The sequence below is a fragment of the Nicotiana tabacum genome, unplaced genomic scaffold (genome assembly GCF_000715075.1).
Source record: "Nicotiana tabacum cultivar K326 unplaced genomic scaffold, ASM71507v2 Un00229, whole genome shotgun sequence".
NCBI classification, from domain to species: Eukaryota; Viridiplantae; Streptophyta; class Magnoliopsida; order Solanales; family Solanaceae; genus Nicotiana; species Nicotiana tabacum.
Window position 1 is genome coordinate 5,799 of NW_027438467.1, and position 72,089 is coordinate 77,887.

General features: G+C 38.2%; 1 protein-coding gene and 1 pseudogene across 1 annotated transcript in view; both read left to right on the top strand.

Annotated features, from left to right (window-relative positions):
• Positions 1-6,952: 6,952 nt before the first annotated feature.
• Positions 6,953-42,067, top strand: LOC107773492 (lysine histidine transporter-like 2; annotated as a pseudogene).
• A 14,375-nt stretch (positions 42,068-56,442) lies between these two features.
• The window catches only part of LOC142179050 (lysine histidine transporter 1-like), a 21,412-nt gene continuing 5,765 nt past the window's right edge, over positions 56,443-72,089 (top strand). The window contains exon 1 of the mRNA XM_075248855.1: positions 56,443-57,286. Within this exon, the coding sequence (XP_075104956.1) occupies positions 56,585-57,286 (702 nt within the window). The 5' untranslated portion in view covers positions 56,443-56,584. The remainder of the gene's footprint in view (positions 57,287-72,089) is intronic.

Sequence of the window (72,089 nt, forward strand, 5' to 3'; positions counted from 1 at the left end):
TCTGCGAAGCCCCATGAAAACCGTCCCTTTCGCACTTGCGGACATTTTCCGCTTCTGCGCACGGGCAGGTGCGCCAAACAATTTTTGCTTCTGTGCCACATGCCGCTTCTGCGGTCGGGTCGTTACATCCTCCCCCACTTAAATATACATTTGTCCTCGAACGTGCCAAGAGTCATTCCAAAGTTATCAATCCTCCGTGTAACCTTACCCTGAACATACCCGGGGGTGAACCCACGTCACCCTATTCCATATAGGCCTGACAACCCAACATAACTTAAGATCATTACTTCAATCTAAGCCCGTAAACCACATAATCCAATTTCCAACATCCGAAATTTTCTATAAGTCCCGAATATCGCATCTATACACTGTATTAGTCTGAACCGACTCCGTCAAATCATAACCATAACCTAGAACAAAATCACATGATATACCACATAACTCAAATGCTAATAGCAATTACTTCCGATCACAATTGCTACTTAAAACAACTCATTACCGGTAATAACCTCATTTCAAACAAAACCTCGTTCAAAAACCTTCGTACACTGTCGACGATGAAATAAGCACGCAGAAACTCATAACCACTCATCAGATAAACAATCCATGGAGCTCCCTCTCCTTTGACAAGAACTATAGCCAATTTCTAAGCCGATCAGCGATATTAACGTTCCAAATATGCTGCAAACAAATCTGATGGCACCCATTCTAGGTCCAATGACCTCACTTTATCAGGCCCAACTATCCTATCGACATGCCACACCAATACTACCTAGAATCACGACCTGTGCAATCCGTGCACAATAAGCAACAACTCAAATGTACCCAAAATGGAAAATGACTCAAACAAGAGAACCATCCCACATCTTCAACAAGTACCACCATAACCGCAATGCTACAAAGACATCTTACATAGTAGTACCAAGATGCATGAATTTAACACAAAGGATCATATCTCAACATGCGTGACCCCATCCAAACACTGGTCTATATGAAATACCTCAAGCCACCATGCTTAAAATCAACAACCACGTGCAATTTGACGCCTAGTAACAAATGTGCATGACCGCAACCACCGAGAAGAAAATAGCACCATACATCATAACCGGACAAAGGCCATAACTAAAGCGTAATCAACCATTCTGAACCCCAATAACCATTCTGCTCGAATTCTGCTATAAGGCCCAAATAGGACCGCACTATGTGTGCATATAAACAACAAATCCAAACCCCTAGTGGCATAGAAAAGTAACACATAGATCATATCAGAGCACGAATAATCTCCACTCTAACTGAATGGCACATCCCCCAACAATAGCAGTATGTAGTCGACCAACATGACCCGATGTAGAATACAAATCCTCGTTGGGCCTACCAATAGGCCCCAAATCAACTATGGTCATCCACAAATAGATAAATAATCCTCCGAAAGTCCATAATGACCTAACCATAACATATACTATCATCTGGATAGCTTTGGCCACGTTTTCACAGTCCACAACCACAAATAGATCTGCTTATGAGAACTCCTGGTCTCCGAATCCGTAGAATACACGAATCACCATATCAACTCCACCGCCCGAATGTCTAACACATCTCTCATACACGATCATCCCACGAGGAATACTTCTAAAATTCTTCCGTGCCACATAACAAAATCTGAATATCAACAGCCGATCAACCATGTGAGTACCGCAATACCAATGAAGTATCCGTACGTCAACACTTAGTGCACTTTCTGAAATGTACGCTCTCCTCAGGAAATACCAAGTGGTAATATCATTCATCTAGTCATCTGAAACCGCCCATGTTGTCTAAGAATTCATGCCCTTCCTTTCAAAACTAAACTGTGACCTTGCACACTCAAATTTTAATTCCCCACAACATACCGCATCTATCATGAATATGAAAAGTACGAGAGTCTCATAATCAATTCTGAGTCTCAAGCAAACTACATACTCAATTAGCCAGAAACCTTCTATTGGATCTTATCCAGGAGAAAATCACCACACGCAACATGCTCCTCATGCCGGTAGGAAATATCCATCTCAAACCGTGGTAGCAACCATCAAAACTCTTTGAAACCCATTAACACGCAACCAAGCCATCAGAACCGAATCCCTCTAACTCAACTAAGCCATGCAGGTCTCCAAACCTAAGAGTATTGCCACGAAACACCTGTAGAGACTCACCACATCATAAATACCCCAAGGAACCAATTGTATTTATTGCCTTGCTGCTCCAACCTAATATCAAGTTGTACTATTCCTCTGAGTTCCTTCTGAATTACCCTCAAGGTGACACTTCTTATTTCCAGAACACCACGATCCTTAACCAAAACTCACCCCACGAGATCCTAAAATAAAACAACACCATCCTAAGGCCCATAAGCCATTGTATTCCCTCTTAAGCACCCCAAAAGTGCCACAACCGAGACACGCATTCTAAAGAGACCTTCTGTAAATCCAAAACTATTTCCTTCACCTTACTGATACTGAAATGTAGAATCCATAATAATATATAAATGCCACAAGCCTCGACACCATCCAACTTAAATCTCACATTCTAGCCATATACAAATCTGCAAAATTCTCAATTGCTACATATAAATCTTGAACCCATTAGAACCTTCTCGAGAGTCATCCACTCTGCTCAAATCTCAATTGCACCGGCCAAACGGGTCGAACGACATGTGCCCCATTAGAACAACAACACCCAAAGAAGTAATCTACACCTTTAAGAAACCGAGCAATTTCCTACTGCATGCGCACTACATCTTTCACGAATAACGACTCAATCATTCCATGATTTCCATATACCCATAAGGTGTAACATAACCCGTATCCAGAAATTCCTTTACTCGAGTCATCCTTCATCTCAACCTCTGCAAGTCATAACCGATCCACAAGTATGCTTCAGACCAAAACCAATACTACACGTAACCATGCAATCAAATCGTTGATAGCAAACTCCCCCACTTAACTCAATGCCATAGAATAGAACATCTAATAACTCACCAAACCCATACTCTATTACTGCCATAATACCGCAGGAAGATTCAACTAAATCCTCAAAAGCTCACATAACACAAACCATATAGTACCTCAAATAATCCACTAAGCTCACATACATCCACATGACGATCATGTCAACTTTCTCAACCAAATTCAAATTCAAATCTTAACACATATACCCCGTTGGTAGAAAGAAAACTCTCCACACAACATTATAAGGATCACACCTCTGTAGATTACTCCGCAGGAGATAACCCACCTGCTAAGCCTAAAATTGACATCTATACCCTTTTGCAGCAACAATTACTACACCATCACTGAATCTTCCTGAGTCTGAACTCACAACAAGACATGAACATCTACTTCACTCCATAATTAATCAACACAAAAAATCTTTCAACACACTCATAACTTGGGGCTATGTGTCACATCAAGACAACAATCTAGCACCCCATAGTCCTTCTTACATCCCACGCAAACTATTCTCGTCACAATCAAACCATCTGAACACATTCTGCAATCACATCATGCTCATCATATAGCCATCCGGCCACTCATCGAGTCACAAATTCCACTCATAGGGACGCTATTGATCACATAAGTTCCCAAAAGACCGTGCCCACACAGCCGAAATCTACATGCTTGAGCTACAGTCAAAACCCGGCCTCAAGTCCTCCAGATTGGCCTATCATCAGCACCCAGAAATGACAACTTGCACCTCATCCATGGAATCGCCAGCCGATACCGAGCGCTTACATGCGCACACGGATGCGTGGAGGGAATTCAAAGAGTTATGTTTCAAACTTAATCAATTCCGCACGATAAGGAAAGAAAGATGGGAATTTATCCTAAATTCCCTGTAGCCTCTCGAATATAGGTATGGAAGTCATCATACCGATCCGCAAGACTTTACTAGACATTTGCTCATGACTTGTAGAACCTATGAACCTAGAGCTCTGATACCTCCTTGTCACGACCCAAAATTCAACTAGTCGTGATGACACCTAACCCAACTCGCTAGGTAAGCCAAATAACAACTATCCAATTCCATGAAATTTTATAAGACAATTAAGTGAAAGAAAATATCTGAATCTTATACATTCCCTAAGGACTGGTAGTATAAATCATGAGCTTCTAAGATTAGAATTTACCAAGCTGGTATGAAATAAATACATCATCTGTTTGAAATGTACATAAACAGTTTTTTATAAATATATGGCTATCATGAACAAGAAGCAGCTACAATCGGAATGCATGTACGTCTTTAAATCCCGCTCCCATCGATCACAGCAACATCAACATCCAATATCTACACGCAAGGTGCAGAAGTGTAGTATGCGTACAACCGACCCCATGTACTCAATAAGTAACAAACCTAACCTTAGGTTGAAAGTAGTGACGAGCTGGAACACATGTCAAAGTCCAACACCAATAGCCAATAACATCTCATAACAATATAATAAAAGTGGTACAAAAAATAACTCAGAAATATAATGTTCATCTCGTTCACGGTTTCAGAAAATAGACATGCTTTCCAAGTATAACAATGAAAACCCAAATCTTTTACCGAAAGTACCAAAATATGAGAAGGTTTGTAAAATCATGATTTTTCTTCCAAAACATTTCAACAGGTAAATGTTTCATTCTCAAAAGGCATGAGGAAAAGTACATTTATATGCCTAGATGCCAATGTGTATGAGAATTCATGCATGACGTGATACCGTACAACATGAGAAAAAATGCATCTATATGCTTGTATGTCAAGTGCGCATGTCGAATGTAGTACAACAGAGTGAACAACCATATGCATACTCTCAGAGTATCAATCCACTTAGTCCTCCCAATCACTCGGCACTCGCACTCGCACTCAATAGGTATATGCGCTCACTTTGAATGTGCAGACTCCGGAAGGGCTCCTTCAGCCTAAGCTCTATAATCCGCACGGACAACTCACGTGCTATAGTATCAATATCTGGATCCGCACAGACAACTCACGTGCTGCACGGATAACTCACATGCTATAGTATCAATATCTGGATCCGCACGGATAACTCACGTGCTATAGTATCAATAACCTCACAATCAGGCCCTCGGCCTCACTCAGTCATCAATCTCTCCAGTCTCTCGGGCTCACTATGTCATGAAACTAGCCCAAAATGATGATGTGATGTATCAACAATTAACAACAGGGACTGAGATATGATATGCAATGAATGTATATGACTAAGTACGAAATTATAATTTAAAAATATAATTCGACATCAAAAATGACCTCAGTGAGTCCCAATAATACCAGCATTTGCCTAAGCATGATTTCTAACATGAGTCACAACTCAGTTTCTCTAACACATGATAATTACTTGGAAAAATACAAGTTAATTGACTACACAACTCTACGGAATCGACTGAGTCTCAATTTTTATGGAGCGCGCCCACACGCCCGTCACCTAGTAAGAAGAAAAAGGACAGTACACAATGTTATGACTTCTGAGAGAGTGATACATTAAGCAAGAAGACAGTACACTAGGATACATTCATACTGCTATTCCTGAAGGTGCTTGAGGTTCACGGTTGGGGGGGGGGGAGGGGGGATTTGGATGAGATAGAGAAATTGGGGAGGGGGAAATGAACAATGTTATGACTTCTGAGAGAGGGATATCGCAGGGAGTAGGGTTTTTTCTGGGGAGATTTTCAAAGGGAAATTTTGGGGGGAAGTTTTGCAAAACAATTTCTCTTTTGAAATTAGTAAGTAAGTAGTAGTTTTCTTTTTTACCAAGGAAGGAAAAATAGTAATTTGTTTACATTTATTATAAATGTCACTAACTAAATGTCATTTTTGTTATTTTTAATTAAATGTCAGTATTTTTGTAACATTTTCTAATAAATGTCGATAAATTATCTTTTTTCCGATATTTATTATAAAGTCATTAATTAAATATCGTGGTAGCTCATATTTGTTGTAGTGTACCCACTCCAAAAGAACAAAATATTAACACCAAATTGCCATTTTACACAACCAAAAATTTAAATAACAGAAAAAATCACCTAAGTATTTCTTGCCAAACATATATATCAAAATCAGATAGAATTCCATACATGCATGTAGCAAATCTAGGCAATAAATTATGCACAAAAAAAATTAAATCAAATATGGATAAACTTTCAGAAAAAATTAGAAGTGAAACCAGAACACGGTGCAAGAGAAAGAACCAAGAGAGAAAAGTTACCATACTAGAAGATTATAGCAAGCAGAAGGTAAAAGCAAAAAAGGACAAAGCTCATGAACGAATTCTGAACATTGAAAGCGGAGAAAACTCCAACATAGAGATTCAGAGAAGCCCACAATAATTGAAAAACTTACCAAAACAAAAAGATTATATCTTGAATTCTTGAAATAGCGAAGCAAATAGAAAATCACAAAGAGGAATTGATCTATATGCCTTTAGTTGTGGCATGCATAAATTAACCGAACATTATGTTTAGATCGAACTAATAGATGCATGATATGTTTGTGCATATAGACTTTTCTCACTTGATCATTATTAATTAATATATATATATATATATATATATATATATATATATATATATATATATATATATATATTATTATTATTATTATTATTTTATTAAGTCATTTAACCATGTTAATTAGTTAATATAATTTGATGCAAACACTCAATGCAATTAATTTTACCGCATCCATGCGCGCATATCTTCTGAGTTAATGATATAGTTTTTTTTTCCTTTCGACTATTGACATAATGAATAAATTTGTGGTAATTAAGTTGACATACCTTTTTATCGGATGTCCCCAAAGTTACTGTCGACATACATATATTCTAAGATATCTCCTTTTGTTTCTTTTTTAATTTTGGTAATTATAGCTTGTTATACAAATTTGTTGTCTGAAAGATCAAATTAAAATTTACAAGTGATACCACATTCATCTAATTATTGTATTAAATTGTAATAAATGTTGCAGGGGAGCTGGTGTAACGGTAACGTTACTGTCATGGATTATAACATTCTACACAATCTGGCAAATGGTGGAGATGCATGAAATGATACCAGGCAAGAGATTCGACAGGTACCATGAGCTTGGCCAATATGCTTTTGGTGATAAACTTGGTCTCTGGATTGTTGTACCCCAACAAATTATAGTTGAAGTTAGCACTTGCATTATTTACATGGTCACTGGTGGCAAATCCTTGAAAAAATTCCAAGAAATTCTTTTCCCAAATGCCAAACCTATCAAACTCACTTACTTCATTATCAACAATTAACAACAGGGACTGAGATATGATATGCAATTAATGTATATGACTGAGTATGAAATTATAATTTAAAAATATAATTCGACAGCAGAAATGACCTCAGTGGGTCCTAATTATACCAGCATTTGCCTAAGCATGATTTCTAACATGAGTCACAGCTCAGTTTCTCTAACACATGATAAATACTGGAAAAAATACAAGTTAATTAACTACACAGCTCAACGAAATAGACTCAGTCTCAATTTTTACGGTGCGCGCCCATACACCCGTCACCTAGCATGTGCGTCACCTCCAAACAAATCACATAACACGTCATTCAGAGTTTTATACCCTCAACACTAAGTTTAGAAGTGTTACTTACCTCGAACAAGCCAAATCCAATACCGAGTAAGCCAGGCGATGCTTCAAAAATGCTATCCCACGCGTACCGACCTCCGAACGGCTCAAAACTAGCCAAAAGGAACTCAAATACATCAAATAAAGCCCAAGAAAATAATTCCAAATGGTAAAGGTCGAATCCTTAATCAAAAGCCCAAAATCAGCCAAAAGGTCAACCCAGGCCCGCACCTCGGAACCAGATGAAACTTACAAAATCTGATAACTCATTCAATTACGAGTCCAACCATACTAGTTTTACTCAAATACGGCTCCAAATCGATGTTCAGAACTCAAAAATTCACATTATGAAACTTTAGGCAAACCCCCCCAAATTCCTCTTTAAATTCACAAAGCAATTACCAAAAACGAAGATAGATTCATAGAATATAATGAAAACCAAGTGTAGAACACTTACCCCAGTCCTTGTGATGAGAATTGCTTCAAAAGTCGCCACAATCCGAGTCCCAAATCTCAAAATATGATAAAAGAACCAAAACCTCAATTTTTATAGCTTCTGCCTAGCGGTTTTCGCATATGAGGTCAAAATGTTGCATCTACGACCTCCGCTTCTACGGATAAAATCTCACCTCTGCGAAGCCCCATGAAAACTGTCCCTTTCGCACTTGCGGACATTTTCCTCTTCTGCGCACGGGCAGGTGCGCCAAACAATTTTTGCTTCTGTGCCACATGCCGCTTCTGCGGTCGGGTCATTACATCCTCCCCCACTTAAACATACGTTTGTCCTCGAACGTGCCAAGAATCGTTCCAAAGTTATCAATCCTCCGTGTAACCTTACCCTGCACATACCCGGGGGTGAACCCACGTCACCCTATTCCATATAGTCCTGACAACCCAACATAACTTAAGATCATTACTTCAACCTAAGCCCGTAAACCACATAATCCAATTTCCAACATCCGAAATTTTCTATAAGTCCCGAATCTCGCATCAAATCATAACCATAAACTAGAACAAAATCACATGATATACCACATAACTCAAATACTAATAGAAATTACTTCCGATCACAATTGCTACTCAAAACAACTCATTACCGATAATAACCTCATTTCAAACAAAACCTCATTCAAAAACCTTCGTACACTGTCGACGATGAAATAAGCACGCAGAAACTCATAACCACTCATCAGATCAACAATCCATGGAGCTCCCTCTCCTTTGACAAGAACTATAGCCAATTTCTAAGCCGATCAGCGATATTAACATTCCAAATATACTGCAAACAAATCTGATGGCACCCATTCTAGGTCCAATGACCTCACTTTATCAGGCCCAATTATCCTATCGACATGCCACACCAATACTACCTAGAATCACGACCTGTGCAATCCGTGCACAATAAGCAACAACTCAAATGTACCATAAATGGAAAATGACTCAAACAAGAAAACCATCCCACATCTTCAACAAGTACCACAACAACCGCAATGCTACAAAGACATCATACATAGTAGTACCAAGATGCACGAATCTAACACAAAGGATCATATCTCAACATGCGTGACCCCATCAAAACACTGGTCTATATGAAATACCTCAAGCCACCATGCTCAAAATCAACAACTACGTGCAATTTGACGCCTAGTAACAAATGTGCATGACCGCAACCACCGAGAAGAAAACAGCACCATACATCATAACCGGACAAAGGCCATAACTAAAGCATAATCAACCATTCTGAACCCCAATAACCATTCTGCTCGAATTCTGCTATAAGGCCCAAATAGGACCGCACTATCATCTGGATAGCTTTGGCCACGTTTTCACAGTCCACAACAACAAATAGATCTGCTTATGAGAACTCCTGGTCTCCGAATCCGTAGAATACACGAATCACCATATCTTATCCCAACTCCACCGCCCAAATGTCTAACACATCTCTCATACACGATCATCCCACGAGGAATACTTCTAAAATTCTTCCGTGCCACATAACAAAATCTGAATATCAGCAGCCGATCAACCATGTGAGTACCGCAATACCAATGAAGTATCCGTACGTCAACACTTAGTGCACTTTCTAAAATGTACGCTCTCCTCAGGAAATACCAAGTGGTAATATCATCCATCTAGTTATCTGAAACCGCCCATGTTGTCTAAGAATTCATGCCCTTCCTTTCAAAACTAAACTGTGACCTTGCACACTCAAATTTTAATTCCCCACAACATACCGCATCTATCATGAATATGAAAAGTACGAGAGTCTCATAATCAATTCTGAGTCACAAGCAAACTACATACTCAATTAGCCAGAAACCTTCTATTGGATCTCATCCAGGAGAAAATCACAACACGCAACATGCTCCTCACGCCGGTAGGAAATATCCATCTCAAACCGTGGTAGCAACCATCGAAACTCTTTGAAACCCATTAACACGCAACCAAGCCATCAGAACCGAATCCCTCTAACTCAACCAAGCCATGCAGGTCTCCAAACCCAAGAGTATTGCCACGAAACACCTGTAGAGACTCACCACATCATAAATACCCCAAGGAACCAATTGTATTTATTGCCTTGCTTCTCCAACCTAATATCAAGTTGTACTATTCCTCTGAGTTCCTTCTGAATTACCCTCAAGGTGACACTTCTTATTGCCAGAACACCACGATCCTTAACCAAAACTCACCCCGCGAGATCCTAAAATAAAACAACACCATCCTAAGGCCCATAAGCCGTTGTATTCCCTCTTAAGCACCCCAAAAGTGCCACAACCGAGACAGCCACTCTAAAGAGAACTTCTGTAAATCCAAAACTATTTCCTTCACCTTACTGATGCTGAAATGTAGAATCCATAATAATATAGAAATGCCACAAGCCTCGACACCATCCAACTTAAATCTCACATTCTAGCCATATACAAATCCGCAAAATTCTCAATTGCTACATATAAATCTTGAACCCATTAGAACCTTCTCGAGAGTCATCCACTCTACTCAAATCTCAATTGTACCGGCCAAACGGGTCGAACGACATGTGCCCCATTAGAACAGAACACCCAAAGAAATAATCCACACCTTTAAGAAATCGAGCAATTTCCTACTGCATGCGCACTACATCTTTCACGAATAACGACTCAATCATTCCATGATTTCCATATACCCATAAGGTGTAACATAACCCATATCCAAAAATTCCTTTACTCGAGTCATCCTTCATCTCAACCTCTACATGTCATAACCGATCCACAAGTATGCTTCAGACCAAAACCAATACTACACGTAACCATGCAATCAAATCGTTGATAGCAAACTCCCCCACTTAACTCAATGCCATAGAATAGAACATCTGATAACTCACCAAACCCATACTCTATTACTGCCATAATACCGCAGGAAGATTCAACTAAATCCTTCAAAAGCTAACACAAACCATATAGTACCTCAAATAATCCACTAAGCTCACATACATCCACATGATGATCAGGTCAACTTTCTCAACCAAATTCAAATTCAAATCTTAACACATATACCCCGTTGGTAGAAAGAAAACTCTCCACACAATATTATAAGGATCACACCTCCGTAGATTACTCCGCAGAAGATAACCCACCTGCTTAGCCTAATATTGACATCTATACCCTTTCGCAACCACGATTACTACACCATCACTGAATCTTCCTGAGTCTGAACTCATAACAAGACATGAAAATCTACTTCACTCCACAATTAATCAATACGAAAAATCTTTCAACACACTCATAAATTGAGGCTATGTGTCACATCAAGACAGCAATCTAGCACCCCATAGTCCTTCTTACATCCCAGGCAAACTATTCTCGTCACAATCAAACCATCTGAACACATTCCGCAATCACATCATGCTCATCATATAGCCATCCGGCCACTCATCGAGTCACATATTCCACTCATAGGGACGCTATCGATCACATAAATTCCCAAAAGATCGTGCCCACACAGCCGAAATCTACATGCTCGAGCTACAGTCAAAACCCGGCCTCAAGTCCTCCAGATTGGCCCATCATCAGCACCCAGAAATGACAACTTGCACCTCATCCATGGAATCACCAGCCGATACCGAGCGCTTACATGCGCACACGAATGCGTGGAGGGAATTCAAAGAGTTATGTTTCAAACTGAATCAATTCCACACGATAAGGAAAGAAAGATGAAAAATTATCCTAAATTCCCTGTAGCCTCTTGAATATAGGTATGGATGTCATCATTCCCATCTACAAGACTCTACTAGAAACTTGCTCATGACTTGTAGAACCTATGAACCTAGAGCTCTGATACCTACTTGTCACGACCCAAAATTCAACTAGTCGTGATGACACCTAACCCAACTCGCTAGGTAAGCCAAATAACAACTATCCAATTCCATGAAATTTAATAAGACAATTAAGTGAAAGAAAATATCTGAATCTTATACATTCCCTAAGGACTGGTAGTATAAATCATGAGCTTCTAAGATTAGAATTTACCAAGCTGGTATGAAATAAATTCATCATCTGTTTGAAATGTACATAAATAGTTTTTTATAAATATATGGCTATCATGAACAAGAAGCAGCTACAATCGGAATGCATGTACATTTTTAAATCCCGCTCCCATCGATCACAGCAACATCAACATCCAATATCTGCACGCAAGGTGCAGAAGTGTAGTATGAGTACAACCGACCCCATGTACTCAATAAGTATCAAACCTAACCTTAGGTTGAAAGTAGTGACGAGCTGGAACACATGTCAAAGTCCAACACCAATAGCCAATAACATCTCATAACAATATAATAAAAGTGGTACAAAAAATAACTCAGAAATATAATGTTCATCTCGTTCACGGTTTCAGAAAATAGAAATGCTTTACAAGTATAACAATGAAAACCCAAATTTTTTACCGAAAGTACCAAAATATGAGAAGGTTTGTAAAATCATGATTTTCCTTCCAAAATATTTCAACAGGTAAATGTTTCATTCTCAAATGGCATGAGGAAAAGTACATTTATATGCCTAGATGCCAATGTGTATGAGAATTCATTCATGACGTGATACCGTACAATATGAGAAAAAATGCATCTATATGCTTGTATGTCAAATGCGGATGCCGAATGTAGTACAACATAGTGAACAACCATATGCATACTCTCAGAGTATCAATCCACTTAGTCCTCCCAATCACTTGGCACTCGCATTCAATAGGCACCTGCGCTCACTTTGGATGTGCAGACTCCGGAGGGGCTCCTTCAGCCCAAGCTCTATAATCCGCATGGACAACTCATGTGCTATAGTATCAATATCTGGATCCGCACAGACAACTCACGTGCTATAGTATCAATATCTGGATCCGCTCAGACAACTCACGTGCTATAGTATCAATAACCGCACAATCAGGCCCTCGGCCTCACTCAGTCATCAATCTCTCCAGTCTCTCGGGCTTACTATGTCATGATATGTGATGTATCAACAATTAACAACAGGGACTGAGATATGATATGCAATGAATGTATATGACTGAGTACGGAATTATAATTTAAAAATATAATTCGACATCAGAAATGACCTCAGTGAGTCCCAATAATACGAGCATTTGCCTAAGCATAATTTCTAACATGAGTCACAACTCAGTTTCTCTAACACATGACAAATACTTGGAAGAATACAAGTTAATCGACTACACAACTCTATGGAATCGACTGAGTCTCAATTTCTATGGTGCGTGCCCACACGCCCGTCACCTAGCAAGAATAAAGAGGACAGTACACAATGTTTTGACTTTTGAGAGAGTGATACATTAAGCAAGAAGAGAGTACACTAGGATACATTCATACTGCTATTCCTGAAGGCGCTTGAGGTTTACGGTTGGGGGGGGGGAGGGGGGATTTAGATGAGATAGAGAAATTGGGGAGGGGGAAATGAACAATGTTATGACTTCTGAGAGAGGGATATCGCAGGGAGTAAGGTTTTTTCTTGGGAGATTTTCAGAGGGAAATTTTGGGGGGAAGTTTTGCAAAACAATTTCTCTTTTGAAATTAGTAAGTAAGTAGTAGTTTTCTTTTTTACCAAGGAAGGAAAAATAGTAATTTGTTAAAATTTATTATAAATGTCACTAACTAAATGTCATTTTTGTCATTTTTAATTAAATGTCAGTATTTTTGTAACATTTTCTAATAAATGTCGATAAATTATCTTTTTTCCGACATTTATTATAAAGTCATTAATTAAATATCGTGGTAGCTCATATTTGTTGTAGTGTACCCACTCCAAAAGAACAAAACATTTACACCAAATTGCCATTTTACACAACCAAAATCTAAACACAACCAAAAATTTTAATAACAGAAAACTCACCTAAGTATTTCTTGCCAAACATATATATCAAAATCATATAGAATTCCATACATGCATGTAGCAAATCTAGGCAATAAATTATGCACAAAAAAATTGAATCAAATATGGACAAACTTTCAGATAAAATTAGAAGTGAAACCAGAACACGGTGCAAGAGAAAGAACCAAGAGAGAAAAGTTACCATACTAGAAGATTATTGCAAGCAGAAGGTAAAAGCAAAAACGGATAAAACTCATGAAAGAATTCTGAACATTGAAAGCGGAGAAAACTCCAACATAGAGATCCAGAGAAGCCCACAATAATTGAAAAACTTACCAAAACAAAAAGATTATATCTTGAATTCTTGAAATAGCGAAGCAAGTAGAAAATCACAAAGAGGAATTGAGGAGAGAGAATTGGAGTGGTGAGATGGATAATCGGAGAGTTTGTATCTGGAATAGTAAAGTACACGTGGTTTTGGTAAAGTAAAGGTGCGGTACACATGTCAATTCGCTAATAAGATAGGCTCAAATAAAAGTATAATACACAATGCATTTTGTACAATTCAGGATTGATATGTTGTACAGCCTTAGCCGCTTATATATAGTAGTAATAGTAAAGTAATAATCAGACCACATATACAAATATACATCATGTTATCTAGTTAGACGCAAGCAGGCTCTGATACCAACTGATGAAAAACAAGTATGAACAGCGGAAGCAAATAGCCAAGATCACTTGCATATAATATAGACAACACATAATCACTGATTTTACTCAAACATATCTCTTGAAGCGTGACCGCTATCGCAAAAAGAGCCTTCAAGTCATCTTCCAAGTCCACAGTCTTTTGTTGTGTGACCCGAATAACGCCCGAAATTAGCAAAATTCGTGTGGGCGAATTTCTCCTTGGAAAACCATGTAGTAAAAATATTTCCTCCTTATGGAATAAGACCTCTTAATATAGCCACAGGTTTTAGGGTTTAAAATATTTTTCTAAACCTGTTGGGTCTTCCTTTTCCACTAAGAAATATAATTTTTTTTAATTCCTAATTCTTCAGGCACAACAGGGACCACAATATCTAATTAATGAGACTTCTTATTATGGACTTAATTCAAAATATTCGAATTAATACTGCGATAATAAATTACGAATTATTCCACTAAAAATTCGTAACTGCACTTCTCAGTTCAATTTTGAAATTCTTTCATTAAACCTTATTTAGCTCCCCGTGTTAAGATTCAGATACTAATCAAATAAATTAAATTACTGACAATTTAATTAATTTATTATTTTCTTTAGACTTTTGCTTAACTTGTATCATGTGACGGATACAAAATTCACTTGCAGGGTTTACACATGAAAACTTATAAGCTTTCATAACGGTGTATCATCTATCTCTAGACCAAGATATGGATTCCTTCAACTAACTATTATTTCGCCAATATATATCATCATTGTCCAATTTACCAGGTATATTGACCCACAAACAAATCTCGCCTTTTAATAAATCAAAACAATAAATAATATACACAACCAATAACAATTATATCAAGATTAAGAGTATAAGTACGTTTAGTGGCTAGAGAAGTTATTTTATTAAGTCAGTATAAAATACTTATCCCTACTTGGTCCGTTCAATACATACAAATTGTACTAGCACAAGAAGTCAGAATTAAATTATTCCCGTAATCAAGATATCTTTGACAAGTACCGAACGCAATGCTCGGGATGATAGTTTTATGGCCCATCTCTTTGGGATAATGAATTTGCAGCTAAGGATACGAGGTCAACCAACCACATCTGAGGAGAGGACCTTATTGGAGCAGTGGTACCCGCTCAACGCTCATGGCCAGCAGCTGGTTGGGATAGGTGATGGCTACAGACTCCCCGATGATAAGGATATCAACACTCCTGAGCAGCCTTAGGTCGAGCCGGAGCAGTCATATGATGAGCACGATGATGATGAGGAGGAGGAAGCACATGATGAAGAGTGGAGAGCCTCAGAGGATGAAGACGCAATTTGATCAGGGAGTTTCTTTGCACCCTACTCATTTTTCTTGTTTTGTCAATTTGTGTATGCACTGAGGACAATGCATGATCTAAGTGTGGGGTGGGGACTCGTAGAAATTACTTCTAGTTGTTTGTTTTATTGTTTTAGTAAGTGTCGTTTTTGTTAGATACTTATTTTAGTTATTTGTTTTAAGAATTTGGTTTAGTGATTTATTTTTGTTATTTGTTTAGTTATTAAAAAAAGATAACTGGACTCTTCCCGATGATGGATCTCCTAGATAGTTTTCTGAGGGAAGTAAGTCAAGAGAAAAAATAAGAAGATTTGTTTTAGATAATGTAGTAATTCTCCCTTGGTTTTTCTTTGGGCCGCGGTTCTTTTCCAAGAGCTTTTAGTTGAACCGAGTGTAGTTAGTTTTTATTTTTAGGAGTAGGAACCACGAAGCTATGCATTTAATTGTAGCAATATCTCTTAGCTTTGTTATACCTTAAGAATAGTTATGACTATGGTCGTGACGCTTAGGCTCGGTTTTTGACTCTAGCATAAATACCTTAAATCGTAGATTCCTAATTTTGCTTAAATTGCTTTGACTGGAGTGTCGCGATGAAACCAATCCTGAGTGAGTTATGTGCCTTGTGTGTGAGAGTTTTGTAGGTATTCTGTGCATTGCATTTGATATCTAGAACTTGCCTTGTATGTGTGCAAAGCGAAATAGTAGTCTTGTTCATTCTGAGAAGTAATATAGACGTTTCTTTGTTAAGCCAGATATATATAGTTTACCCACCTAAAAGTTATGTAACGTAGTTAACCCCTTTGAGCCTGTAATCATGTTTCTTTGGCAACCACATTACAAGCCTTACCCAATTATTTGAATTAACCATCTATTTGAACCGTTTCACCTCTAATGAGCACTTGAATTTTTATGAACTTTGTAAAAGTAAAAGAGTGGGATGGTTGGTTTGGCTTTTGAGTGGAACTAATGAAATAAGAAGAAAGGTGCATTGTTTTGAAAAATTAAGAGCCGCTTGAATTGAAAAAAAAAATGAAAAAAAAAGACAAAAATAGTTGTATTGCTATGAAAAAGAATATTCTTAGATAAGTGGTGACTCTTAATGTAATTGTGCTTAAAGAAGTATGAGGTAATATACATTGATGTGAAGGTGGAGTTTTGGTTTGACATAAGTATGGGCTGAAATGTTAAAGTATATGTATTAAAGTGCTTAGGGAGGTGTAGTCACTCACATATCCAAATATATCCTACCCGACCCGCAGCGTACATTACAACCAATCAAAGTCCTATTTGATCTTAGACTAAATAAGCTCGATTAATAGAGTATTACACTACGGGCAAGCCTATGGTGCATCATTTGTGGCATATGAATGTTATTTCTGAGAGCGAGTGAATTTTTTCCTATCTTGAGTTCCTACGTTCTTAAAATTCATCGTGTGTGGAACTGAGCTCTTTGTTGGGTGAGGGCACGTGATTCATAAAGGAAAGGTAATGTCATTGACCTCCATGTTAGACTAAGTAAGTAATTTGTGAATAAGTCATGGTGTATGAGTCAAATCTTGAGGCGAGGATATTACACCGTGGTGCTTAGACTATTTTCAATATTCTTGGTGCAAGGAGTTAAGGGAATTGCTTAGTGAGGTTGTGTCTATAAGTTGGTCTGATTGCTCGAGGACGAGCAATGTTTTAGTGTGCGGTATTGATGTGTGGCTATAATTCATGGTTTAGCACACTATTCGCCTTGCATTTTATATGCTTTAATGATAAATTACACTTTATTTACTCGTAATGAACGCCATTTTATGTGTGTAGGTGAATTGGAGATGAAAGTAGAGAAAAAAGGATACTTAAAAGTCGAAAGCGTGCTCGGGAGGAGTTGAAAAGGAGAAGCCGACGAAGCCAGGTACACTAAGCGTTATGCCTGGCGAAGCCAGGCCTAGTGCAGGCCTTATACCTGGCGACACCAGGCTAAGGCCAGGTGATAGACCTGGCGAGGTGAGGCAGGAGCGAGATAGACCAGGCTTTATACCTGGCGACGCCAGGCTTGGGGCGAGGTACACCAGGCGTTAGGCCTCGCGAGGCCAGGTCTGGGCACTCACAGTCCGAGTTTTGAAGACTTATTTCGTCTCTGGGTTTGACTAGGACTTTGCCTACATGTTTAGGTCTTTTCTACACATATAAATAGACCTAAAAATGCCATTTTGGGGGACTTTTGCAATCGGAGGCAAGAATAGCTTGTGGAATCACCTGTTGGGAATTAGAATCATCGATTTCTATATCCTTTCATCTGTACTTGTACTTTAATTATTCAAAATATTTGGGATATTGTTACTATGAGTATGAGTAGCTAAAATTCCTAATCTAGGATTTTGATGGAACCTATTGAAGGATAATTTTCTTGTTACGTTAATATAAATTTGCCGTAGTATTTTCTCTATTTGTTCAACTATACTATTCATGTGGTTGATTGAAGGGCCCTCAATTAGCTGTGCCTATTTAGTATTTATTACTCGGGAGAGAGTGCATATTTAGGTAGTTGTTGAACAACTTCACTCCTAACGTATATGAGGGATCAATACGAAGGGTTTAAAGGTGGGATTAGAGATAATGAAACCTTGGTGCGATCTGAGTGAGCCGTACTTAATGCCAGCTAGCGTAATTCGGCAGAATATGTCTAGTAAATTGTGGTAATTATTCGGGAGAGAGTTACGACAGTTATAGTGCTCATGATCGATAGAGAAGACTTAGGCGAATTTATAGAAAACGTAGCGGAAAAGATTCCGACAATAGGAAAAATCACAACCTTAGATCTTTCCAATTCTTGTTTACAAACCGTTCGTAGTTAGTCATTTGTTAGTGCATTTTCATTATGTAATATTTAGTTAATAAACATCCAAATTCTTATTCAAATATTTCTGAAGATTGATTGGGTGAATTTGTGCGGGTCTAGCAACTATGGTTGATAGGTTAATTCCTTATGGGATTCGACTTCGGACTTATTAGCCAGAATATATTTGCAACGACCGCTTGTATTTTTTATAAGGCATAGCTGGGCTTGATCACCTCTTCCATGTCAACATTCAAAATCAATTCAGCTATGAACAGACCATGTCCGCTATAGAAAATAATATTTTAAAGGGTTTTTATTTATAATAAATAGGGTATAAAGCTTTGCAATAAGAGGTAAAATTTCCAAAAAAAAAAAATCACTTCTTTTGCGTCTTTACTGAATTTTGTATTTTAATTTTTCAACGTGAAATATCAGTGTGCTTCTTTTTTTTTTTTTCCGGTTCACCAGTAGAAAAGAAAAAGGAAAAAAACAACTAAAGAAATGTAAATCTTCAGAAATCAATGGTGTATAATATTAGTGCATGATAAAAAGTAAAAACACATAAATTCGTTATTTCTTTTAGTAGAATTGGTTTAAATTGTGAATATCATCACCGTTTCTATTGTTCGATCAATTAGCAAAAAAGCCTGTGAGACACATAAGGAATTATTCTCAATAATTTGCATATAATGCAGTAATTTTAACAAAGATATGATGTTATTTATTTATATCCACATATATTTCAGCATTTGGATAGGACTTCACTTTTTAAAAAATTCCAAATATTGTTGGGTACAGAGTAAGTATAGAAAGTAGTTTATTTTCCTTAAAAACATAAAACCTTTACATATTGCATATATCTAAAAGGATTAGGATATATTTAGGTCATTACTACTAGATTTAGGTTTTATGGCTATCACCTATATAAATAGCATGGACTGTGTCACTAAAGGAATTAGGAAAAAGTGAGAGAGAAGTTAGTTTCTGAGTGCATTAGGAAATGTAGCTACAATTCCTTCAACAGAAGATGCACCTTCAAAATGGTGTCGATTTTCATATATGCTAAATAGAAAAGTTCGCTGCAAATTAACCCGTGTCAGACACCCCATACTAAGGGATGTCTCTGCCACTGTCTACAATAATAACAAGTAACTACTCAGTACAAATAAAATATGTTAACCTAAAAAAAGAGTACATAACTTGTTTTAGTAGACTAAAATAGTTAGTATAATAAAAAATTTACACAGTGCATATATATAAATTTAATCCTTTATATGTAATTGAGGAAACCTACTTCAACTGTATAAACTCTTTAAGTCTTTGATGTGCCTCAATTGATAATATATTATGAGCAACTTAGATGTTAGTAATTTACCTAATTAATCTGTTGTATATTACTTAATTTACATTTCAGGTTTATGCAATGCCAGTGTTTGATATGATAGAGGCATACGCTGTGAAGTCATTGAAATATAATCCTTCCACTCTTCTACGTGTTTGTGTGCGTACGGTTTTTGTTGGTAAGTTATTTACTTGTTTATTAGAAAATATTTTTGCACAATTAGAAAATAAACTGAAAAAGTTGTTTAATTGCTCTTTTCTATGTATTTTTTATATTCTTGCTATGGTCTTCTGTTATTGTAGCATTTACATTGGTTGTGGGCATGACAATACCATTCTTTGGTGGTTTGATGGGATTCATTGGAGGTTTTGCTCTGGCACCAACCTCATATTATATAAGTATATTTCATAGATAACTCATTAAATTTTCACTTCATTAAATCAGAAACTATGACTATATAATACTCATATGACAAACATATTTAACATTTACTATGTTTTTAATTTCTACCTACAGCTTCCATGCATCATCTGGCTTATTATAAAAAAGCCCAGACGGTTTGGCTTGTCATGGTGTATGAACTGGGTAAGTTTACCAGAACTTGTAAATATAATTATGAAATTTACTTACACTCGGTGTTTACATCAAACTAATCAATAAAACTCAACGATTAAAAATTAAAATGAGAGTGCATATAACTTCACCATAGTTAAGTTAAAAATGTATTTATGAAAAACAAATATCTTACGTACATATTTATTGATTTGATATAAATAGCGATGTCTATACAAATTATTTAGGGAAAAACTTTTTATACACTCGATGATATGCATCAAAGCAATAAGTACATAACAAGTGTCTTTTGCATAAGATATAGCATCTTATCATTGTTAATAAATATAGATTCTCACATCAATATATAAATTAATTGTGATAAATTAATATAATTTTGTACATGCAACGTTTCGTGCAAGCTTTTTCCCTACTTACCCCTATCTCTTATTTTCTTTTTCTCATTATGTTGCATCTTTGCATTATAGTGGGTGTACTTTTGACTCTAACATCTCCCATCTGCCAAGACTTATCGCTTCTACACCTGATCGATACGGCCAATCTGAGTTTTTAGATGTTAAATTATGTGCTATATCCTACCTGTTTATTGTAAGGCATAGATGCAGAATTTTAGGATAATTCTTTCAGTTTCAGAAGAGCTTTTATATATGAAAGTTTGCTAAATTTTGAATTATAATTTTTGGACAATTGAACTGTTTTTCTAATCAAAGTTCCATCACAGGGATAGAGGAGTTAGGCAAGACTCCAACATGCGTATTCCAAAAATCACAATTACACGAAGGAGGATATAAACCTTGACCTCAATTACAAAGTGTAGATTGGTGGAACCCAATCTAGTTTGTCGTTGATCACAAAGGAATTCTTTGAGAGTTAAGGAAACCTTTTTACAAGTTGGATAGTTCATATCATACATAACTACATACAATCTAGTCATAGGTACTCTAAGCAATGCACTGTCAAGAGATATCATCATTAACAATAAAATAATTTCTTTTGGGCTCGAATCGAAAATTTGGTAAATCATCTTGTTCTAACTTCATTGAAGCCCTAATATTTCTATGCAGTGAAACAACTTCATTGAAGATAGCACAATTATGTGAGTTTACTCCTAGGTTCGCAAGTAGATCTGCGACCATGTTGCCTTCTCTAAATGCGTGTGTAAACTTAAAATCTCCAGTCGTAGTTACCTCCCAAATTAAATATGCTCAATAATATATTTGATTTGCCAAGAAGGTACCATCTTTCTATTAATCATGTTGACAGTAAACATTGAATAAGATTCCACATGAACTTTCAAAAAATCAGAATTACTACATAAACTTAATACCATACAATAATGCCTTAGCTTCTATTAAACTGGCCATAGAATTCTGCAAAAGCCTTCATCATGTTGCCATGATGATCACTTATGATATCCCCTCCTCCTGCTGAACCAAGATTACCTTTGTTGCATCCATCAACATTCAATTTTACCCAACCCCTATCGGGTTTGTTCTATTTAATAGCCTGGGAGTGAATAGAAAATTGTAACTTCTCCACATACTTACACTTGTCGATCCAGAGTTGTGAAAGTTTTAGAGTAGGAAACTGACAATTAAGGATTAATGTTAAGCACTTTGAGATGATGATATGCCACCCTGACATGGATTTATTATCAAACCTTGCTGCATATCTGTTCAACCATATTTTCCAACAAATCATAGACGGTATACATTGGAGTAACACTGAGTGAACTCCATTTCTTTCTTTAGCTAACCACCAATTCATGATGGTTTGTCTTAGATGACCAGTGCTAAATCAAACCCCAAAAAATAATTACGTTTGAAGAACCAAACCTGTCTAGCAATTTGGCTATCTCTGAATATATGGGACATTGTTTCCTCCTGTGTCTAGTACAACAACTACAAACAGAAGGGATTAGAATCCCAATTTTCTTAATTGTATCATATCACGACCCAAAATTCTAACCTGTTGTGATGGCGCCTATCGTGGTACTAGGCAAGCCGTTCTTTCAAAATAATTCCAACACCTTTAACAGAAATGAATTAAAGCAGTTTAAATAATAAAAGTTTTAATAAAACAGGGATAGAAACCCAAAACATAACCCGGAAGTTCCCAACTATCGGGGTGTCACAGAGTACATGAGCATCTATACATCACAAGTCTAGAATATACTGTCTATTATAGTCTGAAATTAAATACAATAAACGGAAAGATAGGAATGGAGTGACAAGGTCTGTGAAACGCCGGGCAGCTACCTTGGAATCTCCAAAAGATCAACCGTGTGATAGAATCAACACCCACCGTGTCCGGAAATACGTGGATCTGCACACGAAGTGTAGGATGTAGCGTGAGTACAACCAACTCAGTAAGTAACAATACTAAATAAAGAACTGAAAGTAGTGACGAGCTTCACAGTTATAGTCCAATTACAGTAATTTCAACATAAGGAGGTAGGCATGCTTTCAAGTTTGACAATTAAGACCAAAACAGTAAATTCATGTCAAGTTCAACTAAAATAGAAAATAATATCTCTCAGAAATTTCAAGACAGTGATATATGACAGGTGAAGTGCAAAAATAATGAAGTCAATGCATCCTTTCAAAGCAACAGTCACTCAGTCCTCCCATTCACTCCAACCTCACATTCACTCTTTCCTCACAGTCACTCATTTCTCTCAATCACTCAGCACCCGGCACTCGGCACTCAGTAGGTACATGCGCTCACTAGGGATGTGTACAGACTCCGGAGGGGCCCTTTCAGCCCAAGCGCTATAACAAGTCAATCATGGCATACCTCAGTGAAACATGTTTCAGCATGCAACCCAATCCCATAAACATCCTCATAATCAGGCCCTCGGCCTCACTCAGTCATCAACCTCTCCAGTCTCTCAGGCTCTCAGAAATCAAGATAAGCAGCCCAAACAGCAATAATATGATGCATCAATGATGAACAATAGACACTGAGATGTAATATACGAGTATAATTGTGACTGAGTACAAAACAACAATTTAGCAGATAATTCAATATGTACACGACCTCTATGGGTCCCTACAGTGCCAACACATAGTCTAAACATGATTGCTAACATGATTTGTGGTTCAATTTCTCTAATATATGGAGAATGTACAGACAACAACAGATTACTCAATTACACAGTTCCATGAAATTTGACCAAGTCACAATTCTTACGGTGCACACCCACACGCCCGTCACCTAGCATGTGTGTCACCTCAAAACCAAATACATGACACATAATACGGGGTTTCGTACCCTCAGAACCAAATTTAGAACTGTTACTTACCTCAATCCAAGCAAATCTCTACTCCAACACACTCTTGCCTCGCGAAACGGCCTCTGAATGCCTCGAATCTTGCCTCGCGAACCCTTGTTTTAATAATCTGCCCAGCACTTCCGCTTCTGTGGAGTCGTAGAAGTGACATCACACACGCATCTGTGGCTCATTCCGCTCCTGCGGTCCCTCACTCCGCTTCTGTGTACTCGCTTCTGCGAGAACCCATGCCGCCTCTGCCGACCAAGCCCATCTGCCCAGTTTTGCTTTTGCGGTTCCCCTGCCGCATCTGCGGTCACACAGATGCGGAACTCACTATCGCACCTGTGCGCCTTCCGCTTCTGCGCACTTCTCACCGCACATGCGGCCACACAGGTGCTGAAAACTCCTCGCACATGCGGCCACGCAGGTGCTGAAAACTCCTCGCACATGCGACCCCCTGCACACTCCCCTCCAACTCGCACCTCCGCAAGCCAGCACGCACCTGCGATCAAAGCTCCACAGGTGCGGTTACACCAGTAGAGGTCCAACTTCAACTTTTGATCCGTTAACCATCCGAAATCAACCCGAGGCCCCGGGGACCTCAACCAAATATACCAACAAGTCCTAAAACCTCATACAAACTTAGTTGAGCCCTCAAATCACATCAAACAACTTCAAAAACACGAATCACACCCCAATTCAAGCCTATTGAAACTAAGAAAATTCAACTTCTACAAACGACGACGAAACTTATCAAAACGGGTCCGATTGACCCAAAATTTTGCACACAAGTCACAAATGACATTACGGAATTACTCCAACTTCCGAAATTTGAATTCGACCCCAACAAAGTTACAATCAAGAACAAGTATTATTTGTCATGCATTGATGATCTATTTGACCAGCTTTAGGGAGCGAGGGTGTTCTCTAAGATTGACTTGAGGTCTAGGTATCACCAGTTGAAGATTCAGGACTCGAATATTCTAAAGTCAATATTCAGGACTCGTTATGGTCATTATGAGTTCCCCCTGATGTCTTTTGGGCTGACCAACGCCCTGGTAACATTCATTCATCTGATGAATAGTGTATTTCAGCCTTATCTCGACTCGTTTGTCATAGTGTTCATTGATGATATCTTGGTGTACTATCGTAGCCAAGAGGAACATGCCCAGCATTTAAGGATTGTGTTGCAGCGGTTGAGGGAGGAGAAGCTTTATGCTAAGTTCTCCAAATGTGAGTTTTGGCTTAGTTCAGTGGCGTTCTTGGGGCATGTGGTGTCCAGTGAAGGTATTCAGGTGGATCCGAAGAAGATAGAGGCGGTTCAGAGTTGGCCCAGACCATTCTCAGCTATAGAGATTCGGAGCTTTCTCAGCTTGGTCAGTTATTATCGTCGTTTCATGGAGGGCTTCTCGTCTATCGCATTGCCTTTGACCAAATTGACCCAAAAGGGTGCTGTTTTCAAGTGGCCGGATGAGTGTGAGGAGAGCTTTCAAAAGCTAAAGATCGCCTTGACTACAACTCCAATTCTAGTTTTACCTTCAGCTTCAGGCTCTTATACAGTGTATTGTTATGCTTCTCGGATCAGTATTGTATGTGTTTTGATGCTAGAGCGTAGAGTGATTGCTTATGCTTCGCATCAGTTGAAGCCCCATGAGAAGAACTACCATGTCCACGATTTGGAGTTAGCTGCCATTGTTCATCCATTGAAGATTTGGAGGCATTATCTCTACGGTGTGTCTTGTGAGGTGTTTATAGATCATCGGTGTCTCCAGCACTTGTTCAAACAGAAGGATCTAAATTTGAGGCAGCGGAGATGGTTGGAGCTACTAAAGGACTATGATATCACTATTCTGGATTATCTCGAGAAGGACAATGTGGTTACCGATGCCTTGAGTAGAAAGTCGGTGAGTATGGGTAGCCTTGCATTCATTCATGTTGGTGAGAGACCTTTTGCAGTTGATGTTCAGGCCTTGGCCAACCAGTTCGTGAGATTAGATGTTTCGTATACCAGTCGGGTTCTAGCTTGTGTAGTTTCTCGGTCTTCCTTATATGATCGCATCAGAGAGCGTCAGTATGATGATTACCATTTACTTGTCCTTAAGGACACGGTTCAGCATGGTGATGCCAGAGATGTTACTATTGGGGATGATGGATTATTGAGGATGCAAGGTCGGATTTCTGTGTCTAATGTGGATGGGCTACATGAGTTGATTCTTGAGGAGGCCCACAGTTTGTGTGGGGTTTGTAGCTCGGTGCCTCAGCTGTCAGTAGGTGAAGTATGAGCAGCAGAGACCGGGCGGATTGCTTCAGAAGTTAGAGATTCCAGAGTGGAAATGGGAGCGGATCACCATGGATTTTGTAGTTGGCCTCCCACGAACTTCGAGAAAGTTCGATGTTATTTGGGTGATTGTGGATCGGCTAACCAAGTCTGCACACTTCATTCCTGTTGGGACTACTTATTCTTTGGAGCGGTTGGCTGCGATTTACATCCGAGAGATTGTTCTCCTCCACGGCATGCCAGTGTCCATCATTTCATATCGAGGCACACAGGTTTGGAGAGACGTGTAGCGAGAGTTGGGTATCCAGGTTGAGTTGACGTTTCACCCTCAGAAGGTCGGACAGTCCGAGCGCACTATTTAGATATTGGAAGACATGCTACGCGCTTGTGTCATTGATTTTGGGGGTTCATGGAATCAGTTTCTGCCGCTCGTGGAGTTTGCCTACAACAACATCTACCAGTCGAGTCTTCAGATGGCTCCATATGAGGCTTTGTATGAGAGACGGTGTAGATCTCCTGTGGGTTGGTTTGAGATGGTTGAGACTAGGCTATTGGGTACTGACTTGGTTCAAGATGCTTTGGATAAGGTTAAATTGATTCAGGATCGGCTTCGCACGGCGCGGTTTAGACATAAGAGTTATGCCGACAGGAAGGTCCGTGATGTTTCTTACATGGTTGGGGAGAAGGTTCTACTCAAGGTTTCACCCATGAAGGGTGTTATGAGGTTCGGGAAGAAGGGCAAGTTGAGCCCTGGATATATTAGGCCATTTGAAGTACTTTATAGGATTGGAGAGGTGGCTTACAAGCTTGCCTTGCCACGTAGTTTGTCGAGTGTGCATCCAGTATTTCATGTTTCTATGCTCCGAAAGTATGTCGGCGATCCGTCTCATGTTTTGGATTTCGGCACAGTTCAGTTGGATGGTGATCTGACTTATGATGTGGAACCGATGACCATTTTGGATCGATAGGTTCGAAAGTTTAGGTCAAAGGACATAACTTCGATGAAGGTGCAGTGGAGAGGTCAGCCAGTTGAGGAAGCTACTTGGGAAACCGAGCGGGAGATGCAGAGCAAATAGCACGGACAACTCACGTGCTATAGTATCAATATCTGGATCCGCACGGACAACTCACGTGTTATAGTATCAATAACCTCACAATCAGGCCCTCGACCTCACTCAGTCATCAATCTCTCCAGTCTCCCGGGCTCACTATGTCATGAACCTAGCCCAAAATGATGATGTGATGTATCAACAATTAATAACAACAGGGACTGAGATATGATATGCAATGAATGTATATGATTGAGTACGAAATTATAATTTAAAAATATAATTCGACAGCAGAAATGACATCAGTGGGTCCCGATAATACCAGCATTTGCCTAAGCATGATTTCTAACATGAGTCACAGCTCATTTTATCTAACACATGACAAATACTGGGAAAAATACAAGTTAATTAACTACACAGCTCTACGGAATCGACTCAGTCTCAATTTTTACGGTACGCGCCCATACGCCCGTCACCTAGCATGTGCGTCACCTCCAAATAAATCACATAACACGTAATTCAGAATTTTATACCCTCAAAACTAAGTTTAGAAGTGTTACTTACCTCGAACAAGCCAAATCCAATACCGAGTAAGCCAAGCAATGCTCCAAAAATGCCATCCCACGCGTACCGACCTCCGAACGGCTCAAAACTAGCCAAAAGGAACTCAAATACATCAAATAAAGCCCAAGAAAACAATTCCAAATGGTAAAGTAACACTAGTGGCATCAAATAGACCTCCGACCGCACTATGTGTGCATATAAACAACAAATCCAAACCCCTAGTGGCATAGAAAAGTAACACATAGATCATATCAGAGCACGAATAAGCTCCACTCTAACTGAATGGCACATCCCCTAACAATAGCAGTATGTAGTCGACCAACATGACCCGATGTAGAATACAAATCCTCGTTGGTCCTACCAATGGGCCCCAAATCAACTATGGTCATCCACAAATAGTTAAATAATCCTCTGAAAGTCCATAATGACCTAACCATAACATATACTATCATCTGGATAGCTTTGGCCACGTTTTCACAGTCCACAACCACAAATAGATCAGCTTATGAGAACTCTTGGTCTCCGAATCTGTAGAATACATGAATCACCATATCTTATCCCAACTCCACCGCCCGAAGGTCTAACACATCTCTCATACACGATCATCCCACGAGGAATACTTCTAAAATTCTTTCGTGCCACATAACAAAATCTGAATATCAGCAGCCGATCAACCATGTGAGTACCGCAATACCAATGAAGTATTTGTACGTCAACACTTAGTGCACTTTCTGAAATGTACGCTCTTCTCAGGAAATACCAAGTGGTAATATCATTCATCTAGTCATCTGAAACCGCCCATGTTGTCTAAGAATTCATGCCCTTCCTTTCAAATCTAAACTGTGACCTTGCACACTCAAATTTTAATTCCCACAACATACCGCATCTATCATGAATATGAAAAGTACGAGAGTCTCATAATCAATTCTGAGTCACAAGAAAACTACATACTCAATTAGCCAGAAACCTTCTATTAGATCTCATCCAGGAGAAAATCACAACTCGCAACATGCTCCTCACGCCGGTAGGAAATATCCATCTCAAACCATGGTAGCAACCATCGAAACTCTTTGAAACCCATTAACACGCAACCAAGCCATCAGAACCGAATCCCTCTAACTCAACCAAGCCATGCAGGTCTCCAAACCCAAGAGTATTGCCACAAAACACCTGTAGAGACTCACCACATCATAAATACCCCAAGGAACCAATTGTATTTATTGCCTTGCTGCTCCAACCTAATATCAAGTTGTACTATTCCTCTGAGTTCCTTCTGAATTACCCTCAAGGTGACACTTCTTATTGCCAGAACACCACGATCCTTAACCAAAACTCACCCCGCGAGATCCTAAAATAAAACAACACCATCCTAAGGCCCATAAGCCGTTGTATTCCCTCTTAAGCACCCCAAAAGTGCCACAACCGAGACATCCACTCTAAAGAGACCTTCTGTAAATCCAAAACTATTTCCTTCACCTTACTGATGCTGAAATGTAGAATCCATAATAATATAGAAATGCCAGAAGCCTTGACACCATCCAACTTAAATCTCACATTCTAGCCATATACAAATCCGCAAAATTCACAATTGCTACACATAAATCTTGAACCCATTAGAACCTTCTCGAGAGTCATCCACTCTACTCAAATCACAATTGTACCGGCCAAACGGGTCGAACCACATGTGCCCCATTAGAACAAAAACATCCAAAGAAGTAATCCACACCTTTAAGAAACCGAGCAATTTCCTACTGCATGCGCACTACATCTTTCACGAATAACCACTCAATCATTCCATGATTTCCATATACCCATAAGGTGTAACATAACCCGTATCCAGAAATTCCTTTACTCAAGTCATCCTTCATCTCAACCTCTGCAAGTCATAACCGATCCACAAGTATGCTTCAGACCAAAACCAATACTACACGTAACCATGCAATCAAATCGTTGATAGCAAACTCCCCCACTTAACTCAATGCCATAGAATAGAACATCTGATAACTCGCCAAACCCATACTCTATTACTGCCATAATACCGCAGGAAGATTCAACTAAATCCTTCAAAAGCTCACATAACACAAACCATATAGTACCTCAAATAATCCACTAAGCTCACATACATCCACATGACGATTAGGTCAACTTTCTCAACCAAATTCAAATTCAAATCTTAACACATATACCCCGTTGGTAGAAAGAAAACTCTCCACACAACATTATAAGGATCACACCTCCGTAGATTACTCCGCAGGAGATAACCCAACTGCTTAGCCTAAAATTGACATCTATACCCTTTCGCAGCCACGATTACTACACTATCACTGAATCTTCCTGAGTCTGAACTCACAACAAGACATGAAAATCTACTTCACTCCACAATTAATCAACATGAAAAATCCTTCAACACACTCATAACTTGAGGCTATGTGTCACATCAAGACAACAATCTAGCACCCCATAGTCCTTCTTACATCCCACGCAAACTATTCTCGTCATAATCAAACCATCTGAACACATTCCGCAATCACATCATGCTCATCATATAGCCATCCGGCCACTCATCGAGTCATAAATTCCACTCATAGGGATGCTATAGATCACATAAGTTCCCAAAAGACCGTGCCCACACAGCCAAAATCTACATGCTCGAGCTACAGTCAAAACCCGGCCTCAAGTCCTCCAGATTGGCCCATCATCAGCACCCAGAAATGACAACTTGCACCTTATCCATGGAATCACCAGCCGATACCGAGCGCTTACATGCGCACACGGATGCGTGGAGGGAATTCAAAGAGTTATGTTTCAAACTGAATCAATTCCGCACGATAAGGAAAGAAAAGATGGGAAATTATCCTAAATTCCCTGTAGCCTCTCGAATATAAGTATGGATGTCATCATACCGATCCGCAAGTCTCTACTAGACACTTGCTCATGACTTGTAGAACCTATGAACCTAGAGCTCTGATACCTCCTTGTCACGATCAAAAATTCAACTAGTCGTGATGACACCTAACCCAACTCGCTAGGTAAGCCAAATAATAACCATAAAATTCCATAAAATTTAATAAGACAATTAAGTGAAAGAAAATATCTGAATCTTATACATTCCCTAAGGACTGGTAGTATAAATCATGAGCTTCTAAGATTAGAATTTACCAAGCTGGTATGAAATAAACACATCATCCGTTTGAAATATACACAAACAATTTTTTTATAAATATATGGCTATCATGAACAAGAAGCAGCTACAATCGGAACGCATGTACGTTTTTAAATCCCGCTCCCATCAATCACAGCAACATCAACATCCAATATATGCACGCAAGGTGCAGAAGTGTAGTATGAGTACAACCGACCCCATGTACTCAATAAGTAACAAACCTAACCTTAGGTTGAAAGTAGTGACGAGCTGGAACACATGTCAAAGTCCAACACCAATAGCCAATAACATCTCATAACAATATGATAAAAGTGGTACAAAAAATAACTCAGAAATATAATGTTCATCTCGTTCACGGTTTCAGAAAATAGACATGCTTTTCAAGTATAACAATAAAAACCCAAATCTATTACCGAAAGTACCAAAATATGAGAAGGTTTGTAAAATCATGATTTTCCTTCCAAAACATTTCAACAGGTAAATGTTTCATTCTCAAATGGCATGAGGAAAAGTACATTTATATGCCTAGATGCCAATGTGTATGAGAATTCATGCATGACGTGATACTGTACAACATGAGAAAAAATGCATCTATATGCTTGTATGTCAAGTGCGCATGTCGAATGTAGTACAACATAGTGAACAACCATATGCATACTCTCAGAGTATCAATCCACTTAGTCCTCCCAATCACTCAGCACTCGCATTCAATACGCACCTGCGCTCACTTTGGATGTGCAGACTCCGGAGGGGCTCCTTCAGCCCAAGCTCTATAATCCGCATGGACAACTCAAGTGCTATAGTATCAATATCTGGATCCGCACAGACAACTCACGTGCTATAGTATCAATATCTGGATCCGCACGGATAACTCACGTGCTATAGTATCAATAACCTCACAATCAGGCCCTCGGCCTCACTCAGTCATCAATCTCTCCAGTCTCTCGGGCTCACTATGTCATGAAACTAGCCCAAAATGATGATGTGATGTATCAACAATTAACAACAGGGACTGAGATATGATATGCAATGAATGTATATGACTGAGTACGAAATTATAATTTAAAAATATAATTCGACATCAGAAATGACCTTTGTGAGTCCCAATAATATGAGCATTTGCCTGAGCATAATTTCTAACATGAGTCACAACTCAATTTCTCTAACACATGACAAATACTTGGAAGAATACAAGTTAATTGACTACACAACTCTACGGAATCGACTGAGTCTCAATTTCTATGGTGCGCGCCCACACGCCCGTCACCTAACAAGAAGAAAGAGGACAATACACAATGTTATGACTTCTGAGAGAGTGATACATTAAGCAAGAAGACAGTACACTAGGATACATTCATACTGCTATTCCTGAAGGTGCTTGAGGTTCACGGTTGGGGGGGGGGGAGGAGGGATTTGGATGAGATAGAGAAATTGGGGAGGGAGAAATGAACAATGTTATGACTTCTGAGAGAGGGATATCGCAGGGAGTAGGGTTTTTTCTGGGGAGATTTTCAGAGGGAAATTTTGGGGGGAAGTTTTGCAAAACAATTTCTCTTTTAAAATTAGTAAGTAAGTAGTAGTTTTCTTTTTTACCAAGGAAGGAAAAATAGTAATTTGTTTACATTTATTATAAATGTCACTAACTAAATGTCATTTTTGTCATTTTTAATTAAATGTCAGTATTTTTGTAACATTTTCTAATAAATATCGATAAATTATCTTTTTTCCAACATTTATTATAAAGTCATTAATTAAATATCGTGGTAGCTCATATTTGTTGTAGTGTACCCACTCCAAAAGAACAAAATATTTACACCAAATTGCCATTTTACACAACTAAAAATTTAAATAACAGAAAAAATCACCTAAGTATTTCTTGCCAAACATATATATCAAAATCAGATAGAATTGCATACATGTATGTAGCAAATCTAGGCAATAAATTATGCAAAAAAAAAAATTGAATCAAATATGGACAAACTTTCAGAAAAAATTAGAAGTGAAACCAGAACACGGTACAAGAGAAAGAACCAAGAGAGAAAAGTTACCATACTAGAAGATTATAACAAGCAGAAGGTAAAAGCAAAAAAGGACAAAACTCATGAAAGAATTCTGAACATTGAAAGCGGAGAAAACTCCAACATAGAGATCCAGAGAAGCCCACAATAATTGAAAAACTTACCAAAATAAAAAGATTATATCTTGAATTCTTGAAATAGCGAAGCAAGTAGAAAATCACAAAGAGGAATTGAGGAGAGAGAATTGGAGTGGAGAGATGGATAATCGGAGAGTTTGTATCTGAAATAGTAAAGTACACGTGGTTTTGGTAAAGTAAAGGTGCGGTACACATGTCAATTCGCTAATAAGACAGGCTCAAATAAAAGTATAATACACAATGCATTTTGTATAATTCAGGATTGATGTGTTGTACAGCCTTAGCCGCTTATATATAGTAGTAATAGTAAAGTAATAATCAGACCACATATACAAATATACATCATGTTATCTAGTTAGACGCAAGCAGGCTCTGATACCAACTGATGAAAAACAAGTATGAACGGCAAATAGCCAAGATCACTTACATATAATATAGACAACACATAATCACTGATTTTACTCAAATATATCTCTTGAAGCGTGACCGCTATCGCGAAAAGAGCCTTCAAGTCATCTTTCAATTCCACAGTCTTTTGTTGTGTGACCCGAATAATGCCCGAAATTAGCAAAATTCGTGTGGGCGACTTTCTCCTTGGAAAACCATGTAGTAACCTCTTAATATAGCCACAGGTTTTAGGGTTTAAAACCTTTTCCTAAACCCGTTGGGTCTTCCTTTTCCACCAAAAAATATGATTTTTTTTAATTTCTAATTATTCAGGCACAACAGGGGACCACAATATCTAATTAACGAGACTTTTTATTATGGACTTAATTCAAAATATCCGAATTAATACTGCCATAATAATTTACGAATTATTCCACTAAAAATTCGTAACTGCACTTCTCAGTTCAATTTTGAAATTCTTTCATTAAACCTTATTTAGCTCCCCGTGTTAAGATTCAGATACTAATCAAATAAATTAAATTACTGACAATTTAATTCATTGATTATTTTCTTTAGACTTTTGCTTAACTTATATCATGTGACAGATATAAAATTCACTTGCAGGGTTTACACATGAAAACTTATAAGCTTTCATAAAGGTGTATCATCTATCTCTAGACCAAGATATGGATTCCTTCAACTAACTATTATTTCGCCAATGTATATCATCATTGTTTAATTTACCAGGTATATTGACCAACAAACAAATCTCGCCTTTTAATAAATCAAAACAATAAATAATATACACAACCAATAACAATTATATCAAGATTAAGAGTATAAGTACGTTTAGTGGCTAGAGAAGTTATTTTATTAAGTCAGTATAAAATACTTATCCCTACTTGGTCCTTTCAATACATACAAATTGTACTAGCACAAGAAGTCAAAATTAAATTATTTCCATAATCAAGATATCTTTGACAAGTACCGAACGCAATGCTCGGGATGATAGTTTTATGGCCCATCTCTATGAGATGATGGATTTGCAGCTAAGGATAGGAGGTCAGCCAACCACATCTGAGGAGAAGACCTTATTGGAGCAGCGGTACCCGCTCAACGCTCATGGCCATCAGCTGGTTGGGATAGGTGATGGCTACAGACTCCCCGATGATGAGGATATCAATACTCCTGAGCAGCCTTAGGTCGAGCCGGAGCAGTCAGATGATGAGGACGACGATGAGGAGGAGGAGGAAGCACATGATGAAGAGTGGAGAGCCTCAGAGGATGAAGACGCAATTTGATCAGGGAGTTTCCTTGTACCCTAATCATTTTTCTTGTTTTGTCAATTTGTGTATGCATTGAGGACAATGCATGATCTAAGTGTGGGGTGGGGACTTGTAGAAATTACTTCTAGTTGTTTGTTTTGTTGTTTTAGTAAGTGTCGTTTTCGTTAGATACTTGTTTTAGTTATTTGTTTTAAGAATTTGGTTTAGTGATTTGTTTTTGTTATTTGTTTAGTTATTAAAAAAACATAACTGGACTCTTCCCGACGATGGATCTCCTAGATAGTTTTCCTGAGGGAAGTAAGTCTAGAGGAAAAAAAAGAAGATTTTTTTTAGGTAATGTAGTAATTCCCCCTTGGTTTTTCTTTGGGCCGCGGTTCTTTTCCAAGAGCTTTTAGTTGAACCGGGTGTAGTTAGTTTTAATTTTTAGGAGTAGGAACCACGAAGCTATGCATTTAATTGTAGCAATATCTCTTAGCTTTGTTATGCCTTGAGAATAGTTAGGACTATGGTCATGACGCTTAGGCTCAATTTTTGACTCTAGCATAAATACCTTAAATCGTAGATTCCTAATTTTGCTTAACTGCTTTGACTGGAGTGTCGCGATGAAACCAATCCTGAGTGAGTTATGTGCCATGTGTGTGAGAGTTTTGTATGTATTCTGTGCATTGCATTTGATGTCTAGAACTTGCCCTGTGTGTGTGCAAAGCGAAATAGTAGTCTTGTTCATTCTGAGAAGTGATATAGGCGTTTCTTTGTTAAGCCAGATATATATAGTTTACCCACCTAAAAGTTATGTAACGTAGTTAACTCCTTTGAGCCTGTAATCCTGTTTCTTTGGCAACCACACTACAAGCCTTACCCAATTGTTTGAATTAACCATCTATTTGAACCGTTTCACCTCTAATGAGCACTTGAATTGTTATGAACTTTGTAAAAGTAAAAGAGTGGGATGGTTGATTTGGTTTTTGAGTGGAATTAATGAAATAAGGATAAAGGTGTATTGTTTTGAAAAATTAAGAGCCGCTTGAATTGAAAATAAGAAAAAAAAGAAAGAAAAAAAAAGACAAAAAAAATTGTATTGCTATGAAAAAGAATATTCTTAGATAAGTGGTGACTCTTAATGTAATTGTGCTTAAAGAAGTATGGGGTAATATACATTGATGTGAAGGTGGAGTTTTGGTTTGACATAAGTATGGGCTGGAATGTTAAAGTATATGTATTAAAGTGCTTAGAGAGGTGTAGTCACTCACAAATCCAAATATATCCTACCCGACCCGCGGCGTACATTACAACCAATCAAAGCCCTATTTGATCTTAGACTAAATAAGCTCGATTAATAGAGTATTACACTACAGGCAAGCCTATGGTGCATCATTTGTGGCATATGAATGTTATTTCTGAGAGCGAGTGAATTTTTTCCTATCTTGAGTTCCTACGTTCTTAAAATTCATCGTGTGTGGAACTGAGCTCTTTGTTGGGTGAGGGCACGTGATTCATAAAGGAAAGGTAATGTCATTGACCTCCATGTTAGACTAAGTAAGTAATTTGTGAATAAGTCATGGTATGTGAGTCAAATCTTGAGGCGAGGATATTACACCGTGGTGCTTAGACTATTTTAAATATTCTTGGTGCAAGGAGTTAAGGGAATTGCTTAGTGAGGTTGTGTCTATAAGTTGCTCTTATATCTCGAGGACGAGCAATGTTTAAGTATGGGGTATTGATGTGTGGTTATAATTCATGGTTTAGCACACTATTCGCCTTGCATTTTATATGCTTTAATGATAAATTACACTTTATTTACTCGTAATGAATGTCATTTTATGTGTGTAGGTGAATTGGAGATGAAAGTAGAGAAAAAGGGATACTTAAAAGTCGAAAGCGTGCTCGGGAGGAGTTGAAAAGGAGAAGCCGACGAAGCCAGGTACACTAAGCGTTATACCTGGCGAAGCCAGGCCTAGTGCAGGCCTTATACCTGGCGACATCAGGCTAAGGCCAGGTGATAGACCTGGCGAAGTGAAGCAGGAGTGAGATAGACCAGGCTTTATACCTGGCGACGCCAGGCTTGGGGCGAGGTCCACAAGGCATTAGGCCTCGCGAGGCCAGGTCTGGGCACGCACAGTCCGAGTTTTGAAGACTTATTTCATCTCCGGGTTTGACTAGGACTTTGCCTACACGTTTAGGTCTTTTTCTACACATATAAATAGACCTAAAAATGCCATTTCGGGGGACTTTTGCAACCGGAGGCAAGAATAGCTTGTGGAATCACCTATTGGGAGCTAGAATCATCGATTTCTGTATCCTTTCATCTTTACTTTGTACTTTAATTATGCAAAATATTTGGGATATTGTTACTATGAGTATGAGTAGCTAAAATTCCTACTCTAGGATTTTGATGGAACCTATTGAAGGATAATTTTCTTGTTACGTTAATATAAATTTGCCGTAGTATTTTCTCTATTTGTTCAACTATACTATTCATGTGGTTGATTGAAGGGCCCTCAATTAGCTGTGCCTATTTAGTATTTATTACTCGGGAGAGAGTGCATATTTAGGTAGTTGTTGAACAACTTCACTCCTAACGTATATGAGGGATCAATACGAAGGGTTTAAAGGTGGGATTAGAGATAATGAAACTTTGGTGCGATCTGAGTGAGCCGTACTTAATGCCAGCTAGCGTAATTCGGCAGAATATATCTAGTAAATTATGGTAATTATTCAGGAGAGAGTTACGACAGTTATAGTGCTCATGATCGATAGAGAAGACTTAGGCGAATTTATAGAAAATGTAGCGGAAAAGATTCCGACAATAGGAAAAATCACAACCTTAGATCTTTCCAATTCTTGTTTACAAACCGTTCGTAGTTAGTCATTTGTTAGTGCATTTTCATTACGTAATATTTAGTTAATAAACATGTAAATTATTATTCAAATATTTCTGAAGATTGATTGCGTGAATTTATGCGGGTCTAGCAACTGTGGTTGATAGGTTAATTCCCTGTGGGATTCGACTCCGGACTTATTAGCTAGAATATATTTGCGACGACCGCTTGTATTTTTTATAAGGCATAGTTGGGCGTGATCACCTCTTCCATGTCAAAATTCAAAATCAATTCAGCTATGAACAGACCATGTCCGCTTCACTTTGTGAAAAGATACAACTCATATCAGAAACTTTGATCAAGACATTTTGAAACTCATGTTAACAGAGATGAAATCTAGCAAATCGAGATCTAGGGTTTGAGAACAATCTAGAGAGAGAACCTGCAGATAAAGGAGAATCGTGGTTCAACAATGGGAAGACAATGGCGCTGTGAGAGAGAGATCGTGTAGAGAGAAATAAGATACGGTGATTTTGAGAGGGAATAAACTGAAAGAATGAGAGAAAAAAATATTAGACAGCGTATTTAATGGCTTCACGGTAGGAAGTGACCATAAGTACATATTTTGTTATAAAAACTAAAAGGTAGCTATAGAAAATAATATTTTAAAGGATTTTTATTTATAATAAATAGGGTATAAAGCTTTGCTATAAGAGGTAAAATTTCCCAAAAAAAAAATCACTTCTTTTGCGTCTTTACTGAATTTTGTATTTTAATTTTTCAACGTGAAATATCAGTGTGCTTCTTAATTTTTTTTTCCGGTTCACCAGTAGAAAAGAAAAAGGAAAAAAACAATTAAAGAAATGTAAATCTTCAGAAATCAATGGTGTATAATATTAGTGCATGATAAAAAGTAAAAACACATAAATTCGTTATTTCTTTTAGTAGAATTGGTTTAAATTGTCAATATCATCACCTTTTCTATTGTTCGATCAATTAGCAAAAAAGCCTGTGAGACACTTAAGGAATTATTCTCAATAATTTGCATATAATGCAGTAGTTTTAACAAAGATATGATGTTATTTATTTATTTATATCCACATATATTTCACACGTAGAGCATTTGGAAAGGACAAGTGCATAATTAATACGATTCACTTTTTAAAAAATTCCAAATATTGTTGGATAACAGGTACAGAGTAAGTATAGAAAGTAGTTTATTTTCCTTAAAAACATAAAAACTTTACATATTGCATATATCTAAAAGGATTAGAAAATATTTGGGTCATTACTACTAGATTTAGGTCTTATGGCAATCACCTATATAAATAGGAAAAGGCATAGATTTAGGTCATTCTTTTCTTTATTTAATTTGTTTTTTTTTATATTAGTTGAATTTATTAGGATTCAACCACAAATTAGTTTGGGAATGCATGAGTCGTAGTATTGTATTCTTCCTTTTTCTTTGGGATTTGTTTTTATTCTTCATTATCAAATTTTTTGATAAGAAATGCCCTGACTATGAATGTTTTAAAATTTGGATATACTCAAATTCCGGTTTTGTATAACTAACTGCTTGATATCATCTAATTAGCAGTTTTTCTAAACTATTTTTATAATTTTTGAAAAATTTAAAAAACTGAGTCTGGAAATCTTGACTAATTGCTTATGTCCAGATTTTCAGTTTCAAAGAATAATAATTGATACTAGGTGCGTTTTTCTTCATTAATGTTTACTCATTTAATGTTTTCCACAATACTTTACGCATTAGAATTGCATCTAAAATATTCATCATCGCTTGTTTTCTTTTCTTTATTTAATTTGTTTTTTTTTTTTTATATTAGTTGAATTTATTAGGATTCAACCACAAATTAGTTTGGGAATGCATGAGTCGTAGTATTGTATTCTTCCTTTTTCTTTGGGATTTGTTTTTATTCTTCATTATCAAATTTTTTGATAAGAAATGCCCTGACTTTGAATGTTTTAACCATGTTAATTAGTTTGTGGTAATTAAGTTGACATACCTTTTTATCGGATGTCCCCAAAGTTACAGTCGACATACATATATTCTAGGATATCTCCTTGTGTTTCTTTTTTAATTTTGGTAATTATAGCTTGTTATACAAATTTGTTGTCTGAAAGATCAAATTAAAATTTTGCAAGTGATACCACATTCATCTAATCATTGTATTAAATTATAATAAAGGTTGCAAGGGAGCTGGTGTAACGGTAATGTTACTGTCATGGATTATAACATTCTACACAATCTGGCAAATGGTGGAGATGCATGAAATGATACCAGGCAAGATTTTGTCTCCTTCATCTCTTCTGTCTCCTTCATCGCGACGATTTTGTCCATGACTTACTCTGCTATAGCATGGACTGTGTCACTAAAGGAATTAGGAAAAAGTGAGAGAGAAGTTAGTTATGGTCCAAAAAGTGAAAAAACATTAGATAATGTGTTTATGTTTCTGAGTGAATTAGGAAATGTAGCATTTGCATATGCTGGACATAATGTAGTTCTTGAAATTCAAGCTACAATTCCTTCGACAGAAGATGCACCTTCAAAAAAAGCAATGTGGAAAGGTGTATTCACAGCTTATATGATAACATCTTGCTCACACTACATAGACCTACATGGCTTATTGCAACTGCTAACATATTTGTTGTCGCTCATGTCATTGGGAGTTACCAGGTATCTTTCGCTATTTTTAATTACAGTCAGAGCTCTCTATAAGATCATCGCAATATAACAACCATTCACCGTAAAAGCCAAGTTTTTATGAAACTAATTTTTATGCTATGTTATAATATATTTTCTTTATAACAACACTTCGCTATAACAGCCAAAATAATCTGGAACAAATGAGACTGTTATAGAGAATTTTTAATCAAGTAGTATCGGTCTATTGCCACAACTTTTAGGCCTAGGACTGTGGTTCTTTTAAGTCTTTACGTCTTAAACTAACAGTTACTCTACATAATTTTCAAATGGTGTCGATTTTCATATATACTAGCAAGAAAAGTTCGTTGCAAATTAACCCGTGTCAGATACACCCCATACTAATAGATGTCTCTGCCACTGTCTATAATAATAACAAGTAACTACTCAATACAAATAAAATATGTTAACCTAAAAAAAGACTACATAACTTGTTTTAGTAGACTAAAATAGTTAGTATAATAAAAATTTTACATTGTCAGTGCATATATATAAATTTAATCCTTTATATGTAATTGAAGAAACCTACTTCAACTGTATAGACTCTTTAAGTCTTTGATGTGCCTCAATTGATAATATATTATGAGCAACTTACATGTTAGTAATTTACCTAATTAATCTGTTGTATATTACTTAATTTACATTTCAGGTTTATGCAATGCCAGTGTTTGTGTGCGTACGGTTTTTGTTGGTAAGTTATTTACTTGTTTATTAGAAAATATTTTTGCACAATTAGAAAATAAACTGAAAAAGTTGTTTAATTGCTCTTTTCTATGTATTTTTTTTTAATTCTTGCTATGGTCTTCTTTTATTGTAGCATTTACGTTGGTTGTGGGCATGACAATACCATTCTTTGGTGGTTTGATGGGATTCTTTGGAGGTTTTGCTCTGGCACCAACCTCATATTATGTAAGTATATTTCATAGATAACTCATTAAATTTTCACTTCATTAAATCAGAAGTTATGACTATATAATACTCATATGACAAACATATTTAACATTTGCTATGTTTTTAATTTCTACCTACAGCTTCCATGCATCATCTGGCTTATTATAAAAAAGCTCAGACGGTTTGGCTTGTCATGGTGTACGAACTGGGTAAGTTTACCAGAACTTGTAAATGTAATCATAAAATTTACGTGTTTACATCAAACTAATCAATAAAACTCTGCGATTAAAAACTAAAATGAGAGTGCATATAACTTCACCATAGTTAAGTTAAAAATATATTTATGAAAGACAAATATCTTACATATTTATTGATTTGATATAAATAGCGATGTCTATACAAATTATTTAGGGGAAAACTTTTTATACACTCGATGATATGCATCAAAGCAATAAGTACATAACAAGTGTCTTTTGCATAAGATATAGCATCTTATCATTGTTAATAAATGTAGATTCTCACATCAATATATAAATTAATTGTGATAAATTAATATAATTTTGTACATGCAACGTTTCGTGCAATCTTTTTCCCTACTTACCCCTATCTCTTATTTTTTTTCTCTTTATGTTGTAACTTTGCATTATAGTGGGTGTACTTTTGACTCTAACATCTCCCATTGGTGGATTATGGAGTATCATCAAATCAGCCAAGACTTATCGCTTCTACACCTGATCGATACGGCCAATCTGAATTTTTAGATGTTAAATTATGTGCTATATCCTGCCTGTTTATTGTAAGGCAGAGATGCAGAATTTTAGGATAATTCTTTCAGTTTTAGAAGAGCTTTTATATATGGAAGTTTGCTAAAGTTTGAATTGTAATTTTTGGACAATCGAACTGTTTTTCTAATCAAAGTTCCATCACAGGGATAGAGGAGTTAGGCCAGACTCCAACATGCGTATTCCAAAAATCACAATTACACGAAGGAGGATATAAACCTTGACCTCAATTACAAAGTGTAGATTGGTGGAACCCAATCTAGTTTGTCGTTGATCACAAAGGAATTCTTTGAGAGTTGAGGACACCTCCTTACAAGTTGGATAGTTCATATCATACATAACTACATACAATCTAGTCATAGGTACTCTAAGCAATGCACTGTCAAGAGATATCATCATTAACAATAAAATAATTTCTTTTGGTCTCGAATCGAAAATTTGGTAAACCATCTTGTTCTAACTTCATTGAAGCCCTAACATTTCTATGTAGTGAAACAACTTCATTGAAGATAGCACAATTATGTGAGTTTACTCCTAGGTTAGCAAGTTGATCTGCGACCATGTTGCCTTCTCTAAATGCGTGTGTAAACTTGAAATCTTCAGTCGTAATTACCTCCCAAATCTGCTCAATAATATGTTTGATTTGCCAAGAAGGTACCATCATGTTGACAGTAAACATTGAATCAGATTCCACATGAACTTTAAAAAAACCAGAATTACTACATAAACTTAATACCATGCAATAGTGCCTTGGCTTCTATTAAACTGGCCATAGAATTCTGCAAAAGCCTTCATCATGTTGCCGTGATGATCACTTATGATATCCCCTCCTCCTGTTGAACCAAGATTACCTTTGTTGCATCCATCAAAATTCAATTTTACCCAACCCCTATTGGGTTTGTTCCATTTAATAGCTTGGGAGTGAATAGAAAGTTGTAACTTCTCCACATACTTACACTTGTCGATCCAGAGTTGTGAAAGTTTTAGACTAGGAAACTAACAGTTAAGGATTAATGTTAAGCACTTTGAGATGATGATATGCTACCCTAACATGGATTTATTATCAAACTTTTCTTCATATCTATTCAACCATATTTTTCAACAAATCATAGACGGTATACATTGGAGTAACACTGAGTGAACTCCATTTCTTTCTTTAGCTAACCACCAATTCATGATGGTTTGTCTTAGATGACCAGTGCTAAATCAAACCCCAAAAAACAATTACGTTTGAAGAACCAAACCTGTCTAGCAATTTGGCTATCTCTGAATATATGGGGCATTGTTTCCTCCTGTGTCTAGTACAACAACTACAAACAGAAGGGATTAGAATCCCAATTTTCTTAATTGCATCATATCATGACCCAAAATTCTAACCTGTCGTGATGGCACCTATCGTGGTACTAGGCAAGCCGTTCTTTCGAAATAATTCCAACACCTTTAACAGAAATGAATTAAAGCAGTTTAAATAATAAAAGTTATAATAAAACAGGGATAGAAACCCAAAACACAACGCGGAAGTTCCCAACTATCGGGGTGTCACAGAGTACATGAACATCTATACATCACAAGTCTAGAATATACTGTCTATGATAGTCTGAAATTAAATACAATAAACAGAAAGATAGGAAAGGAGTGACAAGGTCTGCGAAACGCCGGGCAGCTACCTTGGAATCTCCAAAAGATCAACCGTGCGATAGAATCAACACCCACCGTGTCCGAAAATACCTGGATCTGCACACGAAGTGCAGGATGTAGCGTGAGTACAACCAACTCAGTAAGTAACAATACTAAATAAAGAACTGAAAGTAGTGACGAGCTTCACAGTTATAGTCCAATTACAGTAATTTCAACATAGGGAGGTAGGCATGCTTTCAAGTTTGACAATTAAGACCAAAACAGTAAATTCATGTCAAGTTCAACTAAAACAGAAGATAATATCTCTCAGAAATTTCAAGACAGTGATATATGACAGCTGAAGTACAAAAATAAAGAAGTCAATGCATCCTCATAGAGCAACAGTCACTCAGTCCTCCCATTCACTCCAACCTCACATTCACTCTTTCCTCACAGTCACTCATTTCTCTCAATCACTCAGCACCCGGCACTCGGCACTCAGTAGGTAGATGCGCTCACTGGGGATATGTACAGACTCCGGAGGGGCCCCTTCAGCCCAAGCGCTATAACAAGTCAATCATGGCATACCTCAGTGAAACATGTTTCAGCGTACAACCCGATCCCATAAACATCCTCATAATCAGGCCCTCGGCCTCACTCAGTCATCAACCTCTCCAATCTCTCAGGCTCTCAGAAATCATGATAAGCAGCCCAAACAGCAATAATATGATGCATCAATGATGAACAATAGACACTGAGATGTAATATACGAGTATAATTGTGACTGAGTACAAAACAACAATTTAGCAGATAATTCAATATGTACACGACCTCTATGGGTACAGTGGCAACACATAGTCTAAACATGATTGCTAACATGATTTGTGGTTCAATTTCTCTAATATATGGAGAATGTACAGAAAATAACAGATTACTCAATTACACAGTTCCATGAAATTTGATCAAGTCACAATTCTTACGGTGCACACCCACACGCCCGTCACCTAGCATGTGTGTCACCTCAAAACCAAATACATGACACATAATACGGGGTTTCGTACCCTCAGAACCAAATTTAGAACTGTTACTTACCTCAATCCAAGCAAATCTCTACTCCAACACACTCTTGCCTCGCGAAACGGCCTCTGAATGCCTCGAATCTTGCCTCGCGAACCCTTGTTTTAATAATCTACCCAGCACTTCCGCTTCTGCGGCGTCGTAGAAGTGACATCACACACGCATCTGCGGCTCATTCCGCTCCTGCGGTCCCTCACTTCGCTTCTGTGTACTCGCTTCTGCGAGAACCCAAGCCGCCTCTGCCGACCAAGACCATCTACCCAGTTTCGCCTTCTGCGGTTCCCCTGCCGCATCTGCGGTCACGCAGATGCGGAACTCACTATCGCACCTGCGCGCCTTCTGCTTCTGCGCACCTCTCACTGCACATGCGGCCACGCAGGTGCTGAAAACTCCTCGCACATGCGACCCCCTGCACACTCCCCTCCATCTTGCACCTAGGCAAGCCAGCCCGCACCTGCGATCAAAGCTCCACAGGTGCGGTTACACCAGTAGAGGTCCAACTTCAGCAATCACTCAACTTCAACTTTTGATCCGTTAACCATCCGAAATCAACCCGAGGCCCCCGGGACCTCAACTAAATATACCAACAAGTCCTAAAACCTCATACAAACTTAGTTGAGCCCTCAAATCACATCAAACAACTTCAAAAACACGAATCGCACCCCAATTCAAGCCTATTGAAACTAAGAAAATTCAACTTCTACAAACGACGACGAAACTTATCAAAACAGGTCCGATTGACCCCAAATTTTGCACACAAGTCACAAATGACATTACGGACCTACTCTAACTTCCGAAATTGGAATTCGACCCAAAGAAAGTTACAATCAAGAACAAGTATTATTTGTTGTGCATTGATGATCTATTTGACCAGCTTCAGGGAGCGAGGGTGTTCTCTAAGATTGACTTGATGTCTGGGTATCACCAGTTGAAGATTCGGGACTCAGATATTCTAAAGACAACATTCAGGACTCGTTATGGTCATTATGAGTTCCACATGATGTCTTTTGGGCTTACCAACGCCCCGGTAATATTCATGCATCTGATGGATAGTGTATTTCAGCCTTATCTCGACTCGTTTGTCATAGTATTCATTGATGATATCTTGGTGTACTATCGTAGCCAGGAGGAACATGCCCAGCATTTGAGGATTGTGTTGCAGCGGTTGAGGGAGGAGAAACTTTATGCTAAGTTCTCCAAATGTGAGTTTTGGCTTAGTTCGGTGGCGTTCTTGGGGCACGTGGTGTCCAGTGAGGGTATTCAGGTGGATCCGAAGAAGATAGAGGCGGTTCAGAGTTGGCCCAGACCATTCTCAGCTATAGAGATTCGGAGCTTTCTCAGCTTGGTCGGTTATTATCGTCATTTCATGGAGGGTTTCTTGTCTATCGCATTGCCTTTGACCAAATTGACCCAAAAGGGTATTGTTTTCAGGTGGACAGATGAGTGTGAGGAGAGCTTTTAGAAGATAAAGACCGCCTTAACTACAACTCCAGTTCTAGTTTTACCTTCAGCTTCAGGCTCTTATACAGTGTATTGTTATGCTTCTCGGATCGGTATTGTATGTGTTTTGATGCAGGAGCGTAGAGTGATTGCTTATGCTTCGCATCAGTTGAAGCCCCATGAGAAGAACTACCCTGTCCACGATTTGGAGTTAGCTGCCATTGTTCATCCATTGAAAATTTGGAGGCATTATCTCTACGGTGTGTCTTGTGAGGTGTTTACAGATCATCGGTGTCTCCAGCACTTGTTCAAACAGAAGTATCTAAAGTTTGAGGCAGCGGAGATGGTTGGAGCTACTAAAGGACTATGATATCACTATTCTGGATTATCCCGGCAAGGATAATGTGGTTACTGATGCCTTGAGTAGAAAGGCGGTGAGTATGGGTAGCCTTGCATTCATTCATGTTAGTGAGAGACCTCTTGCAGTTGATGTTCAGGCCTTGGCCAACCAGTTCGTGAGATTAGATGTTTTGGATACTAGTCGGGTTCTAGCTTGTATAGTTTCTCGGTCTTCCTTATATGATCGCATCAGAGAGCGTCAGTATGATGATTCCCATTTACTTGTCCTTAAGGACATGGTTCAGTATGGTGATGCCAGAGATGTTACTATTGGGGATGATGGAGTATTGAGGATGCAAGGTCGGATTTCTGTGTCTAATGTGGATGGGCTACATGAGTTGATTCTTGAGGAGGCCCACAGTTCGCGGTTCTCCATTCATCCGGGTGCCACAAAGATGTAGCAGGACTTGAGGCACCATTATTGTGGAAAAGAATGAAAAAAGGATATAGTATGGTTTGTAGCTCGGTGCCTCAGCTGTCAGCAGGTGAAGTATGAGCATTAGAGACCGGGCAGATTGCTTCAGAAGTTAGAGATTCCAGAGTGGAAATGGGAGCGGATCACCATGGATTTTGTAGTTGGCCTCCCATGGACTTCGAGCAAGTTCGATGCTATTTGGGTAATTGTGGATCGGCTAACCAAGTCCGCACACTTCATTCCTGTTGGGACTACTTATTTTTCGGAGCGGTTGGCTGCGATTTACATCCGAGAGATTGTCCGCCTCCACGGCGTGCCAGTGTCCATCATTTCAGATCGAGGCACACAGGTTTGGAGAGACGTGTAGCGAGACTTGGTTACCCAAGTTGAGTTGACGTTTCACCCTCAGAAGGACGGACAATCCAAGCGCACTATTCAGATATTGGAAGATATGCTACACGCTTGTGTCATTGATTTTGGGGGTTCATGGGATCAGTTTCTGCTGCTCGTCGAGTTTTCCTACAACAACAGCTACCAGTCGAGTCTTCAGATGGATCCATATGAGGCTTTGTATGAGAGACGGTGTAGATCTCCTGTGGGTTGGTTTGAGCTGGGTGAGACTAGGATATTGGGTACTGACTTGGTTCAGGATGCTTTGGACAAGGTTAAATTGATTCAGGATTGGCTTCGCACGACGCAGTTTAGATAGAAGAGTTATGCCGACAGGAAGGTCTGTGATGTTTCTTACATGGTTGGGGAGAAGGTTCTGCTCAAGGTTTCACCCATGAAGGGTGTTATGAGGTTCGGGAAGAAGGGCAAGTTGAGCCCTCGATATATAAGGCCATTTGAAGTATTTCAGAGGATTGGAGAGGTGGCTTACAAGCTTGCCCTGCTACGTAGTTTGTCGAGTGTGCATCCAGTATTTCATGTTTCTATGCTTTGAAAGTATGTCGGCGATCCGTCTCATGTTTTGGATTTCAGCGCAGTTCAGTTGGATAGTGATCTGACTTATGATGTGGAACCGATGACCATTTTGGATCGATAGGTTCGAAAGTTTAGGTCAAAGGACAAAGCTTCGGTGAAGGTGCAGTGGAGAGGTCAGCCAGTTGAGAAAGCTACTTGGGAGACCGAGCGGGAGATGCGGAGCAAATAGCACGGACAACTCACGTGCTATAGTATCAATATCTGGATCCGCACGGACAACTCACGTGTTATAGTATCAATAACCTCACAATCAGGCCCTCGACCTCACTCAGTCATCAATCTCTCCAGTCTCTCGGGCTCACTATGTCATGAACCTAGCCCAAAATGATGATGTGATGTATCAACAATTAACAACAAGGACTGAGATATGATATGCAATGAATGTATATGACTGAGTACGAAATTATAATTTTAAAATATAATTCGACAGCAGAAATGACCTTAGTGGGTCCCAATAATACCAGTATTTGCCTAAGCATGATTTCTAATATGAGTCACAGCTCAGTTTCTCTAACACATGACAAATACTGGGAAAAATACAAGTTAATTAACTACACAGCTCTACAGAATAGACTCAGTCTCAATTTTTACGGTGCGCGCCCATACGCCCGTCACCTAGCATGTGCGTCACCTCCAAACAAATCACATAACACGTAATTCAAAGTTTTATACCCTTAACACTAAGTTTAGAAGTGTTACTTACCTCGAACAAGCCAAATCCAATACCGAGTAAGCCAAGCGATGCTCCAAAAATGCCATCCCACGCGTACCGACCTCCAAACGGCTCAAAACTAGCCAAAAGGAACTCAAATACATCAAATAAAGCCCAAGAAAACAATTCCAAATGGTAAAGGTCGAATCCTTAATCAAAAGCCCAAAATCAGCCAAAAGGACAACTCGGGCCCGTGCCTCGGAACCAGATGAAACTTACAAAATCTGATAACTCATTCAATTACGAGTCCAACCATACTAGTTTTACTCAAATCCGGCTCCAAATCGATGTTCAAAACTCAAAAATTCACATTATGAAACTTTAGGCAAACCCCCCCAAATTCCTCTTTAAATTCACAAACCAATTACCAAAAATGAAGATAGATTCATGGAATATAATGAAAACCAAGTGTAGAACACTTACCCCAGTCCTTGTGATGAAAATTGCTTCAAAAGTCGCCACAATCCGAGTCCCACATCTCAAAATATGATAAAAGAACCAAAACCTCGATTTTTATAGCTTCTGCCTAGCGGTTTTCGCATATGCGGTCAAAATGTTGCATCTGCGACCTCCGCTTCTACAGATAAAATCTCGCCTCTGCGAAGCCCCATGTAAACCATCCCTTTCGCACTTGCGGACATTTTCCGCTTCTGCGCACGGGCAGGTGCGCCAAACAATTTTTGCTTCTGTGCCACATGCCGCTTCTGCGGTCGAGTCGTTACATCCTCCCCCACTTAAACATACGTTTGTCCTCGAACGTGCCAAGAGTCGTTCCAAAGTTATCAATCCTCCACATACCCGGGGGTGAACCCACGTCACCCTATTCCATATAGGCCTGGCAACCCAACATAACTTAAGATCATTACTTCAACCTAAGCCCGTAAACCACATAATCCAATTTCCAACATCCAAAATTTTCTATAAGTAAGTAGTAGTTTTCTTTTTTATCAAGGAAGGAAAAATAGTAATTTGTTTACATTTATTATAAATGTCACTAACTAAATGTCATTTTTGTCATTTTTAATTAAATGTCAGTATTTTTGTAATATTTTCTAATAAATGTCGATAAATTATCTTTTTTCCGACATTTATTATAAAGTCATTAATTAAATATCGTGGTAGCTCATATTTGTTGTAGTGTTCCCACTCCAAAAGAACAAAACATTTACACCAAATTGCCATTTTACACAACCAAAATCTAAACACAACAAAAAATTTAAATAACAGAAAAAATCACCTAAGTATTTCTTGCCAAACATATATATCAAAATCAGATAGAATTCCATACATGCATGTAGCAAATCTAGGCAATAAATTATGCAAAAAAAAAAATTGAACCAAATATGGACAAACTTTCAGAAAAATTAGAAGTGAAACCAGAACACGGTGCAAGAGAAAGAACCAAGAGAGAAAAGTTACCATACTAGAAGATTATAGCAAGCAGAAGGTAAAAGCAAAAAAGGATAAAACTCATGAAAGAATTCTGAATATTGAAAGCGGAGAAAACTCCAACATAGAGATCCAGAGAAGCCCACAATAATTGAAAAACTTACCAAAACAAAAAGATTATATCTTGAATTCTTGAAATAGCGAAGCAAGTAGAAAATCACAAAGAGGAATTGAGGAGAGAGAATTGGAGTGGAGAGATGGATAATCGGAGAGTTTGTATCTGAAATAGTAAAGTACACGTGGTTTTGGTAAAGTAAAGGTGCGATACACATATCAATTCGCTAATAAGACAGGCTCAAATAAAAGTATAATACACAATGCATTTTGTACAATTCAGGATTGATGTGTTGTATAGCCTTAGCCACTTATATATAGTAGTAATAGTAAAGTAATAATCAGACCACATATACAAATATACATCATGTTATCTAGTTAGACGCAAGCAGACTCTGATACTAACTGATGAAAAATAAGTATGAACAGCGGAAGCAAATAGCCAAGATCACTTGCATATAATATAGACAACACATAATCACTGATTTTAGTCAAACATATCTCTTGAAGCGTGATCGCTATCGCGAAAAGAGCCTTCAAGTCATCTTCCAATTCCACAGTCTTTTGTTGTGTGACCCGAATAATGCCCGAAATTAGCAAAATTCGTGTGGGCGAATTTCTCCTTGGAAAACCATGTAGTAAAAATATTTTCTCCTTATGGAATAAGACCTCTTAATATAGCCACAGGTTTTAGGGTTTAAAACCTTTTCCTAAACCTGTTGGGTCTTCCTTTTCCACCAAGAAATATGATTTTTTTTAATTCCTAATTATTCAGGCACAACAGGGACCACAATATCTAATTAATGAAACTTCTTATTATGGACTTAATTCAAAATATCCAAATTAATACTGCCATAATAAATTACGAATTATTTCACTAAAAATTCGTAACTGCACTTCTCAGTTCAATTTTGAAATTCTTTCATTAAACCTTATTTAGCTCCCCGTGTTAAGATTCAGATACTAATCAAATAAATTAAATTACTGACAATTTAATTCATTTATTATTTTCTTTAGACTTTTGCTTAACTTATATCATGTGACGGATACAAAATCCACTTACAGGGTTTACACATGAAAACTTATAAGCTTTCATAAAGGTGTATCATCTATCTCTAGACCAAGATATGAATTCCTTCAACTAACTATTATTTCGCCAATGTATATCATCATTGTCCAATTTACCAGGTATATTGACCCACAAATAAATATCGCCTTTTAATAAATCAAAACAATAAATAATATACACAACCAATAACAATTATATCAAGATTAAGAGTATAAGTACGTTTAGTGGCTAGAGAAGTTATTTTATTAAGTCAGTATAAAATACTTATCCCTACTTGGTCCGTTCAATACATACAAATTGTACTAGCACAGAAAGTCAGAATTAAATTATTTCCATAATCAAGATATCTTTGACAAGTACCGAACGCAATGCTCGGGATGATAGTTTTATGGCCCATCTTTATGGGATGATGGATTTGCAGCTAAGGATAGGAGGTCAGCCAACCATATCTGAGGAGAGGACCTTATTGGAGCAGCGGTACCCGCTCAACGCTCATGGCCAGCAGCTGGTTGGGATAGGTGATGGCTACAGACTCCCCGATGATGAGGATATCAACACTCATGAGCAGCCTTAGGTCTAGCCGGAGCAGTCAGATAATGAGGACGATGATGGTGAGGAGGAGGAAGCACATGATGAAGAGTGGAGAGCCTCAGAGGATGAAGACGCAATTTGATCAGGGAGTTTCTTTGCACCCTACTCATTTTTCTTGTTTTGTTAATTTGTGTATGCATTGAGGACAATGCATGATCTAAGTGTGGGGTGGGGACTTGTAGAAATTACTTCTAGTTGTTTGTTTTGTTGTTTTAGTAAGTGTCGTTTTCGTTAGATACTTGTTTTAGTTATTTGTTTTAAGAATTTGGTTTAGTGATTTGTTTTTGTTATTTGTTTAGTTATTAAAAAAAAACATAACTGGACTCTTCCCGACGATGGATCTCCTAGATAGTTTTCCTGAGGGAAGTAAGTCTAGAGAAAAAAGAAGAAGATTTTTTTTAGGTAATGTAGTAATTCCCCCTTAGTTTTTCTTTGGGCCGCGGTTCTTTTCCAAGAGCTTTTAGTTGAACCGGTTGTAGTTAGTTTTTTATTTTAGGAGTAGGAACCACGAAGCTATACATTTAATTGTAGCAATATCTCTTAGCTTTGTTATGCCTTGAGAATAGTTAGGACTATGGTCGTGACGCTTAGGCTCAGTTTTTGACTCTAGCATAAATACCTTAAATCGTAGATTCCTAATTTTGCTTAACTGCTTTGACTGGAGTGTCGCGATGAAACCAATCCTGAGTGAGTTATGTGCCATGTGTGTGAGAGTTTTGTAGGTATTCTGTGCATTGCATTTGATGTCTAGAACTTACCTTGTGTGTATGCAAAGCGAAATAGTAGTCTTGTTCATTCTGAGAAGTGATATAGGTATTTCTTTGTTAAGCCAGATATATATAGTTTACCCACCTAAAAGTTATGTAATGTAGTTAACCCCTTTGAGCCTGTAATCCTGTTTCTTTGGCAACCACACTACAAGCCTTACCCAATTGTTTGAATTAACCATCTATTTGAATCGTTTCACCTCTAATGAGCACTTGAATTGATATGAACTTTGTAAAAGTAAAAGAGTGGGATGGTTGGTTTGGCTTTTGAGTGAAACTAATGAAATAAGGAGAAAGATGCATTGTTTTGAAAAATTAAGAGCCGCTTGAATTGAAAAAAAAAAGAAAAAAAAAGACAAAAATAGTTGTATTGCTATGAAAAAGAATATTCTTAGATAAGTGGTGACTCTTAATGTAATTGTGCTTAAAGAAGTATGGGGTAATATACATTGATGTGAAGGTGGAGTTTTGGTTTGACATAAGTATGGGCTGGAATGTTAAAGTATATGTATTAAAGTGCTTAGGGAGGTGTAGTCATTCACATATCCAAATATATCCTACCCGACCCGCGACGTACATTACAACCAATCAAAGTCCTATTTGATCTTAGACTAAATAAGCTCGATTAATAGAGTATTACACTACGGGCAAGCCTATGGTGCATCATTTATGGCATATGAATGTTATTTCTGAGAGCGAGTGAATGTTTTCCTATCTTGAGTTCCTACGTTCTTAAAATTCATCGTGTGTGGAACTGAGCTCTTTGTTGGGTGAGGGCACGTGATTCATAAAGGAAAGGTAATGTCATTGACCTCCATGTTAGACTAAGTAAGTAATTTGTGAATAAGTCATGGTATGTGAGTCAAATCTTGAGGCGAGGATATTACACCGTGGTGCTTAGACTATTTTAAATATTCTTGGTGCAAGGAGTTAAGGGAATTGCATTGTGAGGTTGTGTCTATAAGTTGGTCTGATTGCTCGAGGACGAGCAATGTTTAAGTGTGCAGTATTGATGTGTGGCTATAATTCATGGTTTAGCACACTATTCGCCTTGCATTTTATACGCTTTAATGATAAATTACACTTTATTTACTCGTAATGAATGCCATTTTATGTGTGTAGGTGAATTGGAGATGAAAGTAGAGAAAAAAGGATATTTAAAAGTCAAAAGCGTGCTCGGGAGGAGTTGAAAAGGAGAAGCCGACGAAGCCAGGTACACTAAGCGTTATACCTGGCGAAGCCAGGCCTAGTGCAGGCCTTATACCTGGCGACACCAGGCAAAGGCCAGTTGATAGACCTGGCGAGGTGAGGCAGGAGCGAGATAGACCAGGCTTTATACCTGGCGACGCTAGGCTTGGGGTGAGGTACACCAGGCGTTAGGCCTCGCGAGGCCAGGTCTGGGCACTCACAGTCCGAGTTTTGAAGACTTATTTTGTCTCCGGGTTTGACTAGGACTTTGTCTACACGCTTAGGTCTTTTTCTACACATATAAATAGACCTAAAAATGCCATTTTGGGGGACTTTTGCAACCGGAGGCAAGAATAGCTTGTGGAATCACCTGTTGGGAGTTATAATCATCGATTTCTATATCCTTTAATCTTTACTTGTACTTTAATTATGCAAAATATTTGGGATATTGTTACTATAAGTATGAGTAGCTAAAATTCCTAATCTAGGATTTTGATGGAACCTATTGAAGGATAATTTTCTTGTTACGTTAATATAAATTTGCCGTAGTATTTTCTCTATTTGTTCAACTATACTATTCATGTGGTTGATTGAAGGGCCCTCAATTAGCTGTGCCTATTTAGTATGTATTACTCGGGAGAGCGTGCATATTTAGGTAGTTGTTGAACAACATCACTCCTAACGTATATGAGGGATCAATACGAAGGATTTAAAGGTGGGATTAGAGATAATGAAACCTTGGTGCGATCTGAGTGAGACGTACTTAATGCCAGCTAGCGTAATTCGGCAGAATATGTCTAGTAAATTGTGGTAATTATTCGGGAGAGAGTTACGACAGTTATAGTGCTCATGATCGATAGAGAAGACTTAGGCAAATTTATAGAAAACGTAGCGGAAAAGATTCCGACAATAGGGAAAATCACAACCTTAGATCTTTCCAATTCTTATTTACAAACCGTTCATAGTTAGTCATTTGTTAGTGCATTTTCATTATGTAATATTTAGTTAATAAACATCCAAATTATTATTCAAATATTTCTGAAGATTGATAGCGTGAATTTGTGCGGGTCTAGCAACTATGGTTGATAGGTTAATTCCTTATGGGATTCGACTTCGGACTTATTAGCCAGAATATATTTGCGATGACCGCTTGTATTTTTTATAAGGCATAGTTGGGCGTGATCACCTCTTCCATGTCAACATTCAAAATCAATTCAGCTAGAACAGACCATGTCCGCTTCACTTTGGGAAAAGATACAACTCATATCAGAAACTTTGATCAAGACATTTTGAAACTCATGTTAACAGAGATGAAATCCAGCAAATCGAGATCTAGGGTTTGAGAACAATCTAGAGAGAGAACCTGGAGATAAAGGAGAATCGTGGTTCAACAACGGGGAAGACAACGGCGCTGTGAGAGAGAGATCGTGTAGAGAGAAATAAGATACGGTGATTTTGAGAGGGAATAAACTGAAAGAATGAGAGAAAAAAATATTAGACAGCGTATTTAATGGCTTCACGGTAGGAAGTGACCATAAGTACATATTTTGTTATAAAAACTAAAAGGTACCTATAGAAAATAATATTTTAAAGGGTTTTTATTTATAATAAATAGGATATAAAGCTTTGCAATAAGAGGTAAAATTTCCAAAAAAAAAAATCACTTCTTTTGCGTCTTTACTGAATTTTTTATTTTAATTTTTCAACGTGAAATATCAGTATGCTTCTTAATTTTTTTTCCCGGTTCACCAGTAGCAAAGAAAAAGGAAAAAAACAACTAAAGAAATGTAAATCTTCAGAAATCAATGGTGTATAATATTAGTGCATGATAAAAAGTAAAAACACATAAATTCGTTATTTCTTTTAGTAGAATTGGTTTAAATTGTCAATATCATCACCTTTTCTATTGTTCGATCAATTAGCAAAAAAGCCTGTGAGACACTTAAGGAATTATTCTCAATAATTTGCATATAATGCAGTAGTTTTAACAAAGATATGATGTTATTTATTTATATCCACATATATTTCACACGTAGAGCATTTGGAAAGGACAAGTGCATAATTAATACGATTCACTTTTTAAAAAATTCCAAATATTGTTGGATAACAGGTACAGAGTAAGTATAGAAAGTAGTTTATTTTCCTTAAAAACATAAAAAACTTTACATATTGCATATATCTAAAAGGATTAGGAAATATTTAGGTCATTACTACTAGATTTAGGTTTTATGGCAATCACCTATATAAATAGGAAAAGGCATATCGAGAAAAAGAAAAGACTTTCTCTTTGTCTATTTTAAAGGACTCGAAATTGATGTTAAATCTCCTTACTCTGAGTCACAAACTTTTCATTCTTATTCTATTGCCTAAGCATAGTTAGTTTAATTTAATATGGAAAAGGGAGGAGATAGTGAAGAAAAGAGGAGGGAGAAAGCAATAGATGAATGGCTACCGATAACGTCGGACCGGAATGCAAAGTGGTGGTATTCAACCATGCACAAATTCTAAGATATCTCCTTTTGTTTCTTTTTTAATTTTGGTAATTATAGCTTGTTATACAAATTTGTTGTCTGAAAGATCAAATTAAAATTTACAAGTGATACCACATTCATCTAATTATTGTATTAAATTGTAATAAATGTTGCAGGGGAGCTGGTGTAACGGTAACGTTACTGTCATGGATTATAACATTCTACACAATCTGGCAAATGGTGGAGATGCATGAAATGATACCAGGCAAGAGATTCGACAGGTACCATGAGCTTGGCCAATATGCTTTTGGTGATAAACTTGGTCTCTGGATTGTTGTACCCCAACAAATTATAGTTGAAGTTAGCACTGGTGGCAAATCCTTGAAAAAATTCCAAGAAATTCTTTTCCCAAATGCCAAACCTATCAAACTCACTTACTTCATTATGATTTTCTCCTCTTTCCAATTTGTCCTCTCTCACTTGCCAAATTTCAACTCCATCTCTTCTGTCTCCTTCGTAGCGGCGATTTTGTCCATGACTTACTCTGCTATAGCATGGACTGTGTCTCTAAAGGAATTAGGAAAAAGTGAGAGAGAAGTTAGTTATGGTCCAAAAAGTGAAAAAATATCAGATAATGTGTTTATGTTTCTGAGTGCATTAGGAAATGTAGCATTTGCATATGCTGGACATAATGTAGTTCTTGAAATTCAAGCTACAATTCCTTCAACAGAAGATGCACCTTCAAAAAAAGCAATGTGGAAAGGTGTATTCACAGCTTATATTATTGTGGCCTTGTGTTATTTGCCAGTGGCTTTCATTGGATATTGGGTGTTTGGTAATGGAGTTGATGATAACATCTTGCTCACACTACATAGACCTACATGGCTTATTGCAACTGCTAACATTTTTGTTGTCGCTCATGTCATTGGGAGTTACCAGGTATCTTTCACTACACGACCCCAAATTTCCTTCATAGGATGTCGTGATGGCACCTAGTCTCTAAGACTAGGTAAGCCTATCAATGCGGAATAATAATAAATATCTAAAATAAATAAACTACAATTCAAACAATTTCAACTCCCAAAACCCGGTAGAAATAAGTCACAAACTTCTAAGAATTTATTCTCAACGTCTCTATATGTCAAGGTCTAAATAAAATATAAGGAAGCAACATAAAATGATAGAAGGGGACTCCGGAGTCTGCGGACGCTGGCAGATATACCTCGAAGTCTCCGTGCGCAGGTAACTCACTGACGTCAAGGCTGGTAAAATGTACCTGGATCTGCACAAAAAGATGTGCAGAAGCGTAGTATGAGTACACCACAGCGGTACCCAGTAAGTGCCAAGCCTAACCTCGGAAGAGTAGTGACGAGGTCAGGTGAGGCCCTACTGGAATATAATAATGGCATGGTAAAATATTTATCAATGTAGTAAAATAAAATGACATTGGAAATGAATCAAATAGTATGTCACATTTAATGACATCAAATAATTACAAATAATATCTCGTGGAATCAAAACAGAATTTCCTTCAACTTTATGAAAATCACAACAATTAATCGAAAGCAACTATGGCCATAAATCAATATCAACAAGGGCACTCCCGAGGTACCGCCTCGTAGTCCTAAATTATAAATAAATTCACAATATCTCATTTCCTTATATCATCGCTGGAGCCTTCACAATTTATTTAAAGAAAATATTTTTTCCCGAAATAGAATGCCGCGTTTTAGCCGCCCTTATCACGCCGCATGACTTCTAGTAGTTCCCCTACTAGCCACGCGTATCAAGCCACCCTTATCTCACCGCATGTGTTTCAATACCCAGACCTTATACCACCGCATGCGTATTAATATCACAATTTGCACCTCAAGTGATCAAATAATTTAACTTGCCAAAATAATTCAACAATAATATTTTTCTACAATAAAGAGCTTACGGCTCATGCCAAAATAAATCATCAATAATAGTTTTCCACAATAAAGAGCTCACGGCTCCCTCACAATGAGTATAAAAATATTCAGGAGTAAATAATTTAGGAAAATAATATTTTAAAATCTTTACTACGTTGCTTCAATATCAAGTTTAAAAATGTCAAATACTTCATATTAATAATATTTAATTTAAAGAAAATCAACCTTCAAATAATGCACAGAATAAAAGAAACCAAGTTTCAACTAAACAGGTAAAACAATTAGTAAGAAAAGATCAAACAAATTTGAAGTATATATCTCACATCAATGATGAAGAATATACCAAGATACAATAATTTAATAAATGCGCAACAGTGATCTACACAATTTTAAAATATAATCTTTCGCAATTTAGCCCGTGTACACACTCGTCGTCTCGTGCACACGACTTTCAACACATTTCAATAATCACATCAATACCGATCCTAGGGAAAATTTCCCCCACACAAGGCTAGACAAGTCACTTACCTCGACTTGCTCCAATTTAATCAAGTATTATGCTTTTTCCTCGATTTTCCGACTCTGATCGACTCATATCTAGTCATAATTAATTCGATACAGTCAACAAAAATTATAGTTATCAATTTCATAAGAAAATATTATATTTTCATTAAAATCCGAAATTAGCTCAAAATTTGCCCGTGGGGCCCACATCTCGGAATCCGGCAAAACTTATAAAATCCGACAATTCATTTAATTACGAGTCCACCCATACTAATTTTACTAAAATCCGATAAGAACTCGACCTCCAAATCTTAAATTTTCGTTTTTGGGAGATTTTTGCAAAAATCTTGATTTTTCTTCCATAAATTCACGGATTCATGATGTAAATGAGTATGGAATCATGAAATATAATCAATATAGGATAAGGAACACTTACCCCAATATTTTTCCGTAAAAATCGCCCAAAAATCGCCCAAGAACCGTGCTCCAAAAATCCAAATCGAAATGAATGAAATGACCATTTTTGGTCCTTAAGTTTCTGTCAATCCGTCACTAAAAGTCCACCAGAAACAGCTCTACCAGTCTTACTTCAATTGATCATAACTTTATGTACAAATGTCCAATTGATAAATGGTTTAACTTTCTGGAAATTATAATCTACCGACTACAACTTTCATGTTTTGTAATTATTCTGATTCCTTATGTATTTCGAGATATAAGCTCCCAAAGTCGGCTGCATGCATCAGAATTTCTGACGAAATTTCTGGCAAAACTACTCTACCAGCCTTCATTCAATCTATCATAACTTTCTGTATAAATGTCCAAATAATTCATAGTTTAACTTTCTAGAACCTATAATCAAACTACTACAACTTTCATGTTTTGCACATTTTCTGATTCCTTATGAATTGCGAGATATAAGCTTCCAAATTTGGCTCCACACACGAAATTTCTGCAACAGAAATTTCCAGCACTCTTTGTTCGAAATCCATTCCGTTTACCTTCCGAAATCCACCCGAGACCCTCGGGACCTTAACCAATTATTCCAACATGTCCCAAAATACCATACAAACTTAGTCGAGGCTTCAAACTACATCAAACAACATCAAAACGACGAATTGCACCTCAAATCAAAATCTATGAACTTTGAACTTTCAAATTCTATATCTTGTGTCGAAATACATCAAATCAATTCGGAATGACTTCAAATTTTGCACACAAGTCATAAATGACATAACAGAGCTATAAAAATTTTCAGAATCGGATTTCGACCCCGATATCAAAAAGTCAACCCCTCGGTCAAACTTTCCAAAAATTTAACTTTCGGCATTTCAAGCCTAATTCCACTACGAACTTCCAAATAAAATTCCGATCACGCTCCTAAGTCCAAAATCACCATACGGAGCTGTTGGAATCATCAAAATTCTATTCCGGGGTCGTTTGCACATAATTTGACATCCGGTCACTATTTGAACTTAAACTTTTAAGTTTTCATCAAAATTCCATATCTCGGGCTAGGGACCTCGGAATTTGATTCCGGGCATACGCCTAAGTCCCAAATCGCGATATGGACCTACCAAAATTATCAAAACACCGATCCGAGTCCGTTTGCTCAAAATATTGACCAAAGTCAACTTAGTTGAGTTTTAAAGCTCTAATTTATATTTTAATTCATTTTTCACCTAAAAACTTTTCGGAAAATTTTTACGGACTGCACATGCAAGTCGAGTAATGATAAATAGTGCTTTTCGAGGTCTTAGAACACAGAATTAATTATTAAATTTAAAGATAACATTTTGGGTCATCACACCCAATTTCGCTTTTGCAGTTCCCCTGCCGCATCTGCGGTCACACAGATGCGGAACTCACTATCGCACTTGTGTGCCTTCCGCTTCTGCGCACCTCTCACCGCACATGCAGCCACGCAGGTGCTGAAAACTCCTCGCACATGCGACCCGCACACTCCCCTCCAACTCGCACCTGCGATCAAAGCTCCACAGGTGCGGTTACACCAGTAGAGGTCCAACTTCAGGAATCACTCAACTTCAACTTTTGATCCGTTAACCATCCGAAATCTACCCGAGGCCCCCGGGACCTCAACTAAATATACCAATAAGTCCTAAAACCTCATACAAACTTAGTTGAGCCCTCAAATTACATCAAACAACTTCAAAAACACGAATCGCACACTAATTCAAGCCTATTGAAACTAAGAAAATTCAACTTCTACAAACGACGACGAAACTTATCAAAACAGGTCTGATTGACCCCAAATTTTGCACACAAGTCACAAATGACATTACGGAACTACTCCAACTTCCGAAATTAGAATTCGACCCAAACAAAGTTACAATCAAGAACAAGTATTATTTGTCGTGCATTGATGATCTATTTGACCAGCTTCAGGGAGCGAGGTTGTTCTCTAAGATTGACTTGAGGTCTGGGTATCATCAGTTGAAGATTCGGGACTCGAATATTCTAAAGACAATATTTAGGACTCGTTATGGTCATTATGAGTTCCCCATGATGTCTTTTGGGCTGACCAACACCCCGGTAACATTCATGCATCTAATGAATAGTGTATTTCAGCCTTATCTCGACTCGTTTGTCATAGTGTTCATTGATGATATCTTGGTGTACTATCGTAGCCAGGAGGAACATGCCCAGTATTTGAGGATTGTGTTGCAGCGGTTGAGGGAGGAGAAGCTTTATGCTAAGTTCTCCAAATGTGAGTTTTGGCTTAGTTCGGTTGCGTTCTTGGGGCATGTGGTGTCCAGTGAGGGTATTCAGGTGGATCCGAAGAAGATAGAGGCGGTTCAGAGTTGGCCCAGACCATTCTCAGCTATAGAGATTCGGATCTTTCTCAGCTTGGTCAGTTATTATCGTCGTTTCATGGAGAGTTTCTCGTCTATCGCATTGCCTTTGACCAAATTGACCCAAAAGGGTGCTGTTTTCAGGTGGACAGATGAGTGTAAGGAGAGCATTCAGAAGCTAAAGACCGCCTTGACTACAACTCCAGTTCTAGTTTTACCTTCAGCTTCAGGCTCTTATACAGTGTATTGTTATGCTTCTCGGATCGGTATTGTATGTGTTTTGATGCAGGAGCGTAGAGTGATTGCTTATGCTTCGCATCAGTTGAAGCCCCATGAGAAGAACTACCCTATCCACGATTTGGAGTTAGCTGCCATTGTTCATCCATTGAAGATTTGGAGGCATTATCTCTACGGTGTGTCTTGTGAGGTGTTTACAGATCATCGGTGTCTCCAGCACTTGTTCAAATAGAAGGATCTAAATTTGAGGCAGCGGAGATGGTTGGAGCTACTAAAGGACTGTGATATCACTATTCTGGATTATCCCGGGAAGGATAATGTGGTTACCGATGCCTTGAGTAGAAAGGCGGTGAGTATGGGTAGCCTTGCATTCATTCATGTTGGTGAGAGACCTCTTGCAGTTGATGTTCAGGCCTTGGCCAACCAGTTCGTGAGATTAGATGTTTCGGATATCAGTCGGGTTCTAGCTTGTGTAGTTTCTCGGTCTTCCTTATATGATCGCATCAGAGAGCGTCAGTATGATGATTCCCATTTACTTGTCCTTAAGGACACGGTTCAGCATGGTGATGCCAGAGATGTTACTATTGGGGATGATGGAGTATTGAGGATGCAAGGTCGGATTTCTGTGTCTAATGTGGATGGGCTACATGAGTTGATTCTTGAGGAGGCCCACAGTTTGTGGTTCTCCATTCATCCGGGTGCCACAAAGATGTATCAGGACTTGAGGCACCATTATTGGTGGAAAAGAATGAAAAAGGATATAGTGGGGTTTGTAGCTCGGTGCCTCAGCTGCCAGCAGGTGAAGTATGAGCATCAGAGACTGGGCGGATTGCTTCAGAAGTTAGAGATTCCAGAGTGGAAATAGGAGCGGATCACCATGTATTTTGTAGTTGGCCTCCCACGGACTTCGAGAAAGTTCGATGCTATTTGGGTGATTGTGGATCGGCTAACCAAGTCCGCACACTTCATTCCTGTTGGGACTACTTATTCATCGGAGCGGTTGGCTGCGATTTACATCCGAGAGATTGTTCGCCTCCACGGCGTGCCAGTGTCCATCATTTCAGATCGAGGCATACAGGTTTGGAGAGACGTGTAGCGAGAGTTGGGTATCCAGGTTGAGTTGACGTTTCACCCTCAGAAGGACGGACAGTCCGAGCGCACTATTCAGATATTGGAAGACATGCTACGCGCTTGTGTCATTGATTTTGGGGGTTCATGGAATCAGTTTCTGCCGCTCGTGGAGTTTGCCTACAACAACATCTACCAGTCGAGTCTTCAGATGGCTCCATATGAGGCTTTGTATGAGAGACGGTGTAGATCTCCTGTGGGTTGGTTTGAGCTGGGTGAGACTAGGCTATTGGGTACTGACTTGGTTCAGGATGCTTTGGATAAGGTTAAATTGATTCAGGATCGGCTTCGCACGGCGCAGTTTAGACAGAAGAGTTATGCCGACAGGAAGGTCCATGATGTTTCTTACATGGTTGGGGAGAAGGTTCTACTCAAGGTTTCACCCATGAAGGGTGTTATGAGGTTCGGGAAGAAGGGCAAGTTGAGCCCTCGATATATTAGGCCATTTGAAGTACTTCATAGGATTGTAGAGGTGGCTTACAAGCTTGCCTTGCCACGTAGTTTGTCGAGTGTGCATCCAGTATTTCATGTTTCTATGCTCCGAAAGTATGTCGGCGATCCGTCTCATGTTTTGGATTTCGGCACAGTTCAGTTGGATGGTGATCTGACTTATGATGTGGAACCGATGACCATTTTGGATCGATAGGTTCGAAAGTTCAGGTCAAAGGACATAGCTTCGGTGAAGGTGCAGTGGAGAGGTCAGCCAGTTGAGGAAGCTACTTGGGAAACCGAGCGGGAGATGTAGAGCAAATAGCACGGACAACTCACGTGCTATAGTATCAATATCTGGATCCGCACGGACAACTCACATGTTATAGTATCAATAACCTCACAATCAGGCCCTCGACCTCACTCAGTCATCAATCTCTCCAGTCTCTCGGGCTCACTATGTCATGAACCTAGCCCAAAATAATGATGTGATGTATCAACAATTAACAACAGGGACTGAGATATGATATGGAATGAATGTATATGACTGAGTACGAAATTATAATTTAAAAATATAATTCGACAGCAGAAATGACATCAGTGGGTCCCAATAATACCAGCATTTGCCTAAGCATGATTTCTAACATGAGTCACAGCTCAGTTTATCTAACACATGACAAATACTGGGAAAAATACAAGTTAATTAACTACACAGATCTACGGAATCGACTCAGTCTCAATTTTTACGGTGCGCGCCCATACGCCCGTCACCTAGCATGTGCGTCACCTCCAAACAAATCACATAACACGTAATTCAGAATTTTATACCCTCAACACTAAGTTTAGAAGTGTTACTTACCTCGAACAAGCCAAATCCAATACCGAGTAAGCCAAGCGATGCTCCAAAAATGCCATCCCACGCGTACCGACCTCCGAACGGCTCAAAACTAGCCAAAAGGAACTCAAATACATCAAATAAAGCCCAAGAAAACAATTCCAAATGGTAAAGGTCAAATCCTTAATCAAAAGCCCAAAATTAGCCAAAAGGTCAACCCGGGCCCGCGACTTAGAACCAGATGAAACTTACAAAATCCGATAACTCATTTAATTACGAGTCCAACCATACTAGTTTTACTCAAATCCGGCTCCAAATCGATTTTCAAAACTCAAAAATTCACATTATGAAACTTTAGGCAAACCCTCCCAAATTCCTCTTTAAATTCACAAACCAATTACCAAAAACGAAGATAGATTCATGGAATATAATGAAAACCAAGTGTAGAACACTTACCCTAGTCCTTGTGATGAAAATTGCTTCAAAAGTCGCCACAATCCGAGTCCCACATCTCAAAATATGATAAAAGAACCAAAACCTCGATTTTTATAGCTTCTGCATAGCGGTTTTCGCATAGGCGGTCAAAATGTTGTATCTGCGACCTCCGCTTCTACGGATAAAATCTCGCCTCTGCGAAGCCCCATGAAAACCATCCCTTTCGCACTTGCGGACATTTTCCGCTTCTACGCACGGGCAGGTGCTCCAAACAATTTTCGCTTCTGTGCCACACGCCGCTTCTGCGGTCGGGTCGTTACATTCTCTCCCACTTAAACATACGTTTGTCCTCGAACGTGCCAAGAGTCGTTCCAAAGTTATCAATCCTCCGTGTAACCTTACCCTGCACATACACGGGGGTGAACCCACATCATTCTATTCCATATAGGCCTGACAACCCAACATAACTTAAGATCATTACTTCAACCTAAGCCCGTAAACCACATAATCCAATTTCCAACATCCGAAATTTTCTATATAAGTCCCGAATCTCGCATCTAAACACGGTATTAGTCTGAACCGACTGCATCAAATCATAACCATAACCTAGAACAAAATCACATGATATACCACATAACTCAAATACTAATAGCAATTACTTCTGATAACACTTACTACTCAAAACAACTCATTACCGGTAATAACCTCATTTCAAACAAAACCTCGTTCAAAAACCTTCGTACACTGTCGACGATGAAATAGGCACGCAGAAACTCATAACCACTCATCAGATCAACAATCCATGGAGCTCCCTCTCCTTTGACATGAACTATAGCAAATTTCTAAGCCGATTAGCGATATTAACGTTCCAAATATGTTGCAAACAAATCTGATGGCACCCATTCTAGGTCCAATGACCTCACTTTATCAGGCCCAACTATCCTATCGACATGCCACGCCAATACTACCTAGAATCACGACCTGTGCAATCCGTGCACAATAAGCAACAACTCAAATGTACCCAAACTAGAAAATGACTCAAACAAGAGAACCATCCCACATCTTCAACAAGTACCACCACAACCGCAATGCTACAAAGACATCTTACATAGTAGTACCAAGATGCACGAATCTAACACAAAGGATCATATCTCAACATGCGTTACCCCATCCAAACACTGGTCTATATGAAATACCTCAAGCCACCATGCTCAAAATCAATAACCACGTGCAATTTGACGCCGAGTAACAAATGTGCATGACAGCAACCACCGAGAAGAAAATAGCACCATATATCATAACCGGACAAAGGCCATAACCAAAGCGTAATCAACCATTCTGAACCCCAATAACCATTCTGCTCGAATTTTGCTATAAGGCCCAAATAGGACCGCACTATGTGTGCATATAAACAACAAATCCAAACCCCTAGTGGCATAGAAAAGTAACACATAGATCATATCAGAGCACGAATAAGCTCCACTCTAACTGAATGGCACATCCCCCAACAATAGCAGTATGTAGTCGACCAACATGACCCGATGTAGAATACAAATCCTCGTTGGGCCTACCAATGGGCCCCAAATCAACTATGGTCATCCACAAATAGATAAATAATCCTCCGAATGTCCATAATGACCTAACCATAACATATACTATCATCTGGATAGCTTTGGCCACGTTTTCACAGTCCACAACCACAAATAGATCAGCTTATGAGAAATCTTGGTCTCCGAATCCGTAGAATACATGAATCACCATATCTTATCCCAACTCCACCGCCCGAATGTCTAACACATCTCTCATACACGATCATCCCACGAGGAATACTTCTAAAATTCTTTCGTGCCACATAACAAAATCTGAATATCAGCAGCCGATCAACCATGTGAGTACCGCAATACCAATGAAGTATCCGTACGTCAACACTTAGTGCACTTTCTGAAATGTACGCTCTCCTCAGGAATTACCAAGTGGTAATATCATTCATCTAGTCATCTGAAACCGCCCATGTTGTCTAAGAATTCATGCCCTTCCTTTCAAAACTAAACTGTGACCTTGCACACTCAAATTTTAATTCCCACAACATACCGCATCTATCATGAATATGAAAAGTACGAGAGTCTCATAATCAATTCTGAGTCACAAGCAAACTACATACTCAATTAGCCAGAAACCTTCTATTGGATCTCATCCAGGAGAAAATCACAACACGCAACATGCTCCTCACGCCGGTAGGAAATATCCATCTCAAACCTTGGTAGCAACCATCGAAACTCTTTGAAACCCATTAACACGCAACCAAGCCATCAGAACCGAATCCCTCTAACTCAACCAAGCCATGCAGGTCTCCAAACCCAAGAGTATTGCCACGAAACACTTGTAGAGACTCACCACATCATAAATACCCCAAGGAACCAATTGTATTTATTGCCTTGCTTCTCCAACCAAATATCAAGTTGTACTATTCCTCTGAGTTCCTTCTGAATTACCCTCAAGGTGACACTTCTTATTGCTAGAACACCACGATCCTTAACCAAAACTCACCCCGCGAGATCCTAAAATAAAACAACACTATCCTACGGCCCATAAGCCGTTGTATTCCCTCTTAAGCACCCCAAAAGTTCCACAACCGAGACACCCACTCTAAAGAGACCTTCTGTAAATCCAAAACTATTTCCTTCACCTTACTGATGCGGAAATGTAGAATCCATAATAATATAGAAATGCCACAAGCCTTGACACCATCAAACTTAAATCTCACATTCTAGCCATATACAAATCCGCAAAATTCTCAATTGCTACATATAAATCTTGAACCCATTAGAACCTTCTCGAGAGTCATCCACTCTGCTCAAATCTCAATTGTACCGGCCAAACGGGTCGAACGACATGTGCCCCATTAGAACAACAACACCCAAAGAAGTAATCCACACCTTTAAGAAACCGAGCAATTTCCTACTACATGCGCACTACATCTTTCACGAATAACGACTCAATCATTCCATGATTTTCATATACCCATAAGGTGTAACATAACCTGTATCCAGAAATTCCTTTACTCAAGTCATCCTTCATCTCAACCTCTGCAAGTCATAACCGATCCACAAGTATGCTTCAGACCAAAACCAATACTACACGTAACCATGCAATCAAATCGTTGATAGCAAACTCCCCCACTTAACTCAATGCCATAGAATAGAACATCTGATAACTCACCAAACCCATACTCTATTACTGCCATTATACCGCAGGAATATTCAACTAAATCCTTCAAAAGCTCACATAACACAAACCATATAGTACCTCAAATAATCCACTAAGCTCACATACATCCACATGACGATCAGGTCAACTTTCTCAACCAAATTCAAATTTAAATCTTAACACATATACCCCATTGGTAGAAAGAAAACTCTCCACACAACATTATAAGGATCACACCTCCGTAGATTACTCCACATGAGATAACCCACCTTCTTAGCCTAAAATTGACATCTATATCCTTTCGCAGCCACGATTACTACACCATCACTGAATCTTCCTGAGTCTGAACTCACAACAAGACATGAAAATCTACTTCACTCCACAATTAATCAACACGAAAAATCTTTCAACACACTCATAACTTGAGGCTATGTGTCACATCAAGACAGCAATCTAGCACCCCATAGTCCTTCTTACATCCCAAGCAAACTATTCTCGTCACAATCAAACCATCTGAACACATTCCGCAATCGCATCATGCTCATTATATAGCCATCCGGCCACTCATCGAGACACAAATTCCACTCATAGGGACGCTATCGATCACATAAGTTCCCAAAAGTCCGTGCCCACACAGCCGAAATCTACATGCTCGAGCTACAGTCAAAACTCGGCCTCAAGTCCTCCAGATTGGCCCATCATCAGCACCCAGAAATGACAACTTGCACCTCATCCATGGAATCACCAGCCGATACCGAGCGCTTACATGTGCACACGGATGCGTGGAGGGAATTCAAAGAGTTATGTTTCAAACTGAATCAATTCCGCACGATAAGGAAAGAAAGATGGGAAATTATCCTAAATTCCCTGTAGCCTCTGGAATATAGGTATGGATGTCATCATACCGATCCTCAAGACTCTACTAGACACTTGCTCATGACTTGTAGAACCTATGAACCTAGAGCTCTGATACCTACTTGTCACGACCCAAAATTCAACTAGTTGTGATGACACCTAACCTAACTCGCTAGGTAAGCCAAATAACAACTATCCAATTCCATGAAATTTAATAAGACAATTAAGTGAAAGAAAATATCTGAATCTTATACATTCCCTAAGGACTGGTAGTATAAATCATGAGCTTCTAAGATTAGAATTTACCAAGCTGGTATGAAATAAATTCATCATCTGTTTGAAATGTACATAAATAGTTTATTATAAATATATAGCTATCATGAACAAGAAGCAGCTACAATCGAAACGCATGTACGTTTTTAAATCCCGCTCCCATCGATCACAGCAACATCAACATCCAATATCTGCACGCAAGGTGCAGAAGTGTAGTATGAGTACAACCGACCCCATGTACTCAATAAGTAACAAACCTAACCTTAGGTTGAAAGTAGTGACGAGCTGGAACACATGTCAAAGTCCAACACCAATAGCCAATAACATCTCATAACAATATAATAAAAGTGGTACAAAAAATAACTCAGAAATATAATGTTCATCTCGTTCACGGTTTCAGAAAATAGACATGCTTTTCAAGTATAACAATGAAAACCCAAATCTTTTACCGAAAGTACCAAAATATGAGAAGGTTTGTAAAATCATGATTTTCCTTCCAAAACATTTCAACAGGTAAATGTTTCATTCTCAAATGGCATGAGGAAAAGTACATTTATATGCCTAGATGCCAATGTGTATGAGAATTCATGCATGACGTGATACCGTACAACATGAGAAAAAATGCATCTATATTCTTGTATGTCAAGTGCGCATGTCGAATGTAGTACAACATAGTGAACAACCATATGCATACTCTCAGAGTATCAATCCACTTAGTCCTCCCAATCACTCGGCACTCGCACTCGCACTCAATAGGTACCTGTGCTCACTTTGGATGTGCAGACTCCGGAGGGGCTCCTTCAGCCCAAGCTCTATAATCCGCACGGATAACTCACGTGCTATAGTATCAATATCTGGATCCACACAGACAACTCACGTGCTGCACGGATAACTCACGTGCTATAGTATCAATATCTGGATCCGCACGGATAACTCACGTGCTATAGTATCAATAACCTCACAATCAGGCCCTCGGCCTCATTCAGTCATCAATCTCTCCAGTCTCTCGGGCTCACTATGTCATGAAACTAGCCCAAAATGATGATGTGATGTATCAGCAATTAACAACAGGGACTGAGATATGATGTGCAATGAATGTATATGACTGAGTACGAAATTATAATTTAAAAATATAATTCGACATCAGAAATCACCTCAGTGAGTCCCAATAATACCAGAATTTGCCTAAGCATGATTTCTAACATGAGTCATAACTTAGTTTCTCTAACACGTGACAAATACTTGGAAAAATACAAGTTAATTGACTACACAACTCTACGGAATCGACTGAGTCTCAATTTCTATGGTGTGCGCCCACACGCCCGTCACCTAGCAAGAAGAAAGAGGACAGTACACAATGTTATGACTTCTGAGAGAGTGATACATTAAGCAAGAAGACAGTACACTAGGATACATTCATACTGCTATTCCCGAAGGTGCTTCAGGTTCACGGTTGGGTGGGGGAAGGGGGATTTGGATGAGATAGAGAAATTGGGGAGGGGGAAATGAACAATGTTATGACTTCTGAGAGAGGGATATCGCAGGGAGTAGGGTTTTTTCTGGGGAGATTTTCAGAGGGAAATTTTGGGGGGAAGTTTTGCAAAACAATTTCTCTTTTGAAATTAGTAAGTAAGTAGTAGTTTTCTTTTTTACCAAGGAAGGAAAAATAGTAATTTGTTTACATTTATTATAAATGTCACTAACTAAATGTCATTTTTGTCATTTTTAATTAAATGTCAGTATTTTTGTAACATTTTCTAATAAATGTCGATAAATTATCTTTTTCCGACATTTATTATAAAGTCATTAATTAAATATCGTGGTAGCTCATATTTGTTGTAGTGTACCCACTCCAAAAGAACAAAATATTTACACCAAATTGCCATTTTACACAACTAAAAATTTAAATAACAGAAAAAATCACCTAAGTATTTCTTGCCAAACATATATATCAAAATCAGATAGAATTCCATACATGCATGTAGCAAATCTAGGCAATAAATTATGCAAAAAAAAAAAAATTTAATCAAATATGGACAAACTTTCAGAAAAAATTAGAAGTGAAACCAGAACATGGTGCAAGAGAAAGAACCAAGAGAGAAAAGTTACCATACTAGAAGATTATAACAAGCAGAAGGTAAAAGCAAAAAAGGACAAAACTCATGAAAGAATTCTGAACATTGAAAGCGGAGAAAACTCCAACATAGAGATCCAGAGAAGCCCACAATAATTGAAAAACTTACCAAAATAAAAAGATTATATCTTGAATTCTTGAAATAGCGAAGCAAGTAGAAAATCACAAAGAGGAATTGAGGAGAGAGAATTGGAGTGGAGAGATGGATAATCGGAGAGTTTGTATCTGAAATAGTAAAGTACACGTGGTTTTGGTAAAGTAAAGGTGCGGTACACATGTCAATTCACTAATAAGACAGGCTCAAATAAAAGTATAATACACAATGCATTTTGTACAATTCAGGATTTATGTGTTGTACAGCCTTAGCCGCTTATATATAGTAGTAATAGTAAAGTAATAATCAGACCACATATACAAATATACATCATGTTATCTAGTTAGACGCAAGCAGGATCTGATACAACTGATGAAAAATAAGTATGAACAACGGAAGCAAATAGCCAAGATCACTTGCATATAATATAGACAACACATAATCACAGATTTTACTCAAACATATCTCTTGAAGCGTGACCGCTATCGCAAAAAGAGCCTTCAAGACATCTTCCAATTTCACAGTCTTTTGTTGTGTGACCCGAATAATGCTCGAAATTAGCAAAATTCGTGTGGGCGAATTTCTCCTTGGAAAACCATGTAGTAAAAATATTTTCTCCTTATGGAATAAGACCTCTTAATATAGCCACAGGTTTTAGGGTTTAAAACCTTTTCCTAAACCTGTTGGGTCTTCCTTTTCCACCAAAAAATATGATTTTTTTTAATTCCTAATTATTCAGGCACAACAGGGACCACAATATCTAATTAACGAGACTTCTTATTATGGACTTAATTCAAAATATCCGAATTAATACTGCCATAATAAATTATGAATTATTCCACTAAAAATTCGTAACTCCACTTCTCAGTTCAATTTTGAAATTCT